Genomic DNA, 60,948 nt, shown 5'->3' with positions numbered 1-60,948 from the left:
TCTACAACGTATAACGTAATCAAGTAAAAAATATATTGCGTTAATTATAAGTAACAAAATCATTATCCAAATTCAATGATAATTAATTTTATGACTAATCATAGACGTCTAAATGTAAAAAAGAATAACTTAATAATTAAATAAATTCTAATATGTGGGATGAGTCTTCTATGAGCTTGGATTCCTCCGTGCCAACGGATGGAAGCGTTCCAATTATTGTATCGAACAGAAAATTTTGGATCCCATATCATTCTCTATTCAATAACAGTAACTATTTTGCCAGAGCACTTAGAATGTGGCGATTCGATGGACCTTTAATAGTAAGCAGAGAAATCTGTTCAGATCACGTGTTCGACCATATTGAACAATATCTGAAAACGGGTAATTATTTCTCAAACTTCTTTTATTCTTTATTGTATAAACATGTGTTCAACAAAAATAAATAGGAATTTATATCTACAAAAAGGAAAATTGTTTCGACATTCTGCTAGCAGCCGAAAATTTAGAGATGATTAGTTTAGTTGACTTGGTATTGAGACACCTATCGTCTGGTAAAATTTTTGAGATTAAAATAAACCATTTTATAACTGACATTCATTCCAGACTTTTATTTGATAAGAGACAGTGCGGCCTTCCTAAGCGCGGGTCCTAGAGCGGTCCTCAAGCTTCTCAGTTATGACGGTCTAATGATCGATTCCGAGTTGGACATATTTTATGCCGCCGTGTGCTGGTGCCACGCCAATCCACACGCAGCATCTTTGCCATTGGGCGACGAAATTATGTCGACAGGTACGTTACATTATTTCACTGATATAAAAATCTTTCAAAATTTTTTTTTGAATTTTAATAATATAGTCAGATGGGTATACTTGCCCTCCAGCATCATCCAAAGCTGTTTGTACGGACAATTCGGTGTGCTAATTAAACCAACCTCAAAGTCAACTATCGAATTCTGGCTCTGGTATTTATATTATATATGAAGCATTTTATATGTGTTAACTATACTAGGGTTGTTAAACGGATAGGATTCAAGCCGGTTTTTAAAAACGGCTGACTCAATATTTTATCCAGAATAATTATTAGGCGAGCCTGAAGATTTTGCTCAGAGATGGCACAAAAGGTCTAAGAGACATCAATTAGTAAAATCTAGAGGCCTAGGCAATATTTTTTCCGGCTAAAATATCGAGTTAGCCGAGCCGTTTAACGACACTATATAACTATTCTAAACTTTAATTCGTCAACAAAAATATAATAATTTCAAGGTACCGTATGATGTACGAAAAAGGTTACTCTCAATCATTATCTCAATATAGCGTGCCATCTCAAAGAAGTTATAATCCCAATCCCAGTATAGAAGTAAAGATGAATGGATAATTTTCTTTCTTTCTTTCTTTCTTTTTCAAAAAAACTTTAAGTTTTCTTATAACGTTAGTGTCGTTAAAATGCCCGGTTCGTGTCGATTTTTAATAACCGGCCGGATTAAGATTTTAGATCCTCAAGATTTAGCGAATAGATGTCCAAACTCTTTTTGCCAACTATGAGAAAAAAAATCTCTGGGCTTACATAATATTATTTTAGTTATAACCTTAACCGGACCGGTTTTAAAAATCGACCGAATCAACACTATAATAGCCGTTATAACTCTTTTAATAATACTAAGCAAATAAGAAAGAAGGCACTAATGACACTTATTAACTTACATAAACCACATACATATATATATATATGATTCTGATATAATTAGGTATTAGATCGCTTGAATAAGAAACTAGAGGTTCTGGATCGGCATTTATCTCCCCATCACACCGTACTCCCTATCAGGTTATTTATAATCGACCTTTATTTCTTCTAAATAATACTTTTTTATAACAGGTCTCAAATAATGAAATTCAGCGACGAAGACTTGACAAGTTTAGATTTATTTAAGATATAAAACTATTTTTAAAATCCTTATTATTATTCTTAGAAGAAAAATGTTCTGTATGCGATAGCGAATTACTTGAGGGCCATTGCGAAAGATGCATAGTTAGAAAAGTTCCAGGGTTCAAGGTTTTAAATTTAATAAAAATTTTGCATTACCAGTTACTAATAATATGGCAATATTTTTATATAATTTATATATCTAAAATTAAATTTCAAAAACTTTCATAACTTTAACGAAAAAAATTATATATTAAGCCATTTTTAAATATAAAAACTTTGGTAATAAATGATTTAATTACTTTTTTGCTAAAAATCTTTTCCTTTAAACAAAGGCTTTATGGGTCAAATATCAGAGTAAAAAAATATAGCCAATATGATATGATATAATATAATATATAATATATGAATATAAAATTTTTTTTAATGATTGTTTGTTAAATATTAAATTCACACAAAGGAACGATTATCCATGATAGGCAGGAGAGTCAGTCATATCAAAAAAAGCATTTTAGAGAGAAGCGACACCTGTCTAGATTGTCATGTGAGTAAGAGGAGATGTAGTTGCAAGAGCGAACCCAAGAAACGACATTCAACAATCAAAATTCACAAGGAGACGAAAGGGGAAAGGCACGATGACAAGATCGCCCATCACATTAAACCTCTCCATCATGTAAATATTTGTGTTGGATGGATATTTTTTTTAGATTGCACTCTATATTGTTCGGTTAATGATGGATAACTGTCAAGTTAAGGTAATAGCTATTTTCTAAGAAAACAACCTAATTTGCTAGATACCGACCATAATTTAATGAGAGACCACCTTACTATTATTATAACATATGATAAAGGAATCACGTGATTCGGTTCGATCTTCCATAGAATCGATCGCCAAGTTGGATCATCATCGGATTGGCAAGCGACGCTTCTTGCCGACCAATCCCCAGACGTTTTCCCATAAAATCATTTCATAAATATATATTATCAGTGTTGCTAAATGGCCCGATTTATTAAAAACTGTTTAATCCAATATTTTAGCCCATAAAAATAAGATTGAAAAATTTTTTCTACTAGATATCCAAGCATTTCTATCTTCTACGAGCAAAATCTCTAAGTCTTTGCCTAATATTCTTGAGCTAAAATATTCTGATAGCCTTCTTTTTTTTTTAGAAAATTGAGCCGTTTTTATCACGTGGTCGAGTCCGATCTTCTATCTTTATATTCACCCCCTGCCCTCCAGAACGGAACCAATAAGTTGGGTTAAGAAAAAAATATATGATTTTTTGCTGGGATTCAACCATAGGAATGGCGCGAATTCCCGGCTCATTTTCTTATAAATCTATTAAAAAATATTATAAATAAATTTTGGCAGTATCCCTAAACGAAATACATAATTTGTATCTTTCCTTAAAAGTAAAAAAAAAAATGGTCCCCCCATGATTTAAAAAATATGATTCGAGTTTTATCTTCCATTTTAAGGATAAAACTTCGGGATTATTGTTCAGAACTCTGAAAATTATTTTTGAGAATCCAACCCTGTTCCTGCTAAAAATTTTAATCTTCTACAAATTTTTATGTAGTTCAAATTAACGGTCTGTAATGGACGCCCGTCTAATATTCTCAAAATATTTAACCTGCCCAACCAACCCCCATAGTTTTTAAAAAATTTAACCCGCTTGTCCGCCGATAGGCTAAAACCTAGCCCAATGAAGACCTCTAGTTCAAATGAAATAAAAAATCGCTAAATACTTAGTGCCCTCTAACATAGAAAGAAAATCGAATATTCATTTTTGTTATAAAATTCATTTTTCTACGTTTTTTTTTCTCATTCCCAATTCAGCCCCAGCCCCTACTTTCCCCGGGTTGTTCCAGATAAATCGTAGTAGAATTGTCCAACTAAAATAAAAAATTTCACAAAAATATTTTGAAAGCAAAATTTATCACATCAAAAATATTATAAAAAAAATGTAAATTTTATTAATATCGATCAAAAAAATTTATGAAATAGCATAATAATTAAATTCAAAATGAACCTCCAATCAAAGTTCGAAAAACCAGAATAATCGCCATTTTAGCTCTAATGCTTGTGGTTATATGGAAGGTTCAACTAAAACTTCATTTTTTGCTATGACATTATACCATCAAAATTTTCTAAGATACTAAATATAACCTTTATAAAGTGAAAAATTGTCTACAATGAAATTTTCTTATCGCACAAGTATACTAATGGAATAATTCTTTTTTGAGCAATAAGTTTGAACATGAATTTTTCAAACAGTCTCAAATTTCGTTGGGAGTCGTAACACCTTTTTATTCTCTATTCTGGGAACTGTCAGCTTAAGAATTTTTTGGAATGTGTATATTGATACCAAAAAAAAATAGTTACACGTATAATCGGCAATATTTTACCAATTATTCCAAAGGGATCCCCATCTGTATAAGATTTAGGATTTTTTTGTTTATTCCAAAGGAGTTGACTTTTCATTAAAAAAAATATTTTTAAGCCCAAAGTAATATTGTCAATGATGTATTCTCTTCTTTCCTTTTCCCTTCTTTCTTTCTTTCTTTCTTTCGTTGATTTTATTGGAATACCATTATAAATCTTTATATGTAAAAATATTTGTTGTTATCGAGTAGTCTATGGTCTAGCCAGTAAGTGCATGTATCACTTAATCCACCAGTTCTAGGTAACGGTCTGCAATAGACAGGTTACCAGAAAGCCCAACCGCCTACCTATTGTTTCAAAAAAATATTTAAACCCGCAACCCTACCCGTGGTTTTTTTTTAAAAAATTCCCTCGCTCGCCCGTTCATTTATTTATTTATTTATTTCTTTCTTTCTTTCTTTCTTTCTTTCTTTCTTTCTTTCTTTCTTTCTTTCTTTCTTTCTTTCTTTCTTTCTTTCTTTCTTTCTTTCTTTCTTTCTTCTCTTCTCTTAAATTTAGTTTAACCCCGCCCGTTCCTATAATTTAGAAAAAATTATATTTTAATGTTATTTTTTAATTTTAAATTTATAAAAAATATGCAATATTGTTGAAAAAATTGAAAAAAAAATTTTTAATCGAAATTCTGATTAAGCCCCCATTTAGTACCAAAAATATTTCTAAGTTTACCCTCATTAAGGCCTTATCACATAATCATCCCCTCACAAAATTTTATGTTAAAATTTTAAACGAGTTACTAAAAAAAAATGCAGTGAAATAAATTGAGCTATTAAAGATAGTGTGGCGGTAATTTATCATTGGTCTACTTTCACAAGACTTGAACTATACCCATGAATGGGATAATTAGCCTATAAGCACACCTATTGCATCCTTTTTATATATTGGGGAAATTTATTATTGATTTTTAATCATTTGACAAAATAACTAATTTTCATTTCTTTTCTTTTTTTTTTTTAATTTTAAGGCCAATTGGTAATATTTTAAATCTATTTTGCATTCTCTTTTGTTCCTTGGGTAGGGTGCATTACCAACTGAGCACTGCGTTCATCTTCATCTTGGTAGATTATATATATATTAACAATGATATTGGATTGGGAAATTTGAATTCTTTTTAATGTTTCACCAGATCACACCAGATTTTTAAGATGAAACAAGAGTTTTTGCAAATTTACAGATTATTTATTACATATTAAACTCTTCTCTATTTTGGTAAAATTTTTTAGAAAAAATCTGTAACAATAATTCCGAGCGATACGAAGATCAGGAGACGTTCTAGTGTAGGAATCGCCACGGTTTATCGCGCATTGAGTTCTCTCAAATCTAAGCCAGAGAGCGAAACGGAAAAAACAGAAAGGTAACGTATAAATTTATCTCCAAAAAAACATATTTTTCTATAAATTTAGGAAAATTTTGGGAAATTTTTATTATGATTTTAAATAAAGTCTCTAAAATTAATTTTAAAAGATTACTGGAATTAGGTTATTTATAATGATAAAGCTAATGGTTTGTTGTGATTATTAGTTTTTTCTATGAGCAAAATCTTTAGGCTTGTGTGATATTTTAATTTTTTTTTCCTTTATTTTGATGATGGGTGTTATCAGAAAATTTTTGTATCTTATCCTATGAAAGTGTGAGTAACAGAGTTACATTTGTTTTGATGAGAGATGATATCAGAAATTTTTGTATCTTATCTTATAAGTGTTGTGTATAACAAAGTTACAAGTGAATCAGAAATTTTTCATTATCATTTCGATAAATACTTGTTAATTAAGTAATATGTTTCATAGCTTCAAATAAGAACGAATCTTCATTTTAAATATATTATTTTTTAATATATCGAATAGTAAGTTTTGCTAAACGGCTCGTTTGGAAGCAAATTTTTAAAAACTGCTAACTAGATATTTCATCCTAAAAAATATTACACAAGCCTGAAGAGATTTTGTTCAAAGAATAAAGGTCTAGACATTGTCTTTCTTTCTTTCTTTCTTTCTTTCTTTCTTTCTTTTCTTTCTTTCTTTCTTTCTTTCTTTCTAAGGAAGGAGGAAAGGAAGGAAGGACTTCCTTCCGAAATCTCGAGGCTTATGCCATATTTTTTTCTGGCTAAAAAATTGGGTTAGCCGTTTTTAAATATCGTCGCCGCAGAAAACGAGCCGTTTAACAACACTATCCAACAACTATAAAAAAATTGACTTATTATGTTTCATTTAGTTATAATGAAGGTTACTTTCGGAATTTTCCCTCTCATCAAAATATTTAAATTTGTAATTCACACCTCATAAGAATAAGAAAATTATTTGATTCACCCCCTAATATATCAGTTTAGAAGAAGAAAGAAGAAAGGTAGAAGAGAAGAAGAAGAAGAAGAAGAAGAAGAAGAAGAAGAAGAAGAAGAAGAAGAAGAAGAGAAGAGAAGAGAAGAAGAAGAAGAAGAAGAAGAAGAAGAAGAAGAAGAAGAAGAAGAAGAGAAGAAGAAGAAGAAGAAGAAGAAGAAGAAGAAGAAGAAGAAGAGAAGAAGAGAAGAGAAGAGAAGAAGAGAAGAAGAAGAAGAGAAGAAGAGAAGAGAGAAGAGAAGAAGAAGAGAAGAGAAGAAGAAGAAGAAAGAGAAGAAGAGAAGAGAAGAAGAAGAAGAAGAAGAAGAAGAGAAGAGAAGAAGAAGAAGAAGAAGAGAAGAAGAGAAGAGAGAAGAGAAGAAGAAGAAGAAGAAGAGAGAGAAGAAGAGAAGAGAAGAGAAGAAGAGAAAGAGAGAAAGAAGAGAAGAAGAAGAAGAAGAAGAAGAAGAAGAGAAGAGAAGAAGAGAAGAAGAAGAAGAAGAAGAAGAAGAGAGAAGAGAAGAAGAGAAGAGAAGAGAAGAGAAGAGAAGAGAAGAAGAGAAGAGAAGAAAGAGAAGAGAGAGAAGAGAAGAAGAGAAGAAGAGAGAAGAAGAAGAGAAGAAGAAGAAGAGAAGCAACACTTTCGCATTTGTAGCTTTATTTTATAAAAAAAAAAATATATATATACATATAATATAATAAAATTTTATTGATAACATAATAAGATATTTGAAAAACTGTGACAAAAAAAAAGCCAGAATTTTGAGAACTATACTTTTATATTTAGCCGTAGGAATTTCCTATTGTGCCCTAAATCAAATAGTTGTGGACTTTGAATTTATTTACTAATTCATAAAAGTATCATTAGTATATAACTTTTGTATAAAAAGATCATTTCGGTGTTTTATTTTTATGGTAATTTTTCCTATTATCATATATTTTATTTTTTTACATCATTCTTACTTTCTTAAGCTTTTTAACTAAATTGTAACAAGGCCCTTTATTATATAAGACATTTTCTTTTGTTAAAAAAAATGATTATATACTATATATGTTAGCGACAATGCGTTATTTATTCAAATTTCAATCATATTTTGAGCGCGTTTTTAAATCTGATTTTTTTCGGAAATGGATTTCATAATGTTTTGGAATACCTAACACTATGAAATTTCATACAATTTTTCCATAAACTGTTAGTTTTTTTTTCCATAGATTTTTTTACGTAAATTATAAACGATTCGAAATTTAACAGTAAAAATTATATACAATTAACTATAATATAGATTATTCTAGACATGGTGGAATCCATTTTAGGTAAAAAAAAAATTATATTTTTAAATTATAGGAAAACTCTTTTAAAAATTGATTTAAAGTTGAGAAAAATAACCACATTGGCGGAAAAAACACATAATCGCTTAACATATAACGCCCGGCTATAACTACAACTTAAATATCCTATCAATATATGAATTTTAATGGAACATTTAGCATCACGATATATGTGACTATTATTACATCGTCCTAACTTACCCCTCTCTACCTTACCCCCTACTCTCTTTCCTGTATTTATCATTATTCCCTATAAATATCCCATTTTTTTAATTTTTAAACGACGATTCGTCATATACATCTTATCCGTGATAAAAAAAAACATTCTTCTATATAAGTATATTCCGTGATAAAAAAAAAATTCTTCTATATAAGTATATATACTATGTCATAATGGTGAAATTTGGATAAATATACTTAAAAGTAACTGTCATGACTCTTCTTCCAAAAATACTTCGATACAAAATTCCAAATAAATATGAAAATTAAATTATCATTTAGGGTGAGCGATGTCGCGACCGAAAAAGAACCTAGAAGAAGATCCCGTTCCAAAGGTGAGTGAGTAACCAAAAAAAAATATCGATAAAATTAGGATAGCACGATAAACTCAACAAAGAAAAGACCTGAAGGCCCGCCCGGGTACAAGAACCGGGTCGAGCCTGAGATATAAAACCCGGGTCGAATCGGGCCGGGTCGAATAAATTTTCATTCGTTCATTTCATTTATTCATTCATTCGTTCATAATTTATTTTTAATTTTTTTGTAAAATATTTTGTTCGCCACAGAGGTTAAAAAATCCGAATCGCAAATAAATCGTTCCAGGAGGAAATCGAGTGTTAGGTAATTTATTAATTTTTTTTTCACGAATAAAACTTACATTTTATTTAAGGGCGGAACAAGACGCGGATAACACGTTGGCGGATTTTCCTCCCCGAGCGGAAATGCACTTTGACGCGCCGCTGATTAATATATTACCCACGGGACTGATAAGAGAAACCCAGTTATCTACTTTGTACCTCATGGGTAACTAAAAACTTAAAGTTGCTGCCCCATCTCAATTTTTATAGTTATTGAATTGATAGGTTTAATGATAGATACTGCCAAGTCAACGTATAACAATTTCCTAAATACCCACCGACCAAAAATTATCGAAGTATAATAAGAACCCTTATTATTTCAACATATATTATAACAGAATCACGTGGTCGAGTCCCGCCTCCTATATATATCACCCCCCCCCCCTCCCGACTGAACCACCATGTTGGATTAAGAAAAAAAACATGATCTTTTTGCCGGGATTCGAACCCAGAGCAATCGGATTACAGACGCTTTCGAAATTTCAAATATATACATAAATAAATTTGGTAGTACCTAGTGGAGTAAACAAAATACAGATTCGATATCCAACATGCAGTATCTATCATTAATCGTATTGATAAACTCGTTATTATATACGAAAATAAACGAGTAAATGGCATTAAAAGGGTTACTCTTTCACTTAATACACTACTTAGATCGAGAAAAATAATATCCGAAAGAAATAATAAAAAAAAATTTTACTTAGGGTCTAATAGAATCAGTTTGATGGAAGAAAAAGTCTTGGAACCAACGACCATTTGTTGGAAAATGTTCTACACCAGTGGATGGTCTCTCATTAAACCAATGCCGGAGGCAAAATACGATCACACCGTGTGTTCTATGTACGGCGAGGTTTACGTGATTGGAGGCAAAAATGCTGAGCATAAGTAAATACATGCTTAATGTTTTTATTGGATTATATGGGCCATAAAAAATAATGTTTCTTTTAAGGATTACTAATGTGGTATTGGCTTACACGATCGTGACAGATACTTGGAGACCAATACGTAGCTTAAATGAGGAGAAATACGCATGCGCGGCTGGGGAGTATCAAAGACAACTTTACGTCGTCGGTGGCATCAATTCGGCCAAAGGCGAGCTAAAAGTTTTAAGATCGGTAGAGGTATACGATCCTTTCGAAAAAACGTGAGTTAAAATCAATTTGTCGTTTATCAAATCTATGTTCACATTCTTTTAATACCATCACACTTAAATCAAATCAAATCATGTTTACTACACTCAATCTATTCTGACAAGATGACTGTTAAATCTATCACTTTTATAACATAATTCATCTTGATTTTAATCATAAAATTACACGTCACTCTAAAATACACAAATGAATATATATAATAAAAATGAACTTTATTTCTTTGAACAAAAAAAATCAAATCACGTGGAGGACAAAGCTTACTTTTTCACGTGATCATTTGTTACAATAATAATCCACTAACAAAAACTTACTTCAAAAGATCACTTTTGATTGACGTTACATATATAACATTATATATATATATATATAAAATATATAATAAAAAATACAAAACTACAACAATAACTATATTATTTTTAGTGGGTTTTTTTTTAAAAAATAGCATTTAACTTAACTAATTTCTTTAATATCTCGTTTTTTTAAAAAAAATATATATTTTACTCGGGGAAAAAAAAAATCAGTTGGAAAATGGCCAAGTCCTTAGAAAAACCATTGTGTCACGCTAATCTGATAGAAGTGAACGGCTATCTGTATTTGATCGGCGGAGCTTCCGGTACTCCTCCGTGGAGCTTTGTTCCTTCCAACGACATTTACCGCTACGATGTCGAGTACGATATCTGGACCAAATGCAATAAATTGAATATCCCTCGTTATAAATTTGGGGTTATGGCGATTGGTAATAAACCCTTCTTTTATTTTATTTTATACGCGCTTTCCCTTGTACCCGGGCGGGCCTTCAGGTCTTTTCTTTTGTCTAGTTTAATCATGTATAGATTGATACAACAACAACAACAACAAATTTTTTCAAAATCTGTTGACAAGAGGGGAAAAGTCTTGTCAATAAATTTTTTTTTTTTTAAAAAAAAAATTTAGATTCATTTATTCATTCAAAGATTTACATAAAACCTAATTAAAAATATTATAATTTATAAATTTATAATTATATAATTATATAAAATTCTATAATTGAGTCCCCAAAGAGGAACCATAATTGTGTCTAAAAATTTCTATTTGAATTTTTTGTCGAATAAAAAGGTATTCTCTTGGTTCATTTGTGAAAAGTCGTATTTTATTAGCTAGATTTTTTAAAAACAAAAATAATAGAATATTAGATATCAGTTTTGAGAGAATTAATATTATAGATGAAAGGTCTTTTATTCAAATATATTTTAAAAAAATTGATAAAATTAACTGGTAAATTTTATTATATAATCTCTCTTTTATACCCAAGATAAAAATCGATTATGTAATCATAATAAAGTTATCCAATTTTACAAAATATAATATATCAAACAAACCTTCATTATTTAAAATGAAAAAAAAATATATTAATACAAAACGAATATTATAGTTACTAACATGTATAACAAAATATCCAGATAAAAAATAATTTACGAGAATCTTGATAATTTATGTGACAACATAAGGATTAACTATATCCCTTTAACAGTCTATAAGAAAACTTAAATTTATTAAAGAATATTTTATTTTTCTTTCGAAATAAGAAATTTCTAGGTTATGGCACATTTTGGGCAAAGACATTGAAGATCTTAGAAGGTTAGTTTCATTTGAATTTGGGGTTTTTTTCTAATTCCAAATATTGCTTAGAAAATTCCTCGCGACCTTTGTAAATTTTATAGTAAATGATACGTGTTTTGAATAATTTATTTGCGGATTTATGAACTGTTTACAATGATGTTGATGTCATGGCCGCTTATTATCCATTCTACTGCTGCATTCAAATTGAATTGAGGAATTGGATAAGCAGAGGATCAAAATAGAGAATTAAACTGAAATTACACTTTAACACACTCTCCTATGATTTAGAAATATATTTTCTGGATTCAATCAAAATTTATCTCAGGAAGATAATATAGCTGACAATTTTTTTTTCCCAATTCACAATACCAAAATAAATATATTCGATAATAATAACTATTTTATCTAGCTCCTGCTGAGAGCTTGTTTAAGTATTTTCTAAGCAGGTTTTGCAGGCGAGAGATATGATTGCTCATCAGATTCTAATTTTAAAAAAAAATTCTATTTTCTTATTCTTCATTTTTCTTTGATTAAAAAAAATATATATACACCTACAAATATGATTATGATGTTTGTAAAACTTTATATCAGAGACCTGCTGTCCCGGCTCTAAGCCCGGCACGACACGTGACATATATCCCAGGGCCAGACCGAAAAATTATTGTTTTTTTAAAAACCCGGCCGGGCCGGGCCGGTCCGCGTAAATGGTATTTCTCGCGGGCGGGCCCCTTTTATTTTAATTTTGAAAAGGTAACAGGAAGCTAGCTTCTTTTTTTTTTAGGCAAAAATTAGATCGAAAAGTTGTTTTAGAAGCCATTTTTTTTTTAATTAAAAAATATTTGGATAATCCAAAATCTTTGATTATTTTTTTTTCTAATATTTTTGATGAGCACATTTCAAAATATTATTTTAGATGCCATCTATCCCAATGACATGTAATAATACCTAGACTGACGATGCCTTCATTAAAAAGTGCACATCAATCAAAAACAGCTGGGGACGCCATTTTGGTTACCCATATCATCGTTAAAAAATTTTAAACGAGAGGGCCAATTTATTCCTTATGTATGACGCACAAACTTTATTAAAGAATTGCCTGATCACCGAGATAAATAAGGGGGAAAGTTCTCAATTTAACAGGGGTTTTTAAAGTGATAATAATTGCTATATGGGTTACCAAAATGGCGGATCCAGCTGATTCAAATGCATTATTATAGATGCATCGTCAGTTTTAGATATCATTAAATGTCCATTGATCTATCTCTACTACGTCTACATAAAATTTAAAAAATATATATTATTTGAGACAAAAAAAAATAAAATTAATTATTATTATTATTATTTATTCAAAAAAACAAACAAAAAAGGTAAATACGTTTATATGATAAACGGGTTAGGTCCAGGCGATAAAAATTTAAATTCGATCGAACAGCTGGACACCGAAGCTTGGACCTTTGGGAAAGAGATCTTTTGCAAATCACCGCACGCTATCGAAACCATTATTTGCACCTCCCAAAGGTTTATATATATTTTTTATACCTATAAATAGCGTTGCCTTTTTTCTTGTGGGTAGCTACCATAATCTAATCTGGCGTGCTTGATTTTCCATCATATTTACACTCCATTAATATTAAATCCAAAACAAATCATAACACCTCTTTTAACTCCCCCCCCCCTCTTAACGGTGAAGTAATCATGATTATATTTTTGGGACTTTTGGAGCACTAATTCTCAAAACAAGTTCTCCAAAATAACTCCACTGAACCTTAAACATCTCTTCTATTAGTTTGTTAGAATGACATTGTTTAAAGTGATTTCATGTCCTTCAAAGAGAGAGATAGAGAAAAAGAAAAAAAAGGGTGTCATTTCCAAATCCGAGTAAATTTTAGGCTTTAATAAATAATTTTTAGTAATACCGGTGATGGACACCTGTAATTACGTCAAGTTACTTACTTGTCCAATTCAACTTTTTTTTAAAAAAAAATTAAATATGATTTGCGTTAAATTTGAATCTTCAAAAAAAAAAACATTATCTAGAGGGCAATTGAAAGCGGAAACGTGGGACATTCCGTGGCCAAATCTCAAGCTCGATTGGAATAAACTCCACTTGGACGACAAGATACTAGGACAGGGTCACTTTGGCGTCGTCAAAAAGGGGCATTACAAATGGGGGGATATCGATTTCCAGGTGGCTGTCAAAGTCTTAAAAGCCGCAGGCGGTAATTAGATTTTATCAAAAAATTCACCATTAGTGTTAGGGTTAGGGTTAAGGTTAGGGTATATAATAGCTGGTTTTATATCTTTTAAAAAAACTTCATAATAATGGTCAATTGTTTTTTATATCCAATTCCTGTATATATATACATACTAATTTTATAATTATTCATTTTAATTAACCTTTTAAATATATATATAAACGTTATATTATTGTATGGCAAATATATATAATTCAAATAACGTTGGGGATATTTTATAACCTTCTTAAAAAATACATAAAATATAAACAGCTGGGGTGATCCATTGGCCGAGCAGTCGGCCTTTATAGAGAGTGTGAAAGGAACTCAATATCATGTCACAGCTAGACACTCATGAAAACATAGTAAATACCGTTGGGGCGATAATCAATGAAGGTTAGTTAAACCCCGATTTTATTAAAAATGACTTTAAAAAAATGTCAAATTTTATCCAGGTCAATTGTATATTTGCATCGAATTTTGCACGAATGGCGACTTGAAGTCGTATCTAAATAAAGCTAAGAACTTTGACACGGAATGCTCGGTCTTACAGATGTACGGATTTGCCATGGGAATCGTTAAAGGCATGGCACATCTAGCTAAACACGGGGTAAATTATTCGCTATGCATAAATGATATTATTTTTTTTTTAAATAAAATCAAATATTGTGCGGAACTGTTGATAGCTTGATTGCTATATTGTAATCATTCATAGCGCAGATAGAAACACTAGAAAACGTGTGAGACCCTGAGAAGTGTTGTTAAACGGCTCAGCTAACTCAATATTTTAGCAAGAAAAATATTACCTAAGTCTCGAGATTTCGCTATTAGATGTTTAGATCTTCGGGCCATCTATGAGCAAAATCTTCAGGCTTGCGTGATGTTTATCTGGATAAAATATTGAGTTAGCCCTTCTTAAAGAGCGGCTCAAAATTGAGCTGTTTAACAACACTAGCCCTGAGCGGACCGAATGTAATTAATATGTTATATCTCTCTCCAAAATAAATGAAATCAATTTATAAATCTTTTACATTTGAAACATATATTTAAATCGGAGTTTGAAAAAAAAAATATTCAAAATATCTTTGATGAAGAACAGAAAGAGAAGAGAAGAGAAAGAGAGAAGAGAAGAAGAAGAGAAGAAGAGAAGAGAAGAGGAAGAAGAGAAGAAAGAGAAGAGAAGAAGAAGAAGAAGAGAAGAGAAGAAGAAAGAGAAAGAAGAAGAAGAAGAAAGAAAGAAAGAGAAAGAGAAGAGAAGAAGAAGAAGAAGAAGAGAAGAGAAAGAGAAGAAGAAGAAGAAGAAGAAGAAGAAGAAGAAGAGAAAGAGAAGAGAAGAGAAGAGAAGAAGAGAAGGGAGAAGAAAGAAGAAGGGAAAAAGAGAGAAGAGAAGAAGAGGAGGGGAGGGAGGAAGAGGAAGAAGAGAAGAAGGAGAAAGAAGAGAAAGAAAAGGAAGGAGAAAAATTTACTGACATTTTCAGAAATTTCCACAGAAGAGGTCTTTTCATATTGAAAGTCTCCTAGAGAAAGATTCTCGTTAATTTTTTTCCTCTATTTTTTAAAAAAAATTGATTATTTCTTACTTTTTTTATATTAGATTTTTCTTTTTAATAAATATTTAGTTTTTTTTATATATTTTTTTTATTTTAATTTTACGCGTATAATGACCAGAAGCCGCTAACAGAGTTAAACCCTTCTCGGTAGGTAGAGTTACAGTGTCAATTTCTATATGTATTTTGTCATCTGTTTTGTCATATAATATTCTTTAGTCTCTTTTCCGTATACATTTTCTAGTCACTTTAAGAACTTTAAATATTTTTATACTATACATCTCATTATATTATTTATCAAATATTTTTGATTTTTATAAATTATTGTATAAAAAAATGAAAAAGAAAATTAATTTAAATCAATACGACAAACTAAAAAAATTTTTTGAGTAGTTGGAACTATTGTGTACGCTATTAAATATAGATTTAAATGTAATGTTTATATATATTCAGATTATTCACAGAGATTTAGCAGCGAGGAACGTATTATTGGGCGACAATAATGTGCCAAAAGTCTGCGATTTTGGCTTAGCACGCGGAGAAGGTCTCTATGTTCGGAAAAAATACGTATTATAAAATTTATGCCTTTTTTTTTATTATTGTAAATGTATAACTTTCTCTTTAGGGAACCAAAAATCTTCCCATTAAATGGTTGGCCGCGGAATGCTTGACCCTTAATAGATACACCGAAAAATCGGATGTATGGGCTTTCGGTATTACTCTATACGAAATCGTAACCCTGGGAGAAACTCCCTATCCTGGTATGTCCAATATGGATGCTAAGAACAAAGTATTGGAGGGGCATAGGATGGCGAGGCCCTCTCGTTGCGACGAGAATTTGTGAGTAATATTTATTATCGGACTTTAAAAATACTCTTCAAAGTTTAAAAATCTTCAAAGATTTTAGATCTCGGGAAAAAATTTTTGAAAATTCTCAAAAAAGTTTTTGATCATATTTTTCCTAAAATTTCAGAAAATAATCTTCAATTTTTTGATATTCAAATAATTTTTTGTTTAAAATTTCGGGCAAAAAGAAAATTTTCAAAAAGATCTTTGAAGATTTTATTCTCTTTTTTTATTTTCAAAAACTCGAATATTTTAAAATTATAATTATCAAATCCAATCCAATCAATAATGACAGGTGTCACACGTCAAATAATTCAATAATTTTTCACAAAATTTACACTCTTTATAAAAGGCTCGGCCTCCTCGATTAAGCCCTCGTAAAATTTTAAAAAATGTTTTTATATACCTATTTAGTTTTAAAATATTCTCCTTTTAAAAAATAAAATATTCAAGATATTCAATCATGCAATGGTGCTGGCTCACAGACCCAGATGATAGGCCAAATTTTGAACAGCTGTCCGAAAGATTAGACTACATGTTAAAAGAAAAGATGGCAGCGGTAAAATAAAATTTAAATAAGAGTTTTTTAGAGTTTTGAATTTTTCCAATTTAAAATACAGGATTCTTTGAATATTAATAGCTCGGAGGTGAAAATCATGGCGAGGGAGGAGAGCTCTCAGAAAACTTTTGGCAAAAAAGTTGGAAGCACATTAAAACATCTGTTACATCTAGGAAAAAACACAGTTGACTAATTTTTCCTATTTTTTAACTTAACACATAATGATTTTTTTTTAGTTATATATTTATTAAATAATGCTTTTTGTAAAAGGTATTCGTTGTTTAAATGGTGTCAATTGATATTTTTTATATAAATTATACGAATTTATATATAACATAAATAAAATAAATTGACGTTTTAATTTATAAATGTTAGTAAAATAAAAGCGCAAATAATTAGTTCGATTAAAACATAGTGTATGGATGGGGGCTGTAACTAGAGGTCTGCAATAGGCAGGTTTTTTAGCCAAAAAGACCGTCCACTTGTTGTTTTAAAATTTATTTAACCTTTTCCACCGGCTCACCAATAATTTTTTTAAAAAAAAAATTACTCTCCCTACCGGCCAATTTATCTATTAATTTTGCTAAACCTTCCCCAACCGACTAATGTTAAAAATTATTTTAATGGTTTTAATGGCTGGGTTGGCTCTTTATTTATTTATTTATTTAAATGTATTTTTTAATTAAAAATATATAATATGCAATTTAATGAAAATAAAACTATTATTTTTAATAAAGTGAAGTCTGTTTTGCTCATTTCGCCTGAAAAATATCAAAAAATTTACAAGCCCACTTTTTCAACCAGTCCGCCACCCGTCCAATGTTGAAAATATTTTTTAAAAAAACCTGACCCTGCCCATTCATAGTATGGACACACGTGGGCGGGCGGGCGAAACCCCGCCGTAGACCTCTAGCTCTAACTGAGCTCAAGATATTCACTGAAGGTTAGGCATATTCATGCTTATCGATCAGTTATTAACAATCGATGGAAATTTTGAGTCACCTTCTGATATTGATAGAGATGGGAGTAGTTGTACGTGCGGTTTCGACTCTCTGCCATCTACCATGTCATTTTAATGAAGATTTTTATATCAAAATTTTTGAGTATTATTTTTAATAAAATGGATCTTATCAGCCAATATAAGATTCGCAATCACACTTTTAAATAGTTTAACTTTCAAAAGGGGGTATAACATTAAATTATTAATTATTTTTATATATCCCCTCTTTTTACACTCTAGCATCTTTTCCAATAAAAATTAAAAAAAATATATTTTTCAATTTTAATTGATATTTATGATAATTACTTTGAAACCTCTAAACTTTCGAGAAGTGAATTCAAAAAGCAAATTTTAGATTTATATTTATATTTCTTTAAAGCAGAGATCCGATGATCAGGACCCAAAATATAAATCGTAAAGAATTTGTACAAACGAAATATCCAGGCCTGACCATTAGAATGAAATGTTAACTTATAATATTTTTTCTTAATTATCACAGAAATAATTAAGGTTAAGGGATATTTTAGAGTTTAAGTAATAATTTTTTTTTCTTAAATTTTCCCCAAAAAAATGTTTGAAATAAGATCATAACGTTACACGTTATATGGTCGAATTATTTGATAATATTTTAAAAATTCTATTAAGTTTAGATTAATATTTTACAGACAATTTTTTTATTTTATTGATTTTCTCAAAATTTATTTAACATCATTGGAAATTTTATTATATTCTGTTTATTTAAATTGTTATATTGTATTAAAATAAAGTTTTTAGTCAATTATTAATTAATTTTTATCATTTTAAAATAATTCATTCAATCCTTTACCCAGCTTCTACATGACAGGATTTTCACTGGATGCAAACCCCCTTCAAAAACCTTTGCCTACCCCCTAAAAATCTCCGCCACCATCGGCGGCGGTCTCTTTATCATTATTTTCACCTATTTATTTATTGATACTCTTTTCAAAGAATTTATAAAGTATAACTTAAATCAATCTATCTCTACTACCAACTATCGATATTTTGTGAATATAAAGAATATATTTTTTAGATAATAAATTTAATTAAAACCTCCATTATTTACAACGAATTAATTATTATGGCATTATGAGCTTGCTGAAATATCTAAACCTTTTAAATTATATTTAAAAGGATAGTTTATTTGGAAAACAATGTGTATGATTGTTTGCAATATATAGATTTGGTCGATGAATTGTATTATAATAATACTATAATAAAAGTATTAATTTTTACAGCAATAAATTTTGTCCTATTTCATCTCAAAATTTAATAGATAACCCCCCAAAAATTTTTATCCTACCCCCATTAAAGCAGCTTACCCCTTACCCCTTCAAAAAAATAGGATGCAAATTGTTCCTACCCCTCCCGCTCATGTAGACGCTGCCTTTACCTAGCTTACTTAATCTTTAATAAACATAAAGCTATTCATTCAGTTCTTTACCATGAATTTTAAAAATTCCTAATAATATTAGGTAGTACCTTTTTTGAATAAAAGGAACGAAATTACTAACATCCCCGCTAAAGTTGACAAAATCTTTTTTCGGAGGGGGAGGGGGTAGATATAGTTTAAGTGAGGTTTGATTCCCCCTATTATGTAGATACTACTGGTGTTTACGACTGAGCAATATTATTAAATGCTATCCATCTTCAGTCATGGTTTCCTCATAGTAATTTAATGGTACCTCTTGTTTATTGTTATTCTGCCTTAGTTACACTACGAACTAAAATGGAGCTATTTTCCTGTGTATAATACTCGGACATTCTAGCATCGTCTTATGTCAGATATTGACACTGATTAATATTAGGCTAAATAAAAAATTATTATATTATAGAATTTTATATATTTTATCATCAAAGTTTCGAAATTTTAGCTCCATAATTTAATTGATTTAAAAATTCGATATTTTAATTCAATTGAATTTCGAGAATTAGTCCAAAAAACATGTGTGGGTTTTAAATTATTTTTACACGTATGTTCCTCTTTCCCCTGTGCCTTAATTAACATTAATAAACAATATTATTTTAGATAAATATTTATATGAAACCAAAACATCTGTACTTTGACTATCTTTTGTCTAGTCATCTCTATATCTTTGCCCTTATATTCGTTATAACGTTTCCCACGTTTATTTGCGATATTGTACCAAAAAATGTAGTATATGCTATAAATTGTGGCGGCGAAGCTCATGTAGATTTAGATGGTATTCAGTATATGAAGGATCCTAGCAAAGTTGGAATAGATTATATATCAAAAAAGCCAATTGATAGAGTAAATAAGCATGATGCCATTTTATACCAATCAGAAAGATATCATCATTCATCCTTTGGTTATGATATACCTATTAAAGAAGATGGAGATTATGTTCTTGTTCTAAAATTTAGTGAAATATATTTTACTAAACCATATCAGAAGGTTATAATTTAATAAGAATATTATTGGTATTTTCTTTTATTAAAGAAATTATATAAACTAGGCTATAAATTTTTTTATTTGTATTACTTAATTGATTAAAAAGTTGTTTTTTTAAATATGATGATCATGATTTACATGTTATGATATAAGCTTAGCATTAATAATATTTTTTATTACATTACAAATTCATATGCATTTATTTTACATGAGAAATTAAAAATCTGATTGATTAAATAATGATATCAATTTATTTAACATATCAAAGTGACATGGCCCTTTTATATAAATTTCCTTTGACTTCATTCCAAATAAGGAATAAAACATTAGATGATTTAACTTAGTGTTGATGTAAGTATTAAGAAATGTCAAATTATTGTTTATGCCATAAAATATAGTTAATTCATTATTGTAGTATTTATCAAATAAATAATTGCAGTTAAAAGACCATTCATTTGTTGAGCTTCTATAGGTAAGATATGTAAACATTATTAAAGAGTCAATGTCACTGTTTTGGACTAATCAGTTTTGACCAATAGGAAAATTATACAATATCTTTTTATAATTATTAAAACAAATATAAACAATGTTAAGCATTTACAACATCTATTGACATACACAAAATTAGTTCCTACTTTTTTTTAATGATATAAGTATATTACTAAATTTTTTTTGCATTAATAATATTAAATCTGAAAATGTAGGTTTGATCCATGATTAAATATTTAAATGTTAAGTTTGGGAATTACAAATTGTTAAATCATTTAAGATCACCAAGAATAGGCAATGCATTTACTGTCAATTTTTCTTATTCATTATGCCAACTATACGAGTCATTTCATGATAATTCAATCAAAGACTTGATTTTTGAACACCATACTTGAAATTAAATGAAAATGATATGGTTAAATAGGTTGTAAATTTTTCCCAAATCAAAATTTTGGATTATTTGAGCACTAATTGTAGAAGATAAACAGTTGAATCTAAATATAAAAAAAAACAAATGATTGATTGAATAATGAAGGATACAAAGATTGAAACAAAATAACAAAATTTATGTTTTCTTTTTATTCACCTCCATTAATTATAAAATAATAAATTATAAAAGATTATAATAAAAACTTATAAAAAAAAGAGAGAATATATTCCAAAAAATTTAAAAGTGAATTATATCCACAAAATCTCAAATATATATTTTTCCTTTAAAATTTACATCTTCTCAAAATATCCTCATTTACATAGTCCCTATAACATGATATGAAATTAAGTAATATCGTAATAATTCTTCTAATTTGAATAAGACATATTTTGGTTTAAAATTATTCATCTATCACAACAAGTATAAGATATTAAAATTATTGAAGAAAAATGGATATCGAGGTAATAAGTCCATGAGACAGATTCAGATGAGAATATGAATTTATGCGGAAGTTACGCAAGAAGAAAATGCAATTTTCGAAACCTTTTAATAAGTTTTCCATTTCCAAAATTTCAAAATATATATGAAAAATCAAATGGTTAAAAGGTAATTTCAATGTACATTCTTCGATAATTAATAAAATTTTAAATGTTGATTTTAAGGTAGCTAATAGCGTGCTACTTGGTCCATTCCTCTTTTTATAATTTGCTCTTTTTACCCCCCACTATTTAAATTATCTAGATTTTTAACATATTACTGAATGACGAAAACGTGGTATCTGGGCTTGATATTTATGACCGGGCTGGCTTCTGTATAGCTCACGATGAGATAGTTCCCTTCACCATATCGCGCAACAAACTTCTAGTCAACGACAAACAAATCGATATCGATGGCTCTATCACTCTAACATTGGAGAAGGTAAATCATTATTTTTTTTATGTGGAATTCTTGGCTAACAATAATCCAGGATACCCTTTATAATATCGACCAGAAATGCACGGATATTTCCATTTTTTTGCTGATACCGACTTTCTTTCTTTCAGGGTCGATAATTTTTCTAGTTGCTAAAATTTGAGCTATGCAATAGTCTTCTGAAACTTGGATTTCTCTACTTTTCTCTAACTAACTATAAATCGGCAAACGGTTTTTAAAAATATAAGAAGAAGTGGATAAATTAACCATCTATAACCTTCTTCCTTGGGATCTAATTAGGCAATAAGTAGAAATTTTTTTTAAAGTCATCATTTTAAAAAATGATATATATATTTCACCCGATATTTTTTATACTAACTAACATTCACTCAAAATTCTTGACATATTGAAATGATGCTGCCACGTATATATAATTTACAAGAATTTTTCGGTTAAATTTTCATTTCATCAATTTGTTCTATCTACCGAAACCCACTGTTTGAACGTAACAAGAGCTATTTATTTTTTTATTTTGTTGCCACATATATATTTAATTTTTAAAATGATTTACAATGAATTGTTCCGATTTATTTAAATTTTCATTTCGTCAATTTGTTCTATCTACCGAAACCCACTGTTTAAACGTAACAAGAGCTATTTATTTTTTTTTATTTATATTCTCCCGAAAGTTAATAATCGCGATTAAAATTTTCGCGATGTTCACGCGGCGAACGTTAGCGTTTTTTTTTAAACGGCCCCCATTTTAGCCGATTTTTTTTTTAAGAATGGGCTAAATCAAAATTTTAAGTCTAGATATTATTAACACCCGAGCCTCATTTGGCTAAGAGAAGTTCCAGAACTTTCTTCCATCTGTTGGAGCAAGATCATATAAGCTTTGAGTAATTTACTTTTGGCAAAAATCTTGAGTTTTCACTGTTTTTAAAAGTTGGTTAAATCGAGCCTTTTAACAAGAACCAGCTGAGAATGTGACTCCTTAGACATTTTGAAAATCATTTTCTTGTTGTTGATAATATAACAAAATAAATTGTATTTTAGTTTGCATTAATTTATTAATAAAAAAAAAAATTATATAACAAATCATAAAATAACGCAAAAATATTTTTTTTAAAGTATCGGATCATTTTTTTTTAAATACCGTTCCGATCGGATACTTTTTGGAAAAAGCTAAATTTCGGTGCCGATTCGATTGGCACAGCCCTAGATATATATATATCTCTTAATTATCATAAAAATTTGTTACATTCATCTTGTAACCTACTCAAATCAATAAATATGGTTTCCTAGAAACAGGCCATTTCGCAATTATACCAAGACTTCGTGTCACTAATTTTAAAATCAGCTTAAAGAAGGCGAAATGAAAATATTTTAAATTTTGTTTTTTATTGCAAACAGCAAATACTCCCCCCCCCATCCCCTCATTAACAAAATGATATTTCTTACATTTTTTTTTTAATATTCATAAACGTTTTTTTTTTATTTTGACAATCTCAGCACAAAAATATCGAAAAAAAAAATAATATTTATTTTACAAAATTTTTTGATTATTTCCTCTTATAAAAATAATTTTTGCCTAACAATAATCAATCAGTCTACCCTATTAGAAAGTTTTCCCTCCTTTTAGCTCTCTGATTTTGGGTAACCGAAATCATATGGTAACGTAAACTTTCTTGAAGTAAATGCTTTCCCCTTAAAGAAGAGAAGAGAAGAGAAGAGAAGAGAAGAGAAGAGAAGAGAAGAGAAGAGAAGTTGCGTCCTCTGAGAAGGTGATTTAATACAGTAATAAAAATATCCGAATAATATCTAGTATTAACTTTTCGTTACGATAAATCCGGTTTCTTGATAAAACTATTTGAGTCAAATTAAATTTGATCCTTTATAAATAAGGTATCGACATAAAATATCTCTCCTTGAACAATCGCTTAAATTATTTCGCGTCCTCCAGATAAAGCTCTTTGGCGAGTCGGGGTTTTCGGAACCTGGCTTAGGATATCAAAAATAACATTTCGAAACGGGTTCGGTCAGAAGAGTATTTCGAATTTGTAGGGCGCTTCTGAGAATGATCATAAATTATTTAGAGTTAAATGCATTCCTAGCGGCGCAAAAAAAAAGATGGTCTAAATTTTTATCGCTTATTCGCGCGATTCAAATCACTCTTAAAACACTCCAGTGCTCACGTGACAAAATGTATGTACTCTATATGGTGTAAGGGGTGGGGGCTGTCTCCTGATTTGAAAATTACTTTATTTTCGTTTATTTTCTGAATCGAATCTTTGTTTGCGAGAGGTTTGACAGCACTCACGTCCCTCAGTTGGCTTATGATTTTATGTAGAAGCTACCGAAGATTCGAGATTATAATTTATGATGAATGGTCATCTTCAAATATTATTATAATTTAACGACACGCGAGACCCCGTAGATCCACAGGGAACTTAAATGTTAAACGAAACATAATACGGACCGACACAATCGAGTAGAGAAGGTGGTGTTGTTAATTTGCTTACTCGTAAAATTGACGATCCAATTTTGTGCTCAGATCTGCTCTGAACACGAACTCCGGGGTCCAGACACTCGGGTTTAGACCCGGGGTACATGCTCATGGTTTAGTCGATTTATAGACCGAAATTTCTGGTCTGGATTTCAACGCAACCAACCAATTAACAACACTAAGAGAGGGGATTAGAGTTATAATATATATATACAAATAATATTATTTATTTACAGACCAAATACGATAATCCGAAACTCAACGCTTTTTACGTGATGAAAGGAAAACCCGAAGGTAATAAAACGAATGTCGCCTTGATGACCGATTAATTATATTTAAAAACCATATGGGAAGAATATATATATATATATACCTAATTATAATATTATTAAGACATTCCACCTTTACCGCCCATTTCGGAAGGCTCTTTGCGGGAAGACGAAGAGGAAGCGGAAGAACGGGAAGCGGACGATGATCGAGACGAAGTTGATGATGATGACGACGACGACGAAGAAAACTTGGACGTTTCTCATATTACCAATCTACACAAGAAGGAGGATAGGGCCAGGAAGGAAATCATAGAAAGGGAAAAGAATCGTAAACTGGATTTGCTGAAAAGATCTTCTAAAGGGAATTCGCAGAAAGAGGATGAAAGCTTTAGCCAAAACGAACCAGTTGTTATGTAATTTAATAAAATATACTTCTTTTTTCCCCCCTTCTGACATGTGCCTGTTTTAATCGTTTTCTATTAGAATAGTTAGAAACGGAAACTCTGCAGAGACCTTAGCTGGAGTTATAGAAAAATTCTTATAATATATGATGTTGGTTAAGTCATTTTTCAGTTTCAAAATCCTTCCGTTTTTTTAGACATAATAAAATAAAATGCTTGGAATTTTCTAAACTTAATCTTTATCGACCCTCCAGGCCAATGCGCATGACTAATTAGATCATCCAAATAAAACAAAACAACAAAAATTAGCCAAAAAATGGAAATCAAATTTCCCTTTAATTTCAATAAAGATCTTCCGTAAATAGCCCCACCTTCCCCTCGTTTTTTTAAAAGGGATGGAAGCCTTTCCCTGAATTTTAATCGAAAATGCTAGATGTTATATCATTCAATATTAAACCTAAGTAGATTCGATAGAAACCATATTTAAGGGACTTTTTAGACCTAAAATACTTGGAGAATGAACAGCAACCTGCAGTAAACCGAACTTCCATATCAAATCCCTAGTGCTATATTACTTATGATGGGAATCTTTTATTATTTTAATGGTCGACTAAGATATCAAGTCTCATTTAACGAAAATATTGTAGACTTTTGGAACACATATTACTTTTACCTTCTATTTTTACTAGTGAAATATTCAAACCTTGTTACAAGATCCATTAAAAATTTGCAAAGTTTTAAAACTTTGGCAAATATTAATGATATCTTATTTATTTATCTTAATAAAAGTAAAATATAATTATAAAACTATTGACAAAATCTGTTATCACACAGTTATATAAAATGAAAAATATGTAATTGGTATAATTAGTGTACGATTACGAAAAAAAAATCATGATAACAAAAGGACAATGAGGCATAGATCATAAAATAATGTGAAATACAAAATAAATAAAAGCGAAAGCAGCACAATCATTCAAAACCTCCTTACCTAATAATCATCAGGAGAGATCTAATTAATAAAACAAACATAATTAGCCTTAAGAATGGCTATTGCGATCCTCTGCCTTAAGTAAAAACCTTCGCGAGGCTCCCCAGATTTTTTTCTGATTAGGCGGCCAACGTCTTTAAAAAAGTTTAAGGTGGAGCAAATGATGGGTATGAATATGTAATTTGAGGAATCAACGCTGTATTTGCTGATCTAAAAATTTTGAGCTCTGTTCCTAGCGTCCTTGTTAAAATTAGAGGGGGGGTTAGTGTCCGGACAAGAGAAATCCCATATTAGAAACTTTTCTTGAGATGACCCCATCAGTACGCCTACTATCGGAAAATAAGCCAGAAGGCTCCATTGAGGTAGGAACCAGCTGACCTAAGTGCAAGAGAAAGTGTGTGAACACCATTAATGTCCGAATTGTTAATTTTGTTATCGATTAGCTTCACCTTGAAATTTAAATCGTATTGTTTTTTGTTGCAGGTATGAGTTATGATATTATGTGGTTCATAATTAGCATTAGAAGATGCTAGTTTAATATTCCTAGTGAAAGAATTACCATTCGCTGCAGGAATTTGGAAAGATTTGTGACCAAATAAAAGGAAGGCTGACCACACATCCTTAGAAGAGAAGTTCTTTAATAGCCTATCAATGCATTGGGCATAATTGGAAGAAACCACTTGTCTGACACCTCTTGGAATTCCGGAGATCAAACGAGATTTGGGAAGGCCAAGGAATTGGTCAATGAAGGAATTAGTGATTTGAATGTCAGGATTAGATTCGAGAATGTTTGAAGTTGATATCATCACAACTTTATTCCGATATGGGAAAATTATTTATTTCAGGATTATAGTTCCAATATATTTATAAACATTTAAGTTTATGTTTCTGTATATCTATAAATTCAAAATCAGATGATAATTATTAAAATTTTGGAATATATGAATACATATTAGCGTTATTTAATTACAAGAGATTTGATTAAATTTTAAAATAATCAAACTCCATCACAAATTACAATAGTATTATGTCTATAATGTAAAATTGTATGCTGCTAATTTTTAAAGTTTAACACATAAAATTTACACTGATAAATTCCTGCTTTCAAGGCAGGTGATGTACAATAGTAATAAATCAGGACAGATTAAATAAATGATATCTTCTAATTTGAAAGTTTGAATACATGAAATTATATTGATAAATCCCTGCTTTCATGGCAAATGGTGAACAAAAGCTTCTAATTTGAAAGTTTGAATACATAAAATTATATTGATAAATCCCTGCTTTCATGGCAAATGGTGAACATATGCTAATTTGAAAGATTGAATGTATATAATTATTATATTCTTAAATGCCTGCACAGGGATGCGAACCCGACAAAATTTTTGCCCGGGTTCGGTTCGGGTTCGGTTCGGGGTATAAAAAAAAAGGTGGGTTCGGTTCGGGTTCGGTTCAGGGAAATATTTTTGAACCCAGGTTTGGTTCGGGTTCGGTTCGGGTTCAAGAATTTTTGAGTTGATAAAAAAAATTCTATATTTAAATCATAATAAAAAACTAGACATAAATTTGATATAAAAAATAAATTTTTTATTTTATTTATAGGCAAATATAGTTAAAAATACAAAGCATATAGTCATGTATCAATTTTAAAAATTTTATTTAGACGTATTAGCATAATATCTTCCAAGAGTTGTTCACTCATCCTCGATCTATGTGGTGAAAGAATGAATTTCAAATGTGAAAAAGATCTTTCAACGCTAACCTATGTTAAATGTATTTAATGTGAAAATATGAAAAATTAACTTTGGGTTGCAGGAACAGCAAATAAGATTTTAGATAAAATATATAATTCAGGGTGTTCCAGCTTAGCAGACTCCCAAAAATGCAAAATATTTTCCTTCCTATCTAATCTTTTATAATCGCTAAATCCAGTAATTATTGTTCCAATACTTTTCTCAGCAATCTTTGGCCCTCTTTTAAGTATTTTCTCCTGCCTTTCTTTAAGTTGTATCAATTTCTCTAAATCATCTTCTTGTTCAATAACTTCATCGGAACTAATATCATCAGATAAAATCGGCGTTGTTAAGCTTTTAATTCGTCTCCATAAATTGACAAGATGTTTTTTCGCACAAATCTTATCATCATCACTAAGTAATACCTGTAATATTTAAGGATTTATATTGTTTATATTTAAATATTTCATAAAATAACAATTTTAATATAAATCTAAAATAATTAATTTACTAAGCTTTTAATTAACCTTGTATCTTGGGTCCAGGTATATGGCAGCTAAGAGAATTTCGTTCTTTATAAACCTTTCTTCTCTGTTCTTAAGACAAGAATATAGTAATTGAGCAAAATGGTTTGGATTTTTTTCCAGTTCGATGCAGCATCTTAACCATGCTGCATAAAAATCTGTCAGTGTTAACTGTTCAGATTGGAATTGTTTGGTTGCGATTTTTAGCGGTTTTAAAATTTCAACAATCGTTATTATCTCTTTCCAATCTTCAGTCAATAAATAACCAGATTGCTCTGTAAAAAAATCTTCTATATTGGGTTTTAGTAAAATCAGCCTTTCTAACATATCATGGGTTGACTGCCATCTGTGGCAATCTAACACAGGCTTAGGGAGTTTCATATTTTTTAATAACTTTTGGTAAGTGGGATGTCTTAATTTTACATTTAGGCTCCTAGCCTTTGCAATGGTTTCCACAATAGGTGATAATTTTATAGCATCTTGAAGTGCCAGCTGAAGTGTGTGAGCTGCACACCGTACACTATAAATCGGATAGGATATAATAGTTGATAAAAAAGTATTTTGTATATCATCAATATCATATTTATATACATTTACATCCATATTTTCCTCATCTGCTGATTCACTCCTTATATCATAATCAGTTTCAGGTTGCAGGAGCTTTATAGCTCTTAAAAAATTACAACCATTATCAGAAGTAATTCTGTATATTTGTTGAATATTAATTTTAAATTTTAGTAAAGTTTTTAATATATTCTCCTGTACATCTCTCTTTCAGCTTTACAATTCCAAGAGTCCTCAAATTTATAATGGACTTTGATATAAATTGAATATTTACACCAAGAATTGACCTATCTAGTCGTTGAACTGCATCAACTTTTAAACTTATTAATTTTCCTTCTACCTCTCTCGATATTTTGTCTCTAATTGATTGGGCTGTTTTATTAATAGTTCTGGATAAATTTTCTTTGTTTATAACTAAATTGAGCCCAGATAGGAGTGGATTTATAATTCTTTGAAATCCCGAATTTTCAATAATTGATAAAGGCCGGCCATTTACAGTAACAAGTTCTAGTATAGAACTCATCAAATCATTAGATGATATATTTATACTTATATGCTTTTTTGGAAAAAAGGTTTCTATATTAATTTTAGGTTTTTTTGTCAATAACAATTCCTGATATTTGGTTTTTTCATTTAAATAATGAAAATATTCATTGTTGTGATTTCTTTCCAGGTGTCTTTCTAAATTTGACAAGTGATTACCAGACATTTTTACTTTGCAATATGAACATATTGATTTTTTTTCTATTGTATTAAAGGTAAAATGCTTATCAAATATGACTTTATCTTTAATCTTAAATCTATAAAAAGAGAACAATTTTTTTAAATAGCAATGATTTCAGAATTAAAAAAGAGATATTTATAAATTTAATTTCATTTATAATATGCACTTCATTAATATCTTGTAAAAATTAAACTGAACCAAAAATAAATGATTAGCATATATAAATTTTAAAATCATTTTAATAAGTTCACAAAAACTGCCCTACATTTAACAATTTTTAGGTTAGATGTTTAGAATTTTTTTAAATTAACAATATAATAATTTTTACTTTGATTTGTTAACCATTTTCTTCTAATTAATAATCTTTAAGAATAATAAGATAAAAATTTAAAAATAAATGGCGTAAATTAATTCAATTGTTTAAAATTTTTTAACACTCCAATAGGAATCGAGTATAAATTTAAAAATGGCATAAATGAATTAAGTTGTTTAAAATTTATTAAGACTTCATTTAATTGGAAATTTGAAAATATAATATTTGTATTTACATATATTAATATATGATTTTAAATAATACACTGAACCCGATTGAACCCGGGTTCAAATAAAATTCTTGGGTTCGGTTCGGGGTTTTGAAAATTTTATAAATGGGGTTCAGGTTCGGTTCGGGTTCAGAGTTTTTTTCTAAAAACCCGGGTTCACTTCTCCGGGTTCGGGTTCGGTTCGAATCCCTGTGCCTGCATCCAAAAAGGATAAAATTGTAATACCCAAACAGTAGACACACATATTATGTTGGATAGAAGTATCTGTTCTCAATGCAGAAATTCTATTTCAATACTTGGAAATGGCCGTTTAAGGGCCCATAGTGTGAATGGACGAAGATGCCCTCTTTCTGGCTCTGTCCCTTCTACCCTTCTTCCAGCAATCCCTCACAGTTCCCTTTTAAATCCTTTGACACAGTTATCTATTCCATCTACATCAAATTGTGATGATATTACAACTTCAAACATTCTCGAATCTAATCCTGACATTCATATCACAAATTCCTTCATTGATCAATTCCTTGGCCTTCCCAAACCTCGTTTGATCTCCAGAATTCCAAGAGGTGCCGGACAAGTGGTTTCTTCCAATTATTCCCAATGCATTGATAGGCTATTAAAGAACTTCTCTTCTAACTAGGATTATGTTTTTATACTTAAAAGTGAATTTAATTTTTAGATATTTTGGACACAATCATAAGATTAACTTGAGCCATTAGCCCGTTCTGATTTTTTTTAAAGGTGTCCAATTTTTTGAATAAAAAAAAACCTCATTTAAATTTTCGCAAATATTTTGGACACATCCAAGTTTTATAAAAAAGTACAAAAAATAATATATCTTAATGATACTTACTAGCTTTTTCCATAAAAATTACCCAAACAAATAAATTTTTGTAAAATTACGATAAAATGATTTAGTTAGAACATTAAAAATAGCTTATGTTAATTTTTTTCTTCAAAATTTTTTTATATATTTTAATTTAAGGTTTTGGACACAGCCTAAAAAAAATTTATGGCCCAACATTGGGTTTTATATTTTTAAGTCCCCAGCCTGGATTTTTTAAAAATATTATTTTTAATTTTTTTATAGCTTATAATGGCGATTTAGCCCCCAGTTTTTAAAAAAATTAAAATACAGACCAGGCCCGCATAATTTTTATAACTTTTAAAATTTAAGCTAGTTTTGAAGGAAAGTCAAAAAAAATTAGTGCTCAAACAAAAGGAAGTTTTTTTTCAATGAAAATGAACAAAATTTTGCCAAAGTCTAAGTAAAGAAAATTTTGTCCAACCAAGTTCTGCCTTTATGAAAATGTTAAAACTAAGTTCACAAGTGCGCTGTCTGAAAAGGATCTGATTGGAACTCCCTCTTTCTTGTTTTAAAATGAAATTGAACATTTACCATCAAATTATCGAGCATTTTACTTAATTATATATTAAAAACTTAAATTTTTTATCTTCTAAATATACAGAAACCCTTACGATGAAGACAATTCGAGTTTAGTGCTTCCAGTGGTTATATGTGTCGCAGCTTTCGTGCCCATCCTATTTTTCTTGTGCAAAATTTAAAAAGCCCATAAATTAATCATTCCACACTCCCTCCTTTCGTCTAAAAAAATTACTAAATTTTCGGCCGATAAAACGCGCTAAAACAAAAACTAATCAGCTCCAAGTCGTAATTTTTTTTATAACTTATTTTTTTTATTTGTATTATTATATATATTAGCCTCAATGTGTTATATTTTCAATTTCAAATCATTTTTTTTAATTTTCTGATTTTATCGGAAATATATTCCATGATGTTTATGACAATTTTGCCATTAATCTTCGAGATAAATTTATACAAAAAATATATGGGAAAACAGAGAAAGTGTAAAAGAAGGGCAGTGAGGCTCTCGAGGGTTTGCAATTTAAGTTTAAGTCATCGCAAGATTGTCTGAAATTTAGAGGGTAGTAGGTTTTCCAAACATATTGGAATTACATTTCCGGTAAAAATGGGATTTTAAATTTTTTAAAAAAAGGCGCTCAAAAAATGATTTAATGTTTAAGAAAATAACACGTTGACCTTAACATATATTTAAAACGAGAACTATTTTAAAATATCAATTTATCGGTTATAGTAAAAAAATATTTGTACAATTAAATTTTTAGCATAATAATAGTTAATTTAAGCATCTTAATTTTTTTTGTTTATAACAAATTCGGGAAATTTTGGCATTTCTTTCAATACTTTTAGTATCCAATAAACAAATATTATTTATAAAATAATTTATATATTTATAAGCCCCTAGGCTTGATTTAATTAAAATCGTTTTTATTGTTATTTCAATAAAATATATAATAGGTAAGTGAAAAACTAAAAAAGGCAAATTTTTTTATAATATTTATTCATTATATACGAAATTAATTTCATTTTAACTAAAAGGGATATATTTTTTTGATTTTGTAAATATAAATATTGACACTAAAAAAATGACCTTATTGTAAAATCTATTATATGTATACGATACTTTATGTAATTGTTGTAAAATTAATTTTTATATTTGAAAAATAGTTATTATTACTACTATCGATATTTGTGCTTGGATAAATTTTTTTTATAAATAAAATTAAATTTTTTAATTTGTCGATTTCAAGTTTATTTAAAATAAGAAATTGAGGTAAAATTTTGATATTACATAGAAGAATATTGACTCATGTATAACTCAAAATCCGACTTAACACTTAATAGACACCTTCTTTTAGGTTCTGACATGTGGTTATCCAATAGGAGGAGACAATGTGCTTAAACACCAAACATCCAACAAATTATATTAGCAAAAGTATTTCTTATCCCAAGTTATCTCAAAAGTAACGCTACAATCTAATCCACTCAGTCGCATGTTCGTTTTTTGTAACTGTTATAAAATATTTTAGGCTTTAAAGTTACACAAAAAAAACTATGAATAAAATTTGCGCACAAAGCACCAATGCAATGGAACAGTTTTTTTATTATTAAAAGATAAGAGCTATATATTATGATGATTAAAACTTTTTTTTGGGAGGGGGGAATTAACAATTATAAAAATATCAGTAATTTTTAGATATTATAAGGTCTGAAATAATAATTATTTTATGATGAAAAATATAAATTATATTTAGATATAGGTTAGGTGTGTGTAATAAAAAAAATTTATTAATATAAATAAACTATGTAAAATGAAGATAATTAATTGTGTGCAACAATAAAATCTATTGTATTATTTTATATTTTTATTATAACTAAAATTAATTTTAACGCTTAAAAATAATATGAAAAACATTATTAGGTAGGATATACAATAATACAAATATATATATATTAATTATAAATCTGACATCAATTATTATATTAGATATAATTAATATTTAATATGTTATTTTTATGAATAACGTAAAACACTAAGATTAATAGTGAAAATAAATTCTTAATATAAAAATAAGTAAATAGGGCATTTATCAGATTATCTCAAAACAATTTTTTTTAAAAATTAAAGGATGAATGATGATTTAGTTGGTGTTAATTGGAACAGGTGGAATGATAAAATCCGTAGGGGCCATTTTTACAGCCGTTTCATAGTCGGGCAAGGAGGATGTCTAAAAAATATATAAATTTATAATAAAAATATTTGATCTATCTATAGTAATCTTTTCAAATATATATAATTGTCAGCTCGAGGCTGTTTCAGTTCGGAAATTTATAAAAAAGAAATTTAATAACAATTATAAACCCAAACCAGTTGGTGTTGAGTTCAGTTAGAATCTGAGAATTGGTCTGGGTTCATAAAATGCCTAATTGAACAATAAAATTTTTCTTACCTCAGGTTCTACTTTGATGTAATTGATGTTCATACCACTTTTCCTGCCACAAAGATACTTGTAACAGCTCCAAACCACGTGAATAAAATACATCTACAAAAAAAAACAATTTAAATGTTAATGTTCAAATTTTTAAAGCATATATAAATAGTTTAAATCAGGGCTGTGAACCCTTCCTTCCAAAAAAAAATGAGTTTGAGTTCAGTGAAAATCTCTGAACCCGGTTCAGGTTGAGGGTTCGGAGACCAAAAGAATAATGACTTATTAAAATAATTAACTTAACAGAGAATCATCATTTTTTTAAGATTATTTTATTTAGTATTGCAATAAAAATATTATATCATCGTAATTATAATAGATTCGTGATTTTTGTACTTCTCTTTGTCTCACTATCAATTTAATAATACACAAACAACAATATCCCAAAAAATAGATATTATATTATATTACCATCATTTATATATATAAAAAACTTTTAAAATCAGCTTTTGCTAGGTAAAATTTAAAAATTTTGACGAAAAATGGCTGGCTCTTAAATATAACAAAAATGATTCCACGAAAAAATGATCAAAAAGTGTTTTAAATAGGAAATCTTTCATAAATGAAAATCAAAAATTACATGTGTTTTTATGTTACATTATTTTAAATATATAATTTAAGGCTTAAATCATGATCCCTAAATTTTAAAAAAAGGATTCGGGTTTAGAGAAATATCTAGGGTTCAGGTTCTCATCCCTGGTTTAAATTGTTCTGTTCCACAACTATAAATGAAGCATAGAAATTTAACAATTAAAATAATAAAACATCTAAGTAAAAAGATGCAAACATATGCAAGCAATTATAAATCTATTTGTAAAAAAAAATGTACCTTAAATGTCACAATAGCTAGAAAGAGAATGAAGGTAGTGATGCTAAGATAGTTGGAATTCATCTTCATAAAATCATCTTGGAATGGTAGGTTTTTCTAAATAAATATAAAATACATAGATTTGCAATTGATAAATAAGGTAGCATTTTACTAAAATTTGGTGAATATGTACAAGTTAAGCATAGGTCCTAACAAGCTATTTTATTTTGTGGACTTTAAGTCAACTTGTTAGGACATAGACTAAAAAGTTGATTCACGCTTTGCAAAGCAATACTTTATCGATCAATACTGATAAAGTAAAATTTGGTTGGGTGCATAACAAATTAAGGTTCTGCATCAGAGCAATTTTGTATGTGGAACCCTTCCTGAAATAATTCTTAGGCAAGCCATGCCCATATCTTGCCAAATGAAGATTTATAACTATTTTAAATAAGCATATAATTCAAAAAATAGCAAGCCCATAATGTAAATTTGATATAATATTATTAATGTCGAATGAGGGCTGACTGGGGAAAAGTTAAAAATCTCTAATGTAATACAAGGCATTTTTTTTTCGTTTAAAAACATTTTATTGTAATTATAATTGATTTTAAAAGTATATGTGTATTCTGAAAATATGCTTAAAATAAATTTTCTTTATCAATACACTTGATATAACTCAAAAATCAACTACTTACCTTTAAATAATCTTAAACAATAAAAGACTTATATCAAATGAAAACACGTTCATATAAAGTGCTTTTTATAAGTTTTTTTTATACATTTACTCACAACATTTTTTGAGAAAATTAATTAAACATTTATTATTGATGTAAAATATAAGTAAATAAATAATATATTTTAAAATTTAACAAAAAAAAATTTATTTTTCTTATTGATTTTAATTTTTATCTAATAATTTAGCATTGAAAAAGGGATATAATAATAATTTATAAAAAAATAATTATTTATATAAATATAATTTCCCCATTTTTTTAAATGAGATTTATTTGAAATTTTGTCCATGATATAATGAATTTTAAAATGCAATTATGCTGAAATTTATAATTCATAATGCTGTAGAAAACTAAAATTAATGATATCTGATGGAACCTCAGAGAAAATAAATGGGCTAAAAATTTTTGACACCATATTATTAAATGTAATTGTTAATATTTTAGAGTAGGATTAATTAGATATTGTACGCAAAAAAGTAATCGTCTCGGTAATTAGTATTTAAATACTTTTTTTCAAATTTTTTTTAATATATAGATAAGAGGGGCTATATAACATTTCCATTTATCAAAACCATTACAATTGATTAATAGTTTTGAATAATGACCTGCATTTCAAGGCCCGGCAAGAATGGCCTTGAGGTCTGGCCTATTTTTCAAAAATAATTTTAGGTTAGGGCTGGATTGGGCCTAATCTTTCTTAAAAAAAAAATCGGACCAAGCTTAAATTTTTAAAATAAATCCAATGCAACCACTCAGAAGAACAAATATATCTTAGGGAGTAAATCTTGTTTAAGATCATGCCAGACAAATTAATTTAAGAAGTTGGGCCAGGTCAGGCTTTAAAAATTATAAAAGATGCATCTTGCAGGTTTTTGGCGGCATTCAAAGTGGAGATGGATCCGTTTTTTTACATCTGTTCCATCATAGGTCAATCTCATTAAAAATGATATATATATGTTCAAAGTGTGTCCGTTCCGATACCTTCCATCTTAAAAACGGATTGGGCAAATTTTGAAGTCAAAACATTTTACTTTTTGATCTTGCAAATTTTATAGAGCGTTATAACATTACTTATAATTTTTTAAAAATGAAAATCAATATATATCATTTTTAATGAGGTTGACTTTTGACAGAACGGATGTAAAAAACGGATCTGTCTTCACTTTGAATGCAGCCTTAATCAGTAAAAAAAGCCTTTTATTGTTAAAACATTCATATATAGTAGCATCAGGTTCTTATATATTATTAATGAAGATATTTTATGCAGAACAGTCATGTTAATTATTGAAGAAATTATAAGCAAAATGGTAAATTAGGTTTAAAAAAAAATCATTTTTGTTTTTAATTAATAACTAATTATTAAACAATAATGGGAAAGGATGTTTTCTATCCAGGATATTTATGACAGTGATTCAAGTTATTCCTAAACCTAACTCTAACATATTATATGATGTTGCATACAAATTTTTATCGTGAACATTGTTTAATTAAATAAAATCAAATAAATTTGACTTTATTATCTCTGCCACCTTTATATGGTAAATCTAGCAGTTGTAAAACTGCCAAGATGACAACAGAATCAAATTATCTCAAGATGAAGCTAGAAAGTATATTTATAAATTATCAGGATTGAGAGCCCTGCATGAGCTATGCAAAGCCTGCTATATCTCAGGAGAATCGAAAACTTTGTTTTCTTGGGCATGTGGGCCTGCCACCTTTATATGGTAAATCTAGGAGTTGTAAAACTGCCAAGATGACAACAGAATCAAATTATCTCAAGATGAAGCTAGAAAGTATATTTATCAATTATCAGGATTGAGAGCCCTGCATGAGCTATGCAAAGCCTGCTATATCTCAGGAGAATCGAAAACTTTGTTTTCTTGGGCATGTGGGCCTGCCACCTTTATATGGTAAATCTAGCAGTTGTAAAACTGCCAAGATGACAACAGAATCAAATTATCTCAAGATGAAGCTAGAAAGTATATTTATCAATTATCAGGATTGAGAGCCCTGCATGAGCTATGCAAAGCCTGCTATATCTCAGGAGAATCGAAAACTTTGTTTTCTTGGGCATGTGGGCTAAGAAACTGCCTAATCTGAAGGCTCAACTTGTGATGCTAAACACCTCAATTTGAGCTGATTTTTCAAAATGGCTAACTATATTTTCTCAAGATAAATATTGCCTGAGCCTAGAAATTTGGCTGATAGACATCCAAAAACCATGAAACTTGTGTAATATTTTCCTGAATAAAATAGTTGGCCATTTTTAAAAATCAAATCGAATCGAGCAGTTTAACAACCCTAGACTAAACATTATATCCGCAATAATCATTTTGCTTTATCAAAATTAATCAGAATCTCGTGTCATTTTTCCTCTAACGCACCTCACTGAATTTTAAGTAATTTCCATTTCCAAATTAACAATTTCCTGTGATTGCGAATTGTGATTGGTTATAACTCTATTAATTAAATATATCAAATTTTATCAATATCAAGGTTAGATAAATATTTTTTTTTCTATTTATAAAATTGTTTGAAGTATGGATTCAAATTTAAAAATAATTTCTGAAAAGATTAGACCTCAAGTATTTGAGACCAAATGAAAACCCTGAAGCACGGAAGAAATTACTACTTACATTTAATAAACAGGGTGAAAAATTTTAAAAATAGTCAGGCTCGGGTTGGACTGGGCCAAAAAATTTGTGTCCAAGTTCTGACACAAATTTTTCTTAATTTGGACAAAAACACAGGGCTCTAGCAACAATTTGTCCAACCTAAAAAGAATTATTAATTATTTTGCCATATGTATTAAGACAAGTGATGATAGAGATTTCAGAAAATAAAAGATTTGGATCTTCCCAAAACTTTTAAATTGATTTTAGCTGGAAAAATCCTTTGTTTATCAGCAATAAAAACATTTTTAATAGCTGCGTTCACTTCGAATAGATCTTTATTATGCTTTTTCAAATCTAAATAAATATTCTTTATATATGATAATTAAAATGAAATAAAATCGTTAAATTGATGTCTACAATTTGGTAATATCATTATAAAAAATACAAATTATTCAAAATCTGCATAATAAATTTTATTTCAAAATGTTGTTTCCAATAAATTAATATGTTTATCAAGGATATATTTAAAAACATCAAAGATGCCTTTTTAATATAGAAAAAAAATTATGGCCAAAACATTTTTAACTTTATTATTAAGATACTTTAACTTTTGAAATAAATTTAGATATATCAAGCCCCAGATCCATTTTTAAATCTATTCTGGTCAGATTGGATCTTTTCTTTACTAGTTACTATAGTTAGGTGATAGCTAAATATTGGTTGAATCTGCAGCTGCAAATCAGAGAAAATCTATTAACATTCAGGTGTTTTAATATGTTAGATTTTTTTTCAGGCCAAAATATTAGCTTTCAGAAAAATTGACTTATATGGTTAAAAATAAAGTAATTAACTATACTAGTTATTTTTATTTAATTAATATTGAAAAAAATTTAGTTCTAATTTTGACAGGGAGGTGACATTTTTGTTTTAATTTTGGATTTCTTGTTTTTTTAAAGTGTGAATTTTATATTTATTTTTTTTGCTATTAATACTTTATTCTCTTTTTGTTTTTTTAGGACCATGTCCAAAATCTATTTTTTTTTTAAATTTGCAAAGTTTTGAATTATTTTTTAAAAAAATGATTGGATTATTTCTTCTTTTTCGATAAAGTTTAAAAAGTTAGTGACTATAATTTTTCAATATCTTGGAGTGCATTGTTGTCTTATTTTTGCAATTGATTGCTTTAGTTTACTACATGCTGGCACAACTACTTTCCATTAGATAGAATGTAAATTTAAAATGGTTAATATTTATTTATTTTTTTTGGAAAAAAGCCTAATTAAGCATATTGGTAATTTCACTTATTAATTTTCATATTTACATTTAAATATTTTAAGCCAGAAAATCATCTAATATTTATTTAAAATTTTTGGTAATAGGATATTTATTGGTTCGGAAAAAATTAGTTAATGGCTGATCTAGGATATTGAAGGCAACAATCCAAACTAATATGGCCCTCAAATAAAATACAAAACCATGGTCCTAAATAAAAGACCCAAAGATACTTGAAGTATAATTATAGTTAAACCTAGAGATAAAGTTGAAAGTTTGGAAGTGATGGGCAAACGTAAAAGAGGAAGGCCAAAACTTCAATGGGGCCATAAAGTTAGAGCCAATATAAAGAAGTATAAAATAGATAAAAGAGATTGTATGAATAACATAAAGTGGAGAGAGATGTTGAAGGAGCTTACCACCAGAAAAGGTGAAAGCTAAAGAGAAAAAAAATAAATAAATAAAATAATTTTTATAATTGTCATTTTTTAAAAATATTTTGATTTTCCTAATTTAATTCTTGACTTTATCATTTTAATTAAATATATAAGAATTTTTTAAATATGATAAAAATAGTTTATTTAAAAATTTTGATAAACTTTTTTGCTTTCGTAGTTAGAATTGTAAAAAATAAAATGATAAAGAAAAAGAATCATAAAAAAACTAAAGTAGCCTAGAAAAGTGAATAATAAAACCTTACAAAAATTCAAATTATATATATGGAACTTAAAAATAATTAACAGACCAAACCAGTCCGAACTAAGGTCCTCAAAAATGGGAGGTCTGGTCTCACTCTAGGGCCAATAGAACAGGGGCAATAAATAAACTTCACTAACTAAAAAAAATGTGAAAAAATCAACGATTTAGAAGAATAAGAAATTATCTAATTTAATAACTGATATAAAATGGGAATATATATATAATATATGTATTATTCAAGAAGGAGGATATAAAAATATTAACAAGATATCATACTAAACTAATTTTTGGCCACAAATATGGCAGGTTTGTTAAAGAAAATATTTACATTTTTATAATTTTATTCTCATCTTTCCTTGCTTACAGATTCTTATTCTTACGACCCCAGTTGCAAAAGTTATTATAATATTAGAAAAAATATATCATTAATCTTATAATAGTCAATAAGATTATAAATGATTTCTAATACAATATTTATTACTAATTTTATTTTAATAGGTGTTATTGATATATATATAAAACTGCTGGGTGGAATTCTATAAAATGCTTTATTTGTATTTCAAAATAATAAAATCAAATAAAAAAATTTTTTATTATAATAACAATGGAAGTTACTACATAACAATGAGTCATTTCTAATGCAAATAATGATGGGCAAATTATTGTAAAATAATATTTTTTTAAAAAATAAAATATAAATTTAAGTTAATCATATAATACGTAAAGTTACTTAAATTGTAAAATTACTTTTTTCAAAAAATATATAAAATCAAGTTAATCAAATAACACTTACATTTACATCTGAATAAATATATTTTTTCATGTTAGGAGAATAAGTATAAAATCCTAAGAAGGTAAGCACAGTCAAGCACAGATCAAATATTTGAAGAGAGAAGAATGGAATTAAGTAACCAGGTTTCCCCTAATGAAAATTTAGAGTAATTTGTTTATATATATAAACAAATTTACAGCTAGGACGCCATGGATAAGCAACCAAGTCAGCAAGAATGCACAGAGTGTAACAATCAAACCAATATGGGCATCTTCTTCAGATTTTTATTTTTCAATTATTAGCAGAATGTCAAATTTTAATAATATTTAATTTATTTACCAATATTAAAATCGTGAATTTTGATAGAAAAAAGCTGTTCCCTAGATTTAGGTTGTTTCACTTGAAAAATATCATCTTTGTCATCATTGAAAAATGATGATAATGTGGCATCGGATTTAAAATTAACATCCAAAACGCTTGACAAGTCATTATGCTTAATTGTAGTGAATTTAGGATTAATCAACACCATGATGAAGCTTGCTAACACAATAAATTGTAAGATCTTAAAATAATTATTAATATAATATATTACAACGAAAACAAATTAAATAAATTACTTACCACATTCAAAAATCCCCATGCTAAGGTAGCAGATTTTACATGACAGCACAATGTTCTGTACTTGTTATCTCTACCAAAATTGTTTCTCATAATTTTGTAATTTATCTTTTTTTGGAGAATTGAAAGAAATAAAAATGGCGATTATTTACTTTTGTTTATGCAAAATTTAAGAGGCCAATAGATATATCAAGCCTTGAGGAAATATAGTAATTATGTATTTTTTTAAACATTAATAGGAATATTCAACATGTTATAATGATATATTTATTACACTATATATTATATTAATATATATAAAACGACAGATTCAAGTTTAATATAGGATTATTTAATTTTATTACAATTGATTTGTAATTTTCTATTTGGGTCTATCAACTTGAGTCGACTAGAGGACGAATAGTTATATCAACTTGAGTCGACTAGAAGACGAATAATTATATCAACTTGAGTCGACGGACGAATGTCGACGAGAGGACGAATAGTTCTATGAACTTAACTTGAGTCGTTGGTGGCGAATAGTTTTATGAACTTGAGTCGTCGACTAGTGGACGAATAGTTCTTTGAACTTGAGTTGTCGACTAGTGGAAGAATAGTTCTATGAGTGTGAGTTTGATTCGTCGATTAGTGGACGAATAGTTCTATGAACTTGAGTATACTAAATGACGAAGATTTTAAATTAGTTATTATTAATAAAACATTTGTTTTTTATTTTGAACTTCGTTATACAAAATATATTATACTTGATAGTGATCTGCATCGGGCCTTATTTATCAAGCCCATCGGCCCGAACCCGAAATTTTTTTTAAAAAAATTTACAGACCCGGCCCGGCCCGAATTATTTAAATATAGAAAGTCAGTTTTATAATAACTCAAAATAAAAGACATATAATATATGTCGTTTAGTTTCAATATATAAAATCAAATATTTTTATTTTACATAAAAAATTCAATATAAAATTGATACATTTAGATATATTTAAAAAAAATTCCATGATCCTTTTTTGAAAATCTTAGGCCTGGCCCGGCCCGAACCCGACTATTTTAAATAGAATTAGGGTTTCGGGCCGGGCTTGGGCCGGGCCTAATTTTGCAGATCTCTAATAGTTGAGTCGAGTAGACGAATATATGAACTTGAGTCGTCGACTAGCGGACGAATAGTTCTATGAACTTGAGTCGTTGATCAGAGGACGAAGATTTGAAATTAGTTATTATTAATTAATAAAACATTTGTTCTGTTTTTTTTTTACTTTAGACTTCCAACTTGAGTCGTGAACACGAGTTAAATACTTATGTCCACTAGAGAACGAAAAAATTATTGTGGGGAAGATCGTGATTTAAATTTAGTCTAGAATTTTTAATATATTTTTTCAAAGCTTTTATCAGAATTGTGAACAAACATTATAACAATTTAATATGATATAGCGAAGCGATACACTTTATACCAACAAGATGTTTATTATAAAAATCGCGAAGGGGGTGGGGGGTGTTAGTGCTTAAAACCTATTCATACTGTGATGTACATTGCCGACTTTATTTTAGACAAACCAGAACTATATTATGTCATGAAAAACATTGGTATTAATGTAGACCTTTTTTTTTATCGGGATAATTTTTTATCTCAAGAAAATAATTCATACCTGAAAATTTTTTTTCAATAATATATTTTAAATTTATTTTATGTTTCTTCGAAACACTCCCTTTTTCCTATTTTTAATAATATATTATTTGTTTTTATGGTACTTTAAAAATAAATAAGATTTGTATTTTTTATTTTATATTTTTATTTATTTATAATTAAAAAAAGTAACATATTTCATTGTTTTATTTATAAAAATTTAATTAATAAAAAATTTATTCGCGTAGATATTTTAGTTATTCAAATGTCTTATTTATGTGTGTGAGTGAATGATTATTCTATATTTAATCTCCTAAAAATTACGCGAGACATAATTTTTGATATTTGAGAATTTTCTAAGCTGAGGTAATTTTAAAATAAATTAAACTTTATAACTTTATATAAAAATTATTTATTCAAATAGAGAAATATAAATTAAAATGTTCTTGATCTATGATTTTAAATTGTAAAACCTCAGATAAAATCTAATAAAAAGAGGCCTATAATCTTATATTAAATAAATATTACTAAATATATTCAAAATAATATATAAATTACACAATATCTATTTATATTTTAAATATTTATTGATACTGATACAAATATCAAGATTTATAATAGAATCAATAAGATAAAAATGTGTACATATATACATAATGATTTCATATTGAAACATCCCAATTATTTAGGCACATACAATGTTTAAATGTTGTTGGTGACATCCTGTTTCGTTTCTTGGTCAAAAAATCAACGGCCTTGTACTTTTATTTGTTATAATACTTGTTGCCGACGCCTAAATATCTATTACACATTCGGCGATTTTTGTTGGGGCTTAATTCAAACATGCTCTTTGTATTAAAAGAAGTACTATCTATCGATGTATTAACTGATGAATCAGATATTACTGATATCTGACTCATATTGATGTCTTGATCTTGATCATCCAGAAGATCTTGGTTGTATGCAAGGTCATTCTAATCACATTTATAATTACAAAAAATTATTACATAATTCTACCTCCGAGTCAGGTTCATGTTATTTAGTAGAGGGTTGCTGTTATCTTCATCACTATATTGGTTCGACATTTTAGTATGAAAAGATGTTAAATCAAAAAAAATAGGAAAATGATTTTTTCAAATATGTTTTCATATAAAATAATTTTAAATATGATTGTGCAAAAAAAAAATTATTAATAAAATATAAGAAATAAATAATTAAAAATTATTAGTAACCCCCACACTTCAATAATAACCAATCCCTCTCCTTGTTTCTTTCTCCCAACATAAATCTATCTCTTTCAAAATAAATTTTGGGTTATTAAAAAAGTTATAAAAAAATATAAAAAAATTTTTATTTATAAATAAATTTTTGATATGTTCAAACGATTTATATTTTTTAATAAAAAAAGAATAATAAATAAATCATATGTTAAAATTGCACATATACAGTAACATAGGCGTAGCCAGGATTTTCCTAAGGGGGGGGGGAATTATAAAATTACTGGGGGCTTCGCCCCCAGACCCCCTTTGTAGCGGGCCTTCGGCCGGGTTACTTTAGTTTATATATAGTCATACAAGATAGGAGGTTAATTTTAATAAAAAAAAAATAAGCCTAGAACAAATATGATATTTTTATATATAAAATACAATAAATTACTTGTATATACCTTAATATAAAAGCATGGTAATAATTTATTCCAAACAAGTATAAGAAATTTATTTATAAATAAGTACGCATATAGTTGATATTCCTCTATTATATAGAATTAGTTACAAAATACTAGGTAAGATTCCACTTTACATACATATTATACAATTAGAGAATATATTACAGTTAGTATATTAAAAATTAATCTTTATATTATTTATTTCACAATGTCTTTAAAAGATATTTTCTGATGTCCTTATCAATATTTTATAGTTTTAAAATATATGATTCGCTAGATTGGTAAAAATTACTTGATTGTCATAAGATAATTGATAAAATTAGATATACTGTAAATCTAAGACATAAAATTTTACACTGTTTGATTGTCCTTTAATTTTTTAATTTAATTTATAAGTTAATTTTATCAATAGTTTTATAATTATATTTTACTTTTATTAAGATAAATAATTTAAAATTACTCCCTTTATAAAAAATTATATTTGATATATTATATTATTTAGTAATTATGGATCTATTATTAATAATTATAATACATTTCACTTTTGTCTTAAGACTTATCTTATATTCTATTTCTTAAAAAGCATTTTTGGTTCACTTATATATAAATCCTATTTTCCAAAAATGTATAAATTATAATGAATATTTTTATAAAAAAATATTAACTTTTACATTCTTTCTTCCAAATTATTGTTTAAGTTATATGCATACATTTTTGGGGGTCAGGGAGTGGGGGGAGGACTAAGGGGGATATTTTTTATTAGCTTAAAATGATATTCACAAAAAGTGATAAATTTCTGACCGAACCTGAACCCCGTTTATAAAATTTTTCAATGTACATTAATAATATGATTTGTTATTGTTGTAACACGTTTCCATAATGTGAAAAAAACTGTTAAATAAATTTCCATAATTATTTTAAAAACATTTTGATAAAATTTAAAAAAAAATATTTTTGATATATTTTTTTTAATAATAAGAGTTTTTGAACTTTAATGAAGATTAACGTCAAAGTTATGAATCGAGTACAATTTTTTTATGTTTTGGGCCGAGGTTTAAGTGGGAAAATGAGAATTTAAAAAAAATTATCAACTAGAGGTGGTGCAACACTAATATATATAACCTTAATAGCTTTCATGATTGGTTCTTATTTTATAGTTACAAAATGTTTCATTTCTAATACAACATCCTTGCCTTATAAATTACTCAAGGCTTCAATATATTTGCATAAATTCTTTTAAAGATTTTGTGTTTTTGTTTTATCAATTTATCTATCATAAATTTTAATATGGGTTCAGGGTTGCCAGGTCAAAATTTTCAAATTGCGGAAGAAATTTGGTATTTTGCGAGAGAAATATGAAAATTGCGGGAGAAATATGAAAATTGGGGTAGAAAGAAAAAATTTACTAAAAAAGGCCCGCAAAATCCCGGCCGGGCAGGGATTGACTTAATTATCCGTTTATTATTTTTTATAATTTTTCAAAATACAATAACATCTTGATTTATTAAAATATATTAATTTATAAAAAAGAATGTAAACAAGATAAAATTTTATAAAAAAACACGATTTTAATTTTACAATGTAAAAATATATTTTATACGAATGTCTCGCAAAACATCCGCAATTGGAAATGTACCTTGTGTGGGTGTAAAACATTATAGGAATAGACGCTTAGTTATCACGTATCATGTTTAAATATATAATAAGGTAATATTGTACTCATTTCAATGATGATTAATTAATTTATTATCACATTATTTAATCATTGCAGGAGAGTGTATCTACATCCATTGCAAAACAAAAATATTATCCAAAAATAAGAAATTATAAATGCAATTACGGTTGCAGCAATTGTAATCACTTATCTTGTAGTACAACATTCACAGAGCTACTTATCATTACAATGTTGATAGAATCTTTCCCAAGAATATTTAACGACTCCAAGATAAAAAAAAACTTCATTTGTAGAACAAAATGAGCAAGGAATCATCAATGTTTTAGAACCTGAATTCAAGAGGTCAATTCTTGACGATTTGAAAGATAGGCATACATATGCAATTCTATCAGATGCATCTAATAAGGGAAAAATTAAAATATTTCTTTTGATCCTTTGCTATTTCAACAAAAATAAGGACTTTTTAAGAAAACTATTAATTTTTTTCCCCCATTAGTAAAAAATACAAAGACTTAGCTAACCATATATAATGGTAAATATAGCAGATTCGGGATTATTAAAAAATCACATGTCAACTTTCTGATCTGATAATGCCTTAGTGAAATTGGGAAAAACTAGAGTGTATTTACAGAATTAAGTCAGCACAATGTTAGTTGCAATATGTTCCTAATACCCGCCACCTATAGAATTTTAAAATTTTATAAACCTTAAAATATATCTTAAATAAAGATTATAAAAGCTGTCCTAACATTTTGAAAATTTTTTTTAGTAATGAATGGCTGAGGTATATTTAGGAAAGATTTCACATGTAGGAAATCTACTACATACTGCGAATGTGCAGTTGCAATCAAAATAATCTTAACAAAGATTCACAAAATTATGCTGCTGATGTGTTAATCATTAGAGTTAAAAATTGATAATATATATTGAGGCGTCATTTATTAAAATGTTCAAATATTTTAAAAATACCGATAGACATTGATTTTTTGTTTGAGGATATTGTAAAGCTCTCTATTTTTGATTTACAATTTAAAAAATATATTTATTTTATGCAAATGTACAAATTAAAAAATATGGAAAATTAATTATAAAGTTAATTATATATTATTTGAGATTAAATAATGGAACTGCATTTACCGTCGTTATTGAGATATTTGTAAAATTCCTGGCAGAACATTGTTGTAAATATATATATATATTTTTTTGGAATTATTACAAGTCATTAAGCATATTTTTTTTTAATCAATATTATTTTATTATTTTTTTTGGCAATATTATTTTTCTTATTAATATTTATTTTTTTTAATTTTGTCATAATTTTTTGGGAGATATAAAAACCTGAAAAAGGTTAAAAAATATTATTATTATAATTATATTTTTTTTTATATATTGTTTTTTTGTAAAATCCTTCTTTCTTTTAAAAAAAAAATAAAGACGAGATATTAATCCTTGTTGTGAAATTAATTTAAAAAAAAGGTAAAAACAAAATAAAGACTTTGCGTTTTGAAATAATAAGAACTGCTAAGTTAAACGTTTCTGTGCATTGAAACTTTGTAATTGGCTAAGTGAAACGTTTCTGTGCATTGAAACTTTGAAATTGGTGCCGTGTTTATACAAAACAACCTGGTTAGTGCGGTTGTCGTAATATCATATAATGGTATTTGAGTCTACATCTACGGTAAAATATCATATAGTGGTATTTGAGTTTTCGAGTGAAAAATATCATATAGTGATATTTGAGTCTTGAAGTGAATTGTATCGTCTTCATCATCTACATCTAAGGTAAAATATCATATAGTAGTATTTGTGTCTTCGAGTGAAAAATATCATATAGTGGTATTTGAGTCTTCGAGTGAAAAATATCATATAGTGGTATTTGAGTCTTGAAGTGAATTGTAAATCGTCTTCATCATCTACATCTATGGTAAAATATCATATAGTGGTATTTGAGTCTTTGAGTGAAAAATATCATATAGTGGTATTTGAGTCTTGAAGTGAATTGTACATCGTCTTCATCATCGACATCAGCTGTCCATTTATTTTATTTATTTTTTTTTCTCTTCTCTCTCAAAATTAAAAAAAAAGTCTTATCGTACGGAAGTGCTGTCCGAATTTTACGAGTTGTAAATCTGTTACACAAAATTTGCCCAAATTTTTGTCGTATCTTTAGACTTATTAACTGTAGATGTACATGTGTATTATTGGGTTGTTTACACTATTAATAATATCATATCTATTAACATTGCAAATAACCAAAATTTTTATTTTGAAATTAATTATAAATTTTTAATAAGGTCGGAATGAAAAGTTTAAAATTTGTAAAATACTGGGAAATACAGTATAATATTTTTGGGGCATTGGTTATATTAGTAATATGGATGTGTAGCTTAATATGGGGAAGAAAGTTGAGAAGAAGTTCAAGTGTGAAAATAAAGGGGCAGACATTGACGATAGAAGGACATAATGGGGAAGAGGATGTTATGGGAAAGGTTACATGGTTCCCAGTGCAGGAGTTAATTAATGGGTGGATGGATAGCGAATTAGATAAATTAACCTATAGGCCTGAAAGGAGAGATTCATATACTAATCAGAGATTGGGGACATATAGGGGACCTTGAGAAAGTTCTCAGGGAAGGAGAGGAGAAATGAGACCCAACTTTGATTCTAGAGTAAGGGGGAGAATGAATTGTTATAATTGCGGAAGACAGGGACATATGGTCAGAGATTGCCAAGAAACGAAATGTTTTGAATGTGGAAAATATGGACATATAGCCACGTTTTGTCCAGGAAGACGTGATAAGCTGCGATGTGCAAGTTGTGGTCAATTTAGTAACAATAGGGAAGAATGCAATGTGGGTAATTTCAAAACTAGAGGCTGTTTTCCACAGAGGGACATGGGGCAAAGTGCTCCAAATGTTAGAATTATAGAAAGTGAAAAAAATAAAGAGGTAGAAATACCATTTTTGGCTGTGAATAAAGAGCAGAATAGAATCTGTTTCCGTTGCCAGAAGGAAGGACATGGGGCGAGAGATTGCGAGTATATGTGACTATATGATGGCAAAGAGCATGCCGCAAAGGTCGGGGGGCTTTGGGCGAAAGAGATAGAAAGATTAGATTATAGTGAGAAAGATTGGGTATCAAAGGGCATAAATATGATAAAAGAGGAGGATACATGATCCTTGCCCTAGAGTTTCGATAAATTTGAATGGAAATATGGTATCTATGTTATTTGATACCGGGGCAGCCATATCCGTGATGGGATATGAGAAATATCAGAGTATTTGGTCGGAAGGGATAATTAAACGGGAGGACATCAAGATCCGTCAGTTGGATGGATCAGAAGTCGCAGTGATGGGAAGGGTGGAGTTAAAGGTGGTATTAGAGAATAGAGTGGAGATTTTGGACTTATGGATAGTAGATCGAAAAGTAGAGTCAGTAGTGGGATGGGATTGGATCACCCGAATTGGTCCAGATTGTGGTTTTTGGGGGGTATTCGCATGGTGTGGTGTATTTTTACCTGTTGCAAGATGTGAAGAAAATAGAGATATGAATTTGTGGTATGGAGAAAGATTGCCAGGAATTGAAACCTTTTGGAAGGGGAAAGGAGAGGAGAGGATAATAAATTTGTGGTATGGAGAAAGATTGCCAGGTTTTTGGAAGGGGAAAGGAGAGGAGAGGATAATAGGGTTGTTAGAGACTGTAGGAGAGGTTTTGGGGGGAACTATAGGGGAGATATCGGGGGAATTATAGGGGAGGTTTTAGTGGGAACTATAGGGGAGATATCGGGGGAAATTATAGGGGAGGTTTTGGGGGGAACTATAAGGGAGATATCGGGGGGAATTTTAGGGGAGGTATTGGGGAGAATTATAGGGGAGGTATCGGGGGGAATTATAGGGGAGGTATCGGGGGGAATTATAGGGGAGGTATCGGGGGGAATTATAGGGGAGGTATTGGGGGGAATTATAGGGGAGGTATCGGGGGAATTATAGGGGAGGTATCGGGGGGAATTTTAGGAGTTGTCGCGACTTTGGGAGAAAGGAAGAAAGAAATGATACCGAAGAACAGAAAGAAATTCATGATCAAGGAAAGTTTGAAGCGGAGCTGGAGGAATTGGCAGATGGGAAAATAATGTTGCCAGAAGAAGAAACTAGAGAAGATGATGATTTGGAACAAGGAAATACTAAGGGAACACATAGCCAACAAATGAAAATGGATGGAAAGGAAACGAGACGACGGGAAGAGAGGGAATTGCGGAATAGAGAGATAGAATTGGGTATGTTCAAAGTACAAGAGGGAGTGCGAAAATTGATGAAAAATTAGAAGGAGATTTTTGATGAGAAGTTGGGTTGTCTCCGAGATTATGAAGTGGATATCAAATTAAAGGAGGGATATGTGCCCAAGTTTTGTGCATTACGTCGGATACCGTTCGAATGGCGAAATGAAGTAGACAAGGAATTGGAGCAGTGGGTGCAGAAGGGCAATGTTTGTCCAGTGGAATATAGCGAATGGGCAACACCGTTAGTACCCGTGAAGAAGGCCAATGGAAAGCTTAGTTTATGCGCTGATTTTCGGGTCACGCTAAACCCGTGGTTGTGGAGATAAAATATCCGTTACCTCGGATTGAAGAAATATTAGCTAATTTGAAGGGTAGCATATATTTTTCAAAGGTGGAATTTTCGAACGCTTACTTACAATTGAAGGTGAAACCCGAGGTACAAAAGCTATTAACGATCACGACTCCTAAGGGATTGTATGCCTTCTGTAGATTGCCGTTTGGACTTAGCGTGTCGGCTCCAATTTTTCAACGAACGATGGCGGCAGTTTTTCAAGGACTAGAGGGAGTATTTTACTACACGGATGACGTATTAGTGATGGGAAAGACTCCCGAGCAACACGAACGAAGATTGGAGGAGGTGTTCAAAAGGATCAAAGATAAAGGATTGCGGGCAAGCGTTGAAAAAAGTGTGCTGGGAGTTTCAGAAATCGTATATTTGGGGCATAAAATCAATGGGAAAGAGGTCAGACCTTTAGACAAAAATATGGCAAATATAACAAGCATGTGGAAGTACAAGCTTTCTTGGGAATGGTGAATTATTATCACCGTTTTATGGAAGGTTTCGCGCAGATAGCGGCGCCGTTGTATAAATTGTTAAAGAAAGGAGAAAGATTTGAATGGAAGATTGAACAGGAGGAGGCTTTTGAGGAGTTGAAATTGAGGATTGGAAGGGAACCAGTACTAGTGTGTTTTGATAACGATGTGCCAATGATATTGGCCGTTGGATATTCAGTGATCGAGCAAGAAGCGCTAGCGGTTATATTTGGATTGACTAAATCTCGGGAATACTTGATCGGACGTTGATTTGTCATATATACGGATCACAAGCCCTTGGTTCATCTTTTCAGGAAGGACAACAAGGAGCTCATGTTGTCGCCTAGGTTGCAGCGATGGCTATTGCTGGTAGGCAGTTTCGACGTCCAAGTGAAATACCGGCGAGGAAGAGAAAATTACTTACCGGATATTCTTTCTAGATGTGGAGCGGGAGAGGATTGCGAAACGAGTAGGTCGAAAGATATGGATGAAGAGGATGAGCACGGGTTGATTAGAGCGATAGTCGGAATATCTAAAGGAGGACCAGTTGCATGGGAACAACTCAAAAATGCTACTTTAAAAGATCGCGAGTTGACGAGAATCAAAGCGTGCATATTGGGTCGGAAGCAATGGCGAGATGGGGACAAAAAGTTCAAGCAAGTGGAGAAAGAGCTAACGATAGTGGACGAGTGTGTGGTACGAGGAAGTCGGGGAGTGGTGCCGTCCAGATTAAGGGAGGCAGTAAAGGCAATGATCCATGCTGGACATCAGGGTATGGAACGAATGAAACAATGGGGGCGGGAATACATATGGTGGCCTGGCATGAATAAAGAAATCGAGAATATGGTGAGAAGTTGTGAAATGTGTAATTCATGGGCAAGTATGCCTCGAAAGGACAAGAAAAGTATTTGGCCTAGGGCTACTCAACCATGGGAAAGAGTGCACTTAGACTTTTTCGACTTCGAAAATAAGATATATCTCCTCGTGGTGGACGCTTACTCAAAATGGGTTGAGTATCAAGAAGTAAAGGGGTTAACAACGCAAGTAGTAATTAAGACGTTAAAAGATCTTTGGGCAAAATTTGGGGTAGCGGAAATAGTCGTGTCGGATGGAGGACCCGCTTTCATAAGTAAACAATTTAAAGTGTTTTGTACTGAAACTGGGGCGAGACACAGTTTGGCGCCTCCTTACCACCCAAGCTCAAATGGGCAGGCGGAAAGGATGGTGGCGGTAGTGAAAGGTTGGTTGAGGAAGTCGAAATATGGGGATGGAGAGATTTAAATAGCGATTGCATATTATAACAATAGTCGAAAGGGAGAGGAATTGTCCCCAGCAGAAAAGTTTTGGGGCCGTAGAACTCGTATTCAGTTGGATTTCTTAAGTCCCAAACCGGCGCAGGAGGAGAATTCAATGGATAATCAGTGTGAATTTGTGGTTGGTCAGACCATATGGGCGAGAATTTTTGGAGGTACCCGAAAATGGGAGTCCGGAGTAATTATACAGAACGTGGGGCATAAAATGGTGAGAGTAAAATTCGTCGACGGAAAGGAAGGAGTTAGACATGCAGAACATATACGGAAGAGAGTAGAGTCTGAAAGGTTAAGGTCCAGCCATGACGCGGCGAGAAGAAAGGGGTAGATATCTGACCGGGATTAAATCAAATTTAATTTAAAAAAAAAAATCGATAATGATAATTAACACAAGATAGTAATACCTCCGCAATTACGGGATTAAATCACATTTAAAAAAAAAGGATCAATAATTATAATGATAACCGGTGGTAATAATGTTGGGAGCCAGGGATGATCGTAGAAAAAATTGGACATACATTAAGTCGAGTAAAATTAGGCATCGGGACCAACTAAAAAGGGGTCTGGAGCCAGGAAGATTACAATCAGGTGTTTGAGGCGGAATGATATAATATGGCATATTATATGAAATTAAAGAAATGTATTTGTCTATGTAATAATACCGTGAAATATCTATGTATATATATTATTATTTAACGATTTTTTTTAAAATATCATGATTAATATATCCGAAATTAATAATAGGAAATTCATATATAACATTGTTGAAATCCCATTTTGGGATAATATGTATCGTAAAGTAGCAGTATAATAATGTCCCAATCATATGAAGATTAATAAATACGATTGATATATTTTTTTTCTGTTTCCCTCGCGTAATGTCATTTTTTTTTAGTTTGTCGTGAAACGAGGAAAAATAGACGAAAGCAAATATAAAAAAAATTATTTCGTCGATTCATTATGATAATAAACATTTTTTTTGGTGTGTTATTTTTATATTATATGATTTTATTTTTCGCGTGAAATTAGGATTACAAGCGTGATTATGGAGTTTTCAAATTATAAAATAATAAATTTTTAGATTATAATTTTGTTTTGAAGGTTAGAGGCTTCCCTATAAAAGGGAAGCCAAAATCTTCAATTATTATTATGTTTTTTTTTGGTTTCTTTTAATTGTAAAATTATATTTTATTAATTTGGTTTGCAAAATAAATTAGTCTCTACATTATTCGTTTTAATATGAATTTAAATTAAGTTAAGCAGTACAAAGTTTAAAGTAGTATATTATTCGTTCTAATATTAATTCAAGCGGAACAAGTGGCACAACAGTTATCATGTTTTTTTTATGGGGGGCGTGTTGAAAATATATTTTTTTTTTTGCATTATTACAAGTCATTAAGCATATTATTTTTTTTAATCAATATTATTTTATTATTTTTTTTGGCAATATTATTTTTCTTATTAATATTTATTTTTAATTTTGTCATAATTTTTTGGGAGATATAAAAACCTGAAAAAGGTTAAAAAATATTATTATTATAATTATATTTTTTTTTATATATTGTTTTTTTTGTAAAATCCTTCTTTCTTTTAAAAAAAAAATAAAGACGAGATATTAATCCTTGTTGTGAAATTAATAAAAAAAAAAGGTAAAAAAAAAAATAAAGACTTTGCGTTTTGAAATAATAAGAACTGCTAAGTTAAACGTTTCTGTGCATTGAAACTTTGTAATTGGCTAAGTGAAACGTTTCTGTGCATTGAAACTTTGAAAAACATATTATAAATTTGTTTAACCATTAGCTCGGCCTTTAATGTTGTTAAAGCAATCCTTTTTCCAGGCAGTCTTCATCAGACTAAAAATGCGCTCGGATGAGGCATTAGAATGAAGCAAAGAAGACATACTCGCAATGGATTTATTGTTATTACGAAAAAATTCTCCCAGTTTCTCCTCAGTTTTAGACAATCTAACTTTAAGTATTCTGGTATATTGAAAATTCCGAACATTGATGTCTTGTTTGAGGAAATTGTAATTCTCTCTATTTTTTATGATATTACAAAAACCTCAATGGATGGTTTCTGTTCCAAGCTCATAGTATTTATAAATTTGTAAATAGAGATATAAAAATCAAATTTTGATTGTAAATATTCTAAAATTGTCTTAATAAAAATATCTGCTTCATTTAAATATGTATTAATTAGAGTATTATTTGAACATGTTAATATAATATTTTTAGCAAGAGCGCAATAAAATTTATTATCAATTTTTAACTGTAGAGATGAACAGAGCTTTAGGATAATTTTGTGAACCTTTATTAATAAAGAATTTGATTGCAACAGAATATTAACTGCATGAAGTAGATTTCCTACATGTGAAACTAATCCCAAATATGCTTCTGCCATTTCGTACCCAAAAATTTTTATAAAATGGACAGCTTTTAAAATCTTTATTTAAGAAGTATTTTTTTTATGGGTTTGTAAAATTTAAAAATTCTATCGATGGCACGTATTATGATAACCACCTGATAGGTACATATCGCAACACACTAATCCAAGTCAGACCACTCCACCAACTCTTTTAATTCATTAACTTTTTTAGTTGATGAATTAAATTCGTTAAAACATCTCATCATAATTATTTCGACATCCACATGCTGCCTCAATTTGGTAGATAAACTTTTGCCAAAATAGGCATTATCAGCGCATAAAGCTGACATGCAATTCATTGATAACCCTGAATCAGCTATATTTACATTATGTGGTTAGCTACATCTTTGGATTTTTCATTATCTGAGGAAAAAAAATTAACAGTTTTATAGAAATGTTCTTAATCTTGTTGAATTGGGTATTTTAATATTTCCCTTATTAGATGCATCTGTCAGAATTGAATATGGTTGTCCATTTCAAATCGTCTAGAATTGACCTCCATGATTCAGGTACTAAAACAATTGTGATAGCCTTACTCATTTTTGTTCTACCTCAAGTAAGGCTTTCACTTATATTGGAGTCGTTAAATATCATGGGAAAAAGATTCGACCCACATTGTGATGATATGGCTCTGTGATTTTTGAACTACATGATAGATGTATACGATTTCTGCAACTGTAGTTGCATCTGTATTATTTATTATTTTGGAGAATATTTTTGTATTGCAATCGATGTTGATATACTCCCCTGTACTGATGAATGAAATGATGTTGATTTATTATTGTATAAAAATAAAACAGGATAGAAAGAAATTTACAAGCTAGACTTGTTTTTCAAATAAATATTTAAAATCCATTTTTAAAATATAAAAATAATCAATTAATGTCTCTCAAAATTATTATTTATATATTAAAAACGTTAAAAACTTTAAAAATAATTGCGGTAGTTGAGATTTCCACTTGCGGTAGTTTTGCGGGAGAGATGTCTGCGTGTAAACTGAAAAATTGCGGGAGTCTCCCGTTGATTGGGGGGGGGGGTGACATGACAACCCTGATTGTGAGTGTCATGGCTATGACTGCAAATTAACCAGCATTTATTATTTGTGTGGCTATGTAATTTAAGATTATTATACAGCTGCTAAGAGCATATGCTCGCATATTTTAGATAAACAATATGGTCAACTGTGTAATCGTTTATATATAATTAAAAATGGAAGATAATCTTTTAGAAATTTAATCATACAATAATTTTTTCGATTACTTATCTAGCTCCATCATGTCATCTAAGAGGAAGCTCTAACCACCATATAGTATGATTTGTTGGTCGTTTATATTCTCTTCTTCAAGAATTGTTGATTTAGTAAAATCTATAAATTTTTTCTTATTAGTCCATTCCATAAAACATTGTCTAAAATGGTAATAGAGAGTTATATTAGTTTCATGACCTTTTGTCAATTTAAGTTGCTAATATTTTTATATTATTATGTTGTTTTCAAAAATTCAATTAATGCATATATATGAATTATTTAACCTTTTTTATCATTTATAATTTTTTGGGAGCAAAATTTTTTTTTATATCAACAATCGAAAATATTTCACATTGTAATAAATAGATTTTGTATTAAAAAATATTATTTTTAGAAATATCTTGTATTATTTTAATGATTTATATGCTAGTTTATTTTGCATGCAAAATATAATAAATGACATTCTGAATAATTATTTAGAGTTAGTAAATTTAAAAAAAGTATAATATATTGATATAAAACCCGGCCGAAGACCGGGCAAAAGCGGGCCGAAGGCCCCCAAATTGGAGGTATGGGGGGTGAATCCCCCCATATATTTTTTTTAGTTGAGTCCCCTGAGATTTTAAAGGCTAGCGACGCCTCTGTCAGAGACCTACAATGGTAAAATTTGTACGGCCCGACCAGGCCCTTAAAAATTTTCGGCCCTGCCCGGCTCGGATTTTTTTACAAAAATTTTTACGGCCCGACCCGGTCCGAGTTTAAAAATTTTAAGCCCGGCCCGAATATTTAAAAAAAAATTTGGGGGTCCGACCCGGCCTGGATTTAAAAAAATTTTTTTTTAGGCCCGGCTCGGAATTTTTTAAAATTATATTCGACCTGGTATATTCAAAAAATTCATTATTTCGTATTTTATCATATTTTTCGGCGAGTAATATCATTTAAAAAGCAAGTATATTAGCAAATGTTGTTAAACGGCTCGATTTGATCCGATTTTCAAAAACGGCTAACTCAATATTCTCGCCAGAAAAATATTGACTAAGACTCGAAATTTCGATACTATATGTCTAGACCTTTGCTCCTTCTGTGAGCAAAATTTTCAGGCTTGCATAATATTTTTCAGGATAAAACACTGAGTCAGCTGTTTTTAAAAATCGGCTAACTCAATATTTTGCATGAAAAATATTGAATAAGCCTCGAAATTTCGATACTATATGTCTTGACCTTTGCTCCTTCTATGAGCAAAATTTTCAGGCTTGAATAATATTTTTCTGGATAAAACACTGACTAAGCTGTTTTTAAAAATCGGCTCAAAACGAGCCGTTTAACAACACTAATATTTTATTTATTTTTATTCTAAACAGATATTTAGTATATAACAAATTGATACTATAAAAAATTTGTGTAAATAATTATTTGAGAATACACTATGTATTTATAAAAAAAATAAAAAAGATATTTTAATTAATATAAAATATAACATATATTATATATTATATAATAATGTATTTAATCATTTGCGTAAATATTCCATGGCAGTAAAATTTTATTATGTAATAGATACTATGAGTGTTAACTTTCACCAAACATTATATTAATTATAACTATATATAATCCATATATATATCATTGATATAATCATTATAACCATATCTAATTGACGAATATAATAATTCATGCTTATATTTTTTAAAACCGACCCGGGTATTTTTTAATAGTTTAAAATACGGCCCGGCCCTGCAGGTCTCTGATAAATATAATAACAATTTAAGTATTAACGCCATCTACTTAGTTATAAATAATTTTAAAATAAAACATTTTTTTATTCATCTTACATACAATAGATGTAATAAATTTGATCTTTTCTTTTCTTTTTTAAATTAGGAAAGCTATTTTTTTCTTTTTCATAAAACATTTTTGAGTTAAATTTTTAATACAAGTATATTTTTGATATTTTTTACAAACTACTATTATTTTAAGATATAATATACCAACTAGAGGTAGTGCGACAATATATAAAATCTTAATTGTTTCATCATATCATTCTGATCCTTATTTTATAGTTCCAAAATTTTTCATTTCTAATATGGCATCCTTGCCGTGTAAATAACTCAAGGCTTCAATATATTTGCACAATTATTTCCGCCAAAGATTAGTAGAGTTTTTATTTTATCAATTTATCTAACATAATAAATTCTGATACCAGTTTACATCGTGAGTGTCATGGCTATTACTGCATATTAACCAGCATCTATTATTTGTGTTGCTATGTAATTTAAGATTATTACTACAACGGCGAGAGCATATGATTGCATATTTTAAATAAACAATAATGGTCAACTGTGTAGTGGTTTATATATTATATATCATTTAAAATAAAAGATAATCTTTTAGAAATTTAATATCTCACAATAATTTCTCGATTACTTTTCTAGCTACCATCATGTCATCTAAAAGATTTAACTACTTAATAGTTTTATGATTTGGATTGGTCGTTTATACTCTCTTTTTCAAGAATTGTTGATTTGGTTTAGGCCTATAAATTTTTCTTTATTAGTCCATTCTATAAATGTGTAAAATGGTAACAGAGAGTTATATTAGTTTGATAACCTTTTGTCAATGTAAATTGCTAAAAATTAGCATTATGTGGTTTTTAAAAACTATTATCAATTGAGGCATATGTATGAATTTATTAATCTTTTTTATCAATTGTAATTCTATGGACGTAAATTTTTTTTATATCAGCAATCGAAAATATTTTATATTGTAATAAATAGATTTTGAATTAAAAAATTTTATTTTTAGAAATGTCTTGTATTGTTTTAATTTAATTATATGCCAGTTTATTTTGTATGCATAATATAATAATGAGAAAATTAAAATTCAGAATAATTGTTCAGAGTTAACACATTTAAAAAAAGTATAATATATTAATATAAAACCCGGCCGAAGACCAGGCAAAAGCGGGCCGAAGGCCTCAAATTTTTTTTAGTTGAGTCCCCTGAGATTGTAAAGGCTAGCGACGCCCTTGCTTATAGGCTATGAGTTCATGAGAGATTAGTGCTTAGATGGGTTTTGTTTTATATAAAGAAATTATATGTATATTCAAAGATTCAATAGCATATCCTATGAATTCAGATTTATCCGAAATAAATGAAACTAATGTGTATTATTCAACTTCTCTATATTCCATCATAATAAATTCTTATTGTTTAATTTGATTGATTACTTGTTAACATTTTATAATGTAATAATTTAATATTGAAAGCTTCAATATTCTTTAAGTATTTACCCGCTCATTTTGAACATTACAAAAACAGCCGATGAATTATTTTGGCAAAACTTTTTCTCGCAGGTGGCAGAAATGTTTAGATCTCTATTGTTATATATATATGTATTTTCTTGTTATTTGGCAATTCATTTTTATTAAATTTAATATTGTCATTTACTCAAGTCATTTTTATCAAAATTAATATTGTTATTTTATCAAGTCATTTTAAGAAAATTTATATTATTCTTTTATGGTCAAGTCATTTTTATAAAAATTAATATTGAGATTTTAGTGAATCAGAATTATCGTAAAAAATATATATTTTATTTTTGGTGAAGATTATTAACAAATTTACATTTATTTCGCAAATTAAAAAGATATAAAAACCAAGGAAAAAGGTAAAATAAAAAATTCTTATTTTCGCGGTTTATAAATTATTAAACGTTTTTATAATTTTGAATGATATTTGTAAAACAAAGCTATAGAGATCATAAAGGGTTCTATGAATTAAAGAGTACGAATTATGCATAAACTATAAGATAAATCTCGATCATAAAATATTTAATATAACCTGACATATTAGTTGTCAAAGTCAAATAAATAACGTTTATTTTATTTTCGTCTATATAATGTTAAATCGATTTTATATTTCAAATTTTATTAAACTATATCTCAATCTTATACATAAATATCAAAAGTATAAACCGCAAAAATTAAATCTTAAAATGATTCAATTTACTCTGAATAACATAGTTATATATAATGCTATGTTTTTAAGACATGATAAAAATAATAAAACTAATGATATGATTGATTTGATTAAAAAAGGTATATATAAACAAAGGCTAAAGAAATATAATGAAGCAGAAGACATATTACATATGGCTCTTGAAGCAAATTATATAATATTAATTATGTCATTTTTTAATAATAGATTGCTATAAATAA

General features: G+C 29.0%; 6 protein-coding genes and 1 long non-coding RNA gene across 11 annotated transcripts in view; 5 read left to right on the top strand and 2 right to left on the bottom strand.

Moving 5' to 3' along the window:
• Nucleotides 1–5,610: 5,610 nt before the first annotated feature.
• LOC135929351 (uncharacterized) lies at nt 5,611–8,824 on the top strand. Its single transcript, XR_010572567.1, has 3 exons — nt 5,611–5,717; nt 8,503–8,555; nt 8,787–8,824. It is a non-coding gene; the product is annotated as an uncharacterized LOC135929351 (long non-coding RNA).
• Nucleotides 8,825–14,413: 5,589 nt separating this feature from the next.
• LOC135929754 (tyrosine-protein kinase receptor Tie-1-like) lies at nt 14,414–16,236 on the top strand. The gene is made up of 3 exons (XM_065466459.1): nt 14,414–14,455; nt 15,846–15,959; nt 16,018–16,236. Exons 1-3 carry the CDS (start codon nt 14,414–14,416, stop codon nt 16,234–16,236), a joined length of 375 nt encoding a protein of 124 aa, XP_065322531.1.
• A 3,525-nt stretch (nt 16,237–19,761) lies between these two features.
• On the top strand, nt 19,762–32,884 carry LOC135929362 (malectin-A-like). Its single transcript, XM_065465904.1, has 6 exons — nt 19,762–19,788; nt 19,845–20,231; nt 21,889–22,065; nt 24,802–24,859; nt 24,959–25,247; nt 31,780–32,884. Exons 2-6 carry the CDS (start codon nt 19,857–19,859, stop codon nt 31,874–31,876), a joined length of 996 nt encoding a protein of 331 aa, XP_065321976.1. The 5' UTR covers nt 19,762–19,788; nt 19,845–19,856; the 3' UTR covers nt 31,877–32,884.
• LOC135930479 (uncharacterized) lies at nt 26,556–29,570 on the bottom strand. Its single transcript, XM_065467281.1, has 4 exons — nt 29,335–29,570; nt 28,487–29,186; nt 28,030–28,384; nt 26,556–27,037 (listed from the first exon to the last, which is right to left on the bottom strand). The coding sequence occupies exons 1-4, from the start codon at nt 29,568–29,570 to the stop codon at nt 26,556–26,558; spliced, it is 1,773 nt and encodes a 590-aa protein (XP_065323353.1).
• A 393-nt stretch (nt 32,885–33,277) lies between the features above and the next one.
• LOC135929363 (lysosomal-associated transmembrane protein 4B-like) lies at nt 33,278–41,850 on the bottom strand. 2 transcript variants are annotated; one of them, XM_065465905.1, is made up of 7 exons: nt 41,708–41,850; nt 41,426–41,648; nt 41,284–41,360; nt 41,108–41,236; nt 35,013–35,108; nt 34,145–34,237; nt 33,278–33,922 (listed from the first exon to the last, which is right to left on the bottom strand). In XM_065465905.1, exons 1-7 carry the CDS (start codon nt 41,795–41,797, stop codon nt 33,836–33,838), a joined length of 795 nt encoding a protein of 264 aa, XP_065321977.1. In that variant the 5' UTR covers nt 41,798–41,850; the 3' UTR covers nt 33,278–33,835. The 2 variants fall into 2 exon arrangements, with proteins under 2 accessions (XP_065321977.1, XP_065321978.1); XM_065465906.1 differs by having other exon boundaries at nt 41,284–41,357.
• Nucleotides 41,851–49,308: 7,458 nt separating this feature from the next.
• On the top strand, nt 49,309–49,710 carry LOC135929753 (CCHC-type zinc finger nucleic acid binding protein-like). The gene has a single exon (XM_065466458.1). The coding sequence runs from the start codon at nt 49,309–49,311 to the stop codon at nt 49,708–49,710; it is 402 nt and encodes a 133-aa protein (XP_065322530.1).
• A 10,989-nt stretch (nt 49,711–60,699) lies between these two features.
• LOC135929690 (tetratricopeptide repeat protein 19 homolog, mitochondrial-like) overlaps nt 60,700–60,948 on the top strand; it is an 8,810-nt gene continuing 8,561 nt past the window's right edge. For all 4 annotated transcript variants that reach the window (XR_010572630.1, XM_065466391.1, XM_065466390.1 and 1 more), the window contains exons 1-2: nt 60,700–60,893; nt 60,935–60,948. The exon at nt 60,935–60,948 is cut by the window's right edge. Coding sequence is in view for 3 of the 4 variants with exons in the window: in XM_065466391.1 (XP_065322463.1) it covers nt 60,726–60,893; nt 60,935–60,948 (182 nt within the window). In the remaining variant the exon portion in view is untranslated. The remainder of the gene's footprint in view (nt 60,894–60,934) is intronic.

The sequence above is a fragment of the Gordionus sp. m RMFG-2023 genome, chromosome 5, assembly GCF_954871325.1.
Source record: "Gordionus sp. m RMFG-2023 chromosome 5, tfGorSpeb1-WG-v2, whole genome shotgun sequence".
NCBI lineage: Eukaryota > Metazoa > Nematomorpha > Gordioida > Chordodea > Parachordodidae > Gordionus > Gordionus sp. m RMFG-2023.
Note: the sequence above shows the minus strand (reverse complement) of the source record. Positions and strands in the feature narration are given on the sequence as shown.

What these genes read in the sequence shown, in the direction of transcription:
- LOC135929753 (XM_065466458.1), top strand. Translation starts at nt 49,309, where the DNA reads ATGAGACCCAACTTTGATTCTAGAGTAAGGGGGAGAATGAATTGTTAT.
- LOC135929362 (XM_065465904.1), top strand. Translation starts at nt 19,857, where the DNA reads ATGAAACCAAAACATCTGTACTTTGACTATCTTTTGTCTAGTCATCTC. An exon ending in TCACTCTAACATTGGAGAAG is followed by an intron (nt 22,066 to 24,801) that starts GTAAATCATTAT and finishes ATTTATTTACAG; the next exon opens with ACCAAATACGATAATCCGAA. An exon ending in GATGAAAGGAAAACCCGAAG is followed by an intron (nt 24,860 to 24,958) that starts GTAATAAAACGA and finishes AATATTATTAAG; the next exon opens with ACATTCCACCTTTACCGCCC.
- LOC135930479 (XM_065467281.1), bottom strand. Translation starts at nt 29,570, where the DNA reads ATGAGTTCTATACTAGAACTTGTTACTGTAAATGGCCGGCCTTTATCA. An exon ending in GCAGTTCAACGACTAGATAG is followed by an intron (nt 29,187 to 29,334) that starts GTCAATTCTTGG and finishes ACAAATATACAG; the next exon opens with AATTACTTCTGATAATGGTT. An exon ending in ACCTGGACCCAAGATACAAG is followed by an intron (nt 28,385 to 28,486) that starts GTTAATTAAAAG and finishes TAAATATTACAG; the next exon opens with GTATTACTTAGTGATGATGA.
- LOC135929754 (XM_065466459.1), top strand. Translation starts at nt 14,414, where the DNA reads ATGGGAATCGTTAAAGGCATGGCACATCTAGCTAAACACGGG. An exon ending in CACATCTAGCTAAACACGGG is followed by an intron (nt 14,456 to 15,845) that starts GTAAATTATTCG and finishes ATATATATTCAG; the next exon opens with ATTATTCACAGAGATTTAGC. An exon ending in TCTATGTTCGGAAAAAATAC is followed by an intron (nt 15,960 to 16,017) that starts GTATTATAAAAT and finishes CTTTCTCTTTAG; the next exon opens with GGAACCAAAAATCTTCCCAT.
- LOC135929363 (XM_065465905.1), bottom strand. Translation starts at nt 41,797, where the DNA reads ATGAGAAACAATTTTGGTAGAGATAACAAGTACAGAACATTGTGCTGT. An exon ending in ATATTTATTCAGATGTAAAT is followed by an intron (nt 35,109 to 41,107) that starts GTAAGTGTTATT and finishes ATATTTATTTAG; the next exon opens with AAAAACCTACCATTCCAAGA. An exon ending in ACATCAAAGTAGAACCTGAG is followed by an intron (nt 33,923 to 34,144) that starts GTAAGAAAAATT and finishes TATATTTTTTAG; the next exon opens with ACATCCTCCTTGCCCGACTA.